Source organism: Euprymna scolopes, chromosome 5 (genome assembly GCF_053919585.1).
Source record: "Euprymna scolopes isolate OS-2025 chromosome 5, ASM5391958v1, whole genome shotgun sequence".
NCBI classification, from domain to species: Eukaryota; Metazoa; Mollusca; class Cephalopoda; order Sepiida; family Sepiolidae; genus Euprymna; species Euprymna scolopes.
The window spans coordinates 94,933,642-95,005,730 of NC_136486.1; positions in this window are offsets into that span (position 1 = coordinate 94,933,642).

Sequence of the window (72,089 nt, forward strand, 5' to 3'; positions counted from 1 at the left end):
CCCGTTAACTGGCGCTACCAGGTGGAAGCGTGACCCCCCCCTTCGTGAGAAATTAAACTACGGCCGTGGTAGAAATATAAGAAACGCAATTTAGGGAATACGTACATATGGAGGTGAGCTAATGTAAACATTTACCGCCCCCCCCATACACACACAAAGTAAAAACACATAAGAAAAATAAAATACAATGTAAACCTGTGTACAGTCTAGCAATATTTTTAGGTAAAATTAGCACCCACTTTATGGCAATCTTGTTTTTTTTTTGGGGGGGGGTCACTTACAATGCATTACATTTAACGTAAACTGAGCACTCACACGTTGACCGCCCCATCAGATTAGATATTTATATCTGCGTGAGGGAAAGGGCCAGACAATTTACTTTGCAAAAAAAAAAAAATAATAATGAATAATAAATCCTTTTTTTTTTAAATTAAATATAGACTGTCGAAAAGACTGTTTTTTTATAAAGCAAAATTATATATATAGATGTTGTTTTGTTTTGGTGTTAGCGATATGTTTGGAATGAATTCATTATTTACGAAAGTGCATTTTTACCTAAATGCAAGTTGGGAACAACTTTCCCTTTTTAACCAATTAGGTACATGTGGAGCGGAATATATATTATTTTTAAAATGTAATTATCCACTGACACGTGTTTCGTCGTCTACGACTCATCAGATTGACTGTATCTAGCGAGATTCGAAATCGGGATCCAACGGTAATGAGCCTAAACCCTTACCCCTGGTCCATCTCGCCAGCTGTCTGGATATTTCGCGATTTACTTAGATGTTATTTTGTTTTGGTTTTAGCGATATGTTTTAATTAATTCAATTTTTTACAAAAGTGCATTTTTACCTAAATGCGAGTTGGGAATAATTTCCCCTTTTTAACCAATTAGGTACCCCCACATGGGGAGCGGTATATATATATTATTTTTAAAATGTAATTATCCACTGACACGTGTTTCGTCGTCTAAGACTCATATACATGCCCGTGCGCGCACATACACCGACACACAGACACATAGAAAAACACGCACAAGTTTTTAAATGTAGTCGACCGATACTGGCAACGCGTAGTTTCTAATATATGCGGAGATGTTACTTTTTAAAGAGTGAGTGATCACTTTCCTGTAATAACTGTACGTAAATTGAACACTTACTTTATGGACACTTTTTGCTAGGGTTGTGTGACAATGTATAATAACTCAATTGAACGTACGAAAGAAGAAATTAATAACATAACGATTTCTTTGTCTAAAAGAGAATTTCGAAAACACAGTTGTTAAATCGAATCCAGTAATGTATTTTTAAAAGAAAGTCAATCTTGCAATAAAAAATGTGTGCGTGTATTTGTGTTGATTTGTTTGTGTCTGTATACGTCTGCATGTTTTTGTCTCTGTGTGTTTGAGTGTCAATGCGCGCCACATGCGTATGTGTGTGTTAGTGCGCGCTCGAGCACGCGATGTGCGTATATATATATATGTATATATATATATATATATATATATATATATATATATATACACACACACTCACACGAACTCGCGATTTTGTACATATACACAAAAAAGCGCACGCTCGATTGTGTACACATATACACAAAAACACACACGCACGCGAGTTTTCGACATTATCTTCAGCAAGACACAGGAATACCAATATAGCATCGCATGACTGAAAATAAAAAAGAAAATGAAACGTATAATACAATATATATGTATATAGTAGATATATTTAATAAATATTTATTTTCAATAAAATATTTGTCAACCGGGAACTGATGTTTGGTAATGTAGGCAAGAATGGGATTCTAAGAATAATTGAATCTTCCGAGCCCAGCCAATAGGAATGGACGGACGATGGCTCGAGAGGCATTAGTAATTATCTGTAGGGAAAAGGAAGGTTATGTTTAGTCTATGTATGTAATAAGCAGTTAAACGCGGTGAAATACGAACATTGTAGTAAACTGAAGAATAGTATACGGTGTATAGTGCTAGTGGGGGGTTGAGGACTCGATAATCAGAGAGAAAAATAGGAACTTCCTCTGTAGATGTGGCGATCGTGATGATACTTCTGGGATGAAATATAGGATTTAAGTATAACGAATAAATGTGTATAAAACGACGTAGTAAAGTTACATAAGGAGGGAGGTTGAAGGTTTTAATAAATTTGTATGTGGCATCTGTTATTGGAATCCTACGGTTATTTGGTGCAGAGGCTTATTTAAAAATATTATATACAGGATAAATTAAGATTTAAAGCGAATAATGAATATCTAATGGTAAAATAATGTCAACAATAGAGCAGTCCTAAGAAGAGCCAAACTATAATTTCGGATAGACAACGAAAGTCTAGAACAAGAGAGATTACTTGAAATCTGTTTAACTTTAGCTTTGTCTTACGAGTATTAAAAAATAAAAATGAACTCCTAAGCAACTCTCGACTGCCAAACCCTAAATGGTTAAAAATATCGGCGCGTATCCAGGGTTTTACGGTAAAAAAAAAACATGATAACAAAATTTACTTATAGTCAAGAAAATGCTTCCGCACATAGATAATATGAAGAGTTATGAATATAAGCAGCTTTCTATTTTCTTGCCTGCACGTTGATATAAACGGTTTCACTTTTTTTAACCCAAGAGAGAAGAAATGAAAAAAAAAATTAGATCACAGAAATCAATTACAGAGAATAATCCGCCATGATTATAGGAGCCGAATAATGCTCATCGAAACTACTCTCAAACCAGAAGGACGATATCATAATAAAAGTACATTTTAAAACATTTCTTATATACGTTTTCATTCTGTCATTTTAATAACTTACCAGAGTCAATTAGAGTATTCTCGTGCGAAAAGAATGTTGCCTCCAGCGGTTACTTAGTCCACGATATATTGTTGTCTACAAACGAACAGTACAGAATCTATTTGTAAAAAATGGATTGACTCAAAGTTAAAAATGCAACAATCAAGTACCATGCTTTATACGAAAAAAATATTTCGAACCCGTCCCTGCCTTACATAACCAACTGTACATTTTATGACATTATTTTTACACAATAAATTCAATTAAAATTATACGCACAAAGGGCAAGATCATAGTTCAATTGTGCTCTAAAAAGGAACATTTATTTCGACCGCGCTCTTGTCTTATAACACCCTTTTACAGCTGTTTTATACGCTTGGCGTTTCTATTTGTGCTGTGATAAAAAATCAAAATTCACTTATGAAGTTAGGTTTATAAAAGTGTTAACTTTAGTTTAAATCAGACAACTTTATTCAATAGAATTGTTTTCGATTAGCGATTATATTTATCAGACGCATCCTATACAAAACCCACGTAAGACCACCCCAAGACATAGTAAATTATTTCGTGTGAAATTTTGACAAATCAGCCTATTTATATCCGAGTCCATAGAGAACGAGCACATACACACACTCAGACAAATTCCTTTAATACAATAGTAGACATTCGTCTTAAAAAAGATATGAGTATGAGCATGTTTGTGTGTCTGTGTGTATGGATGTGTTTGTAAATTTATTTGGACAGACACACGGGTAAAAATACATACACACATATATATGTGCGCGTGTGTGTATGTATACATATACATATATATATATATATATATATATATATATATATGTTTATATATGTATATATATATTCATATATATATGTATATATAGAGACATTTTATATAGAGAGATAAGTATGTATATATACACATGTGCATATAAATTTATAAAGATAGATAGACGTAAAATATATACGTACACACATATATATATATGTATATATGCATATATATATATATATACATAGAGAGAGAGAGAAAGAGAGAGAAGAGGGAACAGAGAAAGATAATAAAATGCATCTACCTACCTAAATGAATATCCACGTACCTGTTCCTGTAAGTATTTTCTTAATTAATTTTGATGTGTGCGTTAGTTTATGCCCTAAGCTTTTGAGATAAACACTGATATAAATGTAAGATTTTGGCTTGCATATAAATAACGGTGTTCATGGAAGGTGTCAGTTGCTGACACTTTTTATTTTCTGCCCAATATTTTTTAACGTCGGGGCGGGAGAGTGCGTGAAAGAAGATGAATAATTGATATATTTCTCATCTTGAGATATTTTTTTTTCCAGACTCCAAATATCGGTCAACATATGAACATAAGTCTTCAGCTGTCTAGTCTTATTTCGATGGATGAAAACTTAAGTCAGGGGAGTAATATCACTAGTAGCGTGGATTGTTTCCAAGTTATTGCGTATTTATAACAAGAACACGCAAATACACTCGCACCCACACATCTATATATTATTACAGTCTTTTTGATTTATTAGTGGTTTTGTTAGTATAGCTTACTTTTCTGGGGAATATTTAGACGTATCATGATTGTGTGATCGGTTATTCATCGTCATTTTTTCATTACTAATTCACAGTACCACTTGGATAAAGAAAGCTGTTATGAAGTGAATTGAGCAACAAGTTCACATTATTATTTTATCCATTTAATTCAATTTTGTCCCCCCCGAGTGTATTGACACTTGGAACGTAAGAGGCAACTTTTTATGATTGCACATTACAGGAGACCGTAGAGAGTTGAGCAGATGTCTGTTCACATTATATTTGAATATTCCATTAACGTACTTGTAAAACATGCGCAGGTATGCGAAATTGCGGCTACGGGAATAAAGTGGGAAAATATATATGATTTAATATTCCGATATGGACTCTGTGAAACACCAGTGGCAGATGCCGCAGACAGATTTGGCTACAATACTCCATTCTTGTAGAATTGTGTTTTTTTGAATGTATAGGATGTTCTCTTGTGTGATTGACTTTCTAGTACAGTATATTGAGTCCACCTTCATTGCAGCGACCTTGGTAATGTCCTGTATGGATTGGTTCCAATTTTCAATGAAAGTTGCACTTCTGTGAATGTTAGGATAAGGACTTTGAAATCTAAATTATCAGGATAAGTGAATACGATTGTAAAAGATGCAGGCATTTATTTTAAACTAGCAAGAAGACCTAACATTGTCAGGGATTGAATGAAGATCAACGAATGTTCCAAACTTTCAAAAATGTTATTAGCCATGAAATTGGCGAAATACCCCATTTTTCATTCAAATAGATTGATTCCATGTTCTAGTCAGAGCCCAATCGTGGTACACCGTATAAAGGCTTTACATATCTCCTCACAGTGACTTATTCCACAACACATTATAGTTTGCATTACAAAATAGAAAATCTACTGTTTATTGTATGTAATTATTTTTATATAATGGCGTTATATATAATGGCGTTCATTAACGTTTAAAATTCAATCATGGCGTTCATTAACGTTTAAAATTCAAACGTTATATATCATGATCCAATTGTGCTCTTTAACAGAAACATTAATTTCGAACGCGTCCCTGTTTTATGAAAGAACCCACTCCTGCTTTGTACGCTCAGCTGTTGTGCTTGTGAGATGAAAACCTTTGTCAAATGCACTTGTAATGTTAATATCTGTCGAAATCAGACCGTTCTTTTTTTAATCGGATTTTTCAAATTATCGATGTTCGATAATCATCACAGGCATTTCGTTACAGAACCTATATTAGAACATTCAAGATGTATATACTATATTTGTATTAAATTAACAAAAAAAAACCCAACACTCTTGGAGTTCATAGGTATCGAACTCTCACGGATACTTTGTATATATAAAAGTGTTCGACTGAGCTTCAATCTATAGTTCCCCCTCGCCAAACTTTCACAAGAAACACTAGACTAGCTGAAAACATTATCAATAATTTTCCCCACTCTTTATCTGTGCCTAAACCTAAACATAGATTTCATGATCAAAGCTTCTTTCTTAGAACTACACGCCTGTGGAATTGTCTTCCATTTTCCTGCTTTCCAGCTGTCTATAATATGGTTGTCTTCAAGTCCAACGTGAACAAGTTTCTGATGAGCCGTTCCACTTAAGTTAACAAATTTACCGAACTTCCATTACTATCGATTACTATATTGCCCTTTTTACTACTCTACACTCTTTAACACTTATCCTTGAGTGGTCTATCGGCCTTGATAAGTTGTGACGCCTATGTAAAAAAATCAAGATAACATTAGCTGCACTTAATAGTTTTTCTTGTATAGTTTACTTATATTTTTTATTTGCAAGAATATGGCTTTTCACTTTTCTTAAACTTTTTCTTCTAGGGGATGGGACATCCAACCAGATGTCTGACATTTACCCCTATTTTAGTGAGTCCAACCAACAGATCTTTTCAGGATTCTAGCCGTCCCTTTCAGTGCAATCGTTTGTATTTCACTTGCACTTGGTTCACCGGGTATGCTTGCTATGTACTTTTTAAAGTTCTTTTTCATAAGCCCAGTTGCTCCTATGATGACTGGTATAATTGAAACGTCTTTTAATTTCCAATTTCGTTTCATATCATACATAAGTCCTTGATACTTTGTTATCTTTTCCCTCTCAACTCTGTTAAGCCCTGTATCATTGGGTACACTGACCTCTATTACGGTCGCTTTTTTGTTTGCTCTGTCCCAAATCACTATTTCTGGTTTAACAGCTGCGTTTTCTAGATATGTAGCAGTAGTAATTATCTAGTCATAGTGAATAGTATAGTTGTCATTCCCAACTGTTCGTTCGGGTATATGTTCCCAGGATTTTTTACTACACTGAATTTTGAGTTTCTTACATATCTTCCAGTGAAGGTATTTGCAAACTCCGTTATGGCGATCTGTATAATAACCATCTCCAAGTAGGACTTTGCAACCAGAAATCAGGTGGCCCACACTCTCAACCTCAGTGCTACAGAACCTGCATTTATTATTGTTGCTTAGACCACACAACTTTTTGAAGGCGTTTGTCACGAGGCCCTGGTCTTGTGCAGCCAATATCAACCTCTCTTGGTCGTAATGGAGGGATCCTCTTTTGAGCCAGTCCAGGGAACCATCCCTATCAATATATTCTTGGGATAGTTCAGTCGGTAGATATTTTGCCCGTTTATGGTTGGCCCATTCTTCTGTTTTAACACTATGGAACTGGCTAGTGTATTTTTTCCGACTTTTCTGGGCTATGTCAGTGGCAGGCTTGTTTGGGTTCTCAATATCATTTGTAAGGCAATCTTTTCCAAAATGAGTGGCAAGTTGTGTTATAGATGTTGTACTACTTGCTCGATTCTGATAATGGTCTTTAATTTTCATAAGTTTGGGGTTACAGGAACTTATTATGTACTGACCTATGCTGACGATTGTGGCTCTGTGTTGATGATTGACTTCCGAGAGTCCCATACCTCTTTCTCGCCTGGGTAGGTACAAACGAGGCATGCACTGGTTTCGATAAATAACTCGGTACAAGGTTAACATTTTCCTTGTCTTTGTGTCAAGCCAATTTATGTCTTTCTGAGGCCAGTCAATAATGTCAAAACTATATGTTAGTACTGGCATGGCAAGTTGGTTAATTGCCGTAACTTTGTTCTTGTTTGTGATTTCAGTTTTGCAGATTTTTCTTACCCGGCGTAGATATTCTTGGCTTAGTTTCTCTCTCATATTTGAATGCTGAATGGACTCATTTTCATCAATGCCGAGGTATTTGTATGTTTCCTGTTCATCCAGTTCTCTGATTACACTATTTTCATCGTGCTGTATATTTTCAGTAGATATCTTCTTGCCAGCTTTCAGAGTACACATAGCACACTTATCCAGCCCGAGCTTCATTTTGATGTCATTAGTAGTTTTGGCTTTGATTAGTAAATAGAAAACACAATATGTTATGTGAAGAATTGGAATTTTTCAAAGATGTACATGACAAAAAGCGGATTGCTGAAAGGAAAAGCCAATATAATTCCTTTGTATCTTTCGGAAATACTAAGAAAAAGGTTGATAAGTTTATACTATTTGGATTATTCCGTCTACTTCTCACGTCATAGAGTGTACCCTTATAAGAAAGTGACTGATATAACCCCCGATCTTCTCTGGATACATATCATAGAATCCGTGAATTTCTATGTAAAACTAAAGCATATGTATTAAATTTCAAAGATAACTCTTTATTTAATCCAGAGAGTTAGCTTGGCTTTTTCCTGTGCACAGTAATCATGTAAACATCTTGACGTTTTCGTAATTGTATACTTACTAAGTCCAACACTGAGGATTGTGTCTTCGATCTGCAGAAGACTGTCAGTTAAAACATGCTATTAATTTTATTCGTAAATTAAATGACAATTGTGTCGTTCCTTTTTTGTTTTTGTTTACATAGGATCACCACTTATCAAGGCTCGAAGGCCACTCGAGGATAAGGGTCATTGAGTTTACAGTGGTCAATGTGATAATTTCATAGTAATTGCAAGTGGTGGAAATTTGGTAAATTGGATTATTTAAGGGGACGGTCATCAAGAATTTGTTTACGTTGGACTTGAAGACAAAAAATTTTTAGTAAGCTGGAAAACAGACAAACGGAAGAGAGTTCTACGGGCGGGCAGTTCTTACAAAGAAGCTTTGTTCACGGAATCTACGTTTTGGTTTAGGCACAGATAAAGATTGGGGAAAATTATTGACAGTGGTTTCACTTAGACGAGTGTTTTTCATGAAAGTTTGGCGAGAGGTACCATAGATTGGCGCTCAGCCGAGCACATTATGGGAATAATATCCAAACTGAGAAAGTAATACGAATCATCCAATTAATACAAATTATATTGTAGTCTCCTATTTTGTTCCTTACATTACTGGATTAGATTTACGTTGCATGTTAGTTTCATGAAACGAATATTGTGACAGAGCTGGTGACGCATATTTAGCAAGTGCAGCCATATGACACATATGCAAATTCGGTTGACACTACACAAGATGATGTCAGAGCAAAGGAAGAGAAGAAAAAGAAAAACAGATAGAAGAAAAAAAACATACGTACGCATCGGTAAAAGCACGTGTGCGGCGACAGTGAGGCACGTTATGGGCGACTAGTAGATTTGAAAGCACGAGATATTGAGGAAATCCCATTTAAAACACAGTCCAATCCTAACTTTGAATGTTGGGCGAGCTGTACACATAGCAACCTAACAAAAAGAAAGGTTAACCACACACACACTTGTCCGGATAACGAGGCGAAGCCAGGCACACGTTAAAGATTTGAAACCCCGCGTGGCGACGAGACAAACAGACTAGTCGACGCATGAGAAAGAGAAAAGAACGTGTTCGACACGGCAACTACATGGCGAATTAGGAGACTTTAAAACAAGATAAAATGTGTTGGTGGAATATATCGTTAGTAAATATCCTTTATTTAGGTTAGACAAAAGATACGTCGAATTCCCGTCTTTTGTTCGTTTGCGACCGTCTTTGAATGCAACGTGTGGGTCCGATTGAAACTGTAATGGTTAACTTCTATACTTATAGAACTTTATTCATCTGCTATAAATAGATATTTTCTCCAATCAGCTCTCACTGGCATCATTGTTTTAACTTACGATACATTGGTGAGATCTTAAAAAGATATTAAAAATTAGAAAAATATAATATTGTATGAATTAAAAAATAATAATAAATAAAGAGAATTTTATGACCGGAAATGGAAATCGAGCACTTGAGAGCTGAGTTTCAATCAATTGCATTATTTTCACTTTCTTAAAAATGTAGTTTAAAATATTACCTTAACAAGATAATGATAACTTTAATGTGTCGTCAGATGTCTATGATTTATGATGACATGTTTAAAAAAAGAAATCCAAACACAAGCAATAAATGTAAGATATTAATTTGGATCAAAGGATATATATATATATATATATATATATATATATATATATATATATATATATATATATATATTATATATATATATATATAATTTAAAAAAATATAATTATCCACTGACCCCTGTTTCGTCGTCTACAACACATTAGAGTGGCGTCCGCTCCCGTGTGTCGATGAGTGGAACTGCAGATTGTCAATGAAATGGTTCGACGTTCAGTCATCGGCTTGGTAGAGGTACTAGTATAGACGCACTGATGAGTTGTGATACAACGAAACAGTACTGGTTGTTTTGTGGATGACTACAAATCGTTCATAATCTCTACCGCTACTCAATTGGCTGAAAAATGCGAGTCACGCTGTTTGTAAGCAAGCTGTTTGAGCACTATAAAATTGGTGGACGAATGTTTGTTTAAAATAGATATTTGCGGAGGTTGTTTACGGGCGCCGTTCTCGTGCATCAACGGGTGGAACTGCCGACTGTCAATGCGATGCTTCTAGGTTAAACCTCGGTTTGGGAGAGGTGCTCGTCTAGCCGCACTGATGAGTTGTGATACAACGAAACACTAATACATGTGGATGATTACAAATATATTTATAATATATGTGTGTGTGTGTGTGTGAGTGTGTGTGTGCTTTTCAGTATACCAATAATAATAATACGTGTTATCATACGTGTAAATATAAAGAAGTTCATGTATATCCATGCACGTGCTTCCATGGGTGAATTTACTCACATTACACCGCTCAGTCTACCAGAAAACTTAAAGAAATCCTGCAAATTATTTACGCATAAAAACGTTCTGTTTTGAAATATTAAAAATACATAATCAGATTAGATTTTCGCTATTTGCCTTTAGGCTCTCTTAGCTTAAAATATCTTATTTAAAGGGAGCTTCCCAGATAGACATGATAATACAAAAGAAATAATTAATACGCTAAGCGGCATTATATAAACACAGATATAGGTATAGATATATATGTATATGCGTGTGGTTGAACTGGTTTCCTTGGGTATGAATTCATATATATATATATATATATATATATATATATATATATATATATATATATATATATATATATATATGTTTGTGTATACATGTATATATAGTTTAATGTGTGTGTGTGTATATATATATATATATATATATATATATACAGAGTGCAATGATAAAATTGTAACCCTAAAAAAGACGACATGAGTCCATTTCCGTTTGATAACAACCGATTTTCCTTTTTTGTTGTTGCTGCCACTCTACTAGTTGGTCTGTTGTGCACAAATCCCAAGAACGATAGGAGCCTTTTATCATAACTAAAAATGGCATAATGTGAAACGAGAAAGACCGGAGACGAGCAAATGTACCTGTTACATAAGGGAGGGAGAAGAAACGGATTTGGACTTTGACACTTTACTTGAGGGATACTGGTACCCTGGTGATGACGTGTCCATTTTACTAATGAAGAGAAGAAGTTTACGACGATGAGAGAGAGAGAGATATTACAAGTGTTAAGAGACGAGAGAACGGGACCCAAGATCTCTTAAACCGTTTGTCTAGTGGTTATGACACCTGTTGTGGATGTATGTGTTTATATATAGAAGTTCATACCTGGTTCCGCTGCTCTGGGAGAGTCTTAATCTGGGTGGAGCTCTCTTGCTGTTTTCGCCGGAATACACAAGATGAAGACAGATGTTGGGTTTTCAACCTTTTATTCTCCCAGGCATGATCTGCAGATGTCGCCATCGATGGTCTCCACTGTGGGTACCTACCACGTCCCACGTCTGGGGCGCGCATCTCCCCCCTTACTTAGGAGAGAACCATTTTAGACTTCTGCACGGCTCGGCTTTTTCTGAGAGACTCAACGTTTCACTAACCTTGCCACGTAGCATCACATGACATCCGGTTAGATGAAACGCCACTTCCTGCAACGTGGATTAACTACAAAAATATCTCTCTGACCTCCTCCCACCCTCTCCCTCTCTCTCTCGATCTACTATCTAATAGAGACACAGAGAGAGAAAATAGAGAGAGTATGAAAGAGCCAGAGAGAGAGAGAGGAGAGATGCTCTTTAACATTCCTCCACCCCTTTTTTATCAAAATGTATGGCAAGCCATACATTTTTAATAACTAACTAACTAAAAAAAATAATTATGTCCGAAGTACATCTTTATTCTTTCACTTTCCGGACTCACCCCTTTTCCAAGAAAGATCAGGCACCAGTACTCTTCTACGACACTATCAACCCTTCTGCTGCTTCTCGAAAGTCCCTCCTCGACATTAACTTGCTTCCAAGTTAGACAAAGATACAGCTTTGCAGATATACATCTTGTCTAGACGGTCGCATTGTTGGATATTTTCCACTGACTCTGCTCTTTATTTGGACCACTTGGCCAAACAAATGGAGACTCCATTTTCGATCACTTTTTCGAAATGGGGCCAGCATATCGCAATTACGACCAGAACATCGGATGCTCCATGTTGGTGGTAGCTTTATCGCATGGGGACTCGAACCCCAGACCCTCAGATTAAAAGTCTGATGCTCTACCGACCCAACCATCCCACTCGCGTTCTCGACTTTCAGCATAGGCCTAAGTCCCAGTTTTTTTTTTCTTTTACTGTAATGCCCTGACGTCTTTCTCTGAGTGGTCCTATTACTGGAGCTTTGTTCTATTCAATCTACTACTTCGTGACTTCACAAAGCTCTTCTACTAACTCCCTTGGTTGGTCTAAGCCAAGATACGCCTTCACACTGATTCACTCGGAGCCTGTTTGAGTTCCTGCAACCCGACAAGATACGGAATCATCACTCCCTAACTAATGCGCCAAAGCTTACTTGCGCATCGATTTCTAACTAAGTAGCTTTCCCTTTGTGATTTTTCCGTATTCCCAGCAAGTCTCAAGATTCCAACCCAGATATCCCTCACACATTCCTCTAAAAAAATAAAAAAAATAATAAGGCTCTATCTTGTCCCTTACGTAATCTGCATTTTTCCCTTTCTTCTATCTCCCCGTGATTAGGCTTGGTACCGACTGTCCAGTCGCTCCGTACCCTGAGGAATTATCGCGACCTCGCACGCCAGACTTTTGTTGGACAAGACTTATTGCCGTTGCTTGGGCCTACGTGGCATCTTTCAACTCACTGGAACCACTAGTATTGTTTTAACAGGGTACTCATTACTCTAAAATAGTATTTCCCCTGCCAAATTTTCTAATTTGTGACAATACCGTGGCTTATAAAAAAAAATAAAACAACAGAAAAAACTAATCGCCTTGTAATTCTCATGAAAAGTAGTGTGAGAGAATTCATGAATTTAACAAGGCTATTAAAAGTGCTCAGTAAAGACGCTCACTTGAAACCACATCCAAGACCGTGGCCAGAAACTTTGTTTTCGTCATCTTGGGAACGTTTATGTCTTTTAACGTTGTATATATATATATATATATATATATATATATATATATATATATATATATATATATATATATATACATATATATATATAATACACACACAATAATATATATATATATATATATATATATATATATATATATATATATATATATATATAATTATTTTCACAGCCGACCCAAGGTCGCAACCCACAAGCGCCAAGAAATTCCAAACACCGGAAGTCCAAGACTCGATTAAGCTACACTGAATATTCAGCCTTTCATCCACTCTAGGATTCCTCAGGCTCTAGGCCTGAGGAATCCTAGAGTGGATGAAACGCCGAATATTCAGTGTAGCTTAATCGCCATATATATTTTATAAATTACTAACAAGCTCTACCTACGTAGTGAGCACTTTTGTAGTAATTAATTAAAGTTTACGCATAAATCTATACTTTCGTATATTAATTTTATGTGAGTAAATGATATAGTTATATATATACATATATACATATATATACGTATATATACATATATATACATATATATATATATACGTATATATATGTATATATATGTATAAATATATATGTATAATATATATGTATAAATATGTATATATATGTGTATGTATATATGTATATATATGTATATATATGTATATATATGTATATATATATATATATATATATATATATATATATAACCATTTTTCTAAATTCATAATTTAGTTATTTTCACATGCTTTTATATTTTTATGAGCATGTTTTTCTTCCAAAACCTTTCCGTTTTCTTTGGGTTTTTATCAACCCAAACAAGGCACAGCAGAATTTATATAGAAGGAGCTACTATTTCGGTTTAAGATTCAAAAGGGAATGTAGAGATTTTTCCAGGGAGAGATCTGTTTATACTCACACGAACTTCTCCACGTATAATACATGTTTTTATTCAATGGCGTCAATCTATCGGGTTTTTGATTCGTTTTACATTATGGGAGATTCCGTCAATAGGGGCTACTATTATTCAATATGTTTGTCCTTTGTTGCCTTAAGTTAAATATTGTTCTTGAATTTCCGCTCTCTCTTCCTTGAATAAAAATATTGTATATGGTTTTTATTTTGTTAATTTTTGCACAAACCCAATCACATTAAGACTATTATTTTAGTTGCTTACCCCCTGTTAGCTGAATCTAGTATATTCTTTAATATCTACTTTTCCATATTCTTTCAATTCATCCATTGAGAAGTGGTTAGCTCATTGTTAATGGCTTGCGGCCCATGCCAAAATCTAAATGCGGACACTAGTTTTTACGTATGTTGTCATACACTACCTTAATAAAAACAAATTATTATATATTTGAATAATCAAACACTTTCTGAATCTATTTGATATGGTCTTCGTGGCAACCACTTTTATCTTAAAAAAAAGGCTCAATTGTTCTTTGATAAATTAATGCAACCGATTGACACGAGCCTACTTATCGGTGTTCATGGGCGAACCTCTTTTCGGCGCTTCTCTTTTTAACATCTCATCAGTCACAGGCGCAGAAACGTTAACTAACGAAAACACAGACAAACCCAACTCTTTTGTTTATTATCGTCTGACCATCAATATAAATGATATTCCTTGAAATATTTCGATTTTTTCTGACTGAGTTGCTTACTAATACGAAATTTAATTGACAGTGGCTCTTATACAAAACTTTCTATGAATTATAATTTATACAGATGAGTATAGAAGTTTTGAATACGGCTATCCTGGCGACTGAAACTGGCCACTCTTAATTTATCGATTCATCTAATGAATCACCTTATGTTTTTGCCAGAACTCTAAAATATTCACGAACATTCTATATTTCTCCTATTGCACTAAACTTCCATTTGAAACGTATATAAAATATATCTTTTGTGAATATATGCCTTCTGAACTCGTAATTTTGTTTTTGTTTACCATATGACAATGTTTCTCATTTTGCTCACATTTTATTATAAAACACGAATAACATTTACAATGCAAATAATTCTTTAAACACTTCGCTCATTACAAAACCCTTTAAAGTATATCCCAAAAACTGGCGTGAAACACACCCATAAAAATGTTCATGTGCGGTCTAAGTATGTTTCAGCACAGAATGTATTTTTCTACGGCATTGGCTTTTCAAAAAATAACTGTCTTCGACCTTGTGTCACATTTTTCCGTCGTAGTAATGAGATAAATATCTACGACTATTTCTATATGTAGCTCTCCGCAAATCACTCTGGAAATATTTTTTAATGCAAAATTTCGATATATTTTTTGTTTAATAGATATGTCGCATACCATATAAAAAATGTTGAAATTAAACGAGAAAAAAAAAAAACTGAAAAAGGATTTTTAGATGTTCAAATTGAAATTACATAGCGAGAAATAACGTCAAAGACAGGAAGTTGCCACTTAGATGTGATGAATAAAGGAAAAAATGTTTAGCAAATGTTTGCCCACTGAGCTTTTTTTTCGAACTTTATCTTTGTTGGCTCTCTTAGAGGATTGGGCTAAAGGAATCTCACGTAATGTAAAAAGAATAAAACATCTGACGTATTAACGCTATTAAATATAAAAATATTTCAGTATATTTATTTTATTTTGTTACATTTTCCAGATGGGGATAACCCCCAGGTCTCCGTACAATAAATTCTTCTTACTTACTTAGCTTATTCCCATATGCCTGAAGTCCTGTATTATTCTTTGATATCCACTCACCCTTAATATCCCTTTTCATCCATTAGGACCGTGGTAAGCTTATTGTTAATGGCATGACGCCCTCTACCGGGAATGTTCATGTGCCGTGCAAGCATAGTTTTCAGTCCAGCATGCAATATTTTACGGCATTAGTTTTTCAAATACAATTTTATCGAGCTTGTATCGCATCTTTACGTCGTGGAAGCGAGATAATCATCAAAAGAGTGTGTTATATCAACACCACGACCATTTCCAAATAAAGATGTGCGCAACCCATCTGGAAATATGGATATTTTCTTATATCAACTTTCGAACTATTTATTTACTGTTTTTTTTAATTGTTCGCATATAATATCAGTAAATATGTAATTTACTGCTAATATATTATTGATAATCAAAATCGGGATTGTAAATTTTTTTAGATAATTTTGGGAGTGCCTATCATGTACAAAAACAAATACAAAAGTAAACTCGTCTATCGGATAGGAAACCATCCTATAATAGTTTGTTTATTTATTGGAAAATAATGACTCGTTCTTTTCTTTAAAATATTGTTATCCTTCAGTTTTAATTACCGGACTTCATATGTATATATATATATATATATATATATATATATATATATATATATATATATATATATATATATATATATATATATATATATATACTTGCAATTTGCCACTTAATAATGTCAGAAATCACTCGACGGTAGGTGTTTGTGAGATTCTCAGTTGGCAGGTAGTATAGTAAATGCGATCATAATCAGTTACCGGTTAATTAGAGCTTGGATACAGGCAGAAATCGATAATCCATATTTAATCATGACTCACCAAAAAATTTCGAAATAACACATGCAGGTCTTTAATACTTTAAATAGAGTTACGAGTTCTCTCACTCACGCCATATTTCAGCCATGTGATGTCACTTCCGTTCCCATAACTTCTCATAGCTTCAATAATTAAACACGGATATAGCATAAGGACCGCCAGCGAACTTCTATTTCCTGTTATTTTTTTAATTGTCTGTTTCATTATTTTACGCTTGTTCACCTACACGAGGTGTGTTGTTATTTAGATGTAAGTATAGTACCATGTTTACTGGGAATTATTTGAAGAAATGAGATAGATGTATGCTGACATGATATTTAAAATTGTGTATATTAGTACAGTCTTGTAAGCAGGAAATGTGTAGGGAATTCAAAAGATGGACGCTATTAAAGTAGAAGGGACCTCTATACTGAAGGAGTGGGGTGTTGCTGCTATACGGATTTTTCGAGTGTATGTACATCCTGGAGGTTTAACATATTTGTAAAATAGATACAAATATGTAATATCACAGTGATGCGACAGGAATTGGGGGTTTGTTGATAGCGCGAGACCTATTAGATTCATGAATTTAGTTTCGCCCTGCCTAAGAGGGAGATACTAGTGCTTTATTAACAAGTCCAGATGTGGCAACAATGCTTCACACGTGAGTGAATGATTGGAAAGGATGCTCTCGGATGCGAGCAATTTTCCAGCACAGAACGGATAAATCATCTCCAGTCGCCTTGGAAATGTCGCCAATGTATTTCTACCAGTTAATGTTGCATTTTGATTAAACATTTTTATAAAACCTAGTGGATTTACTTCATCAATGCTAATCACATTGAGCTTCCGTCCATGCTTTATTAATATAGTCCTTGTTTCTCTTGAACATGCAGCAAGAGCAATTAGCAAGTTATTGTTTTTAGGAATAGTAAAATTGCCTAGGAAAAAAAGGCGAAAAATTAAAATCATGTTCGCAAAACGGAAATCTGATATAAGCATTACACTTCGTAGACTTTGGAAGCTAATTCTGCTAGTACAGAAAACTGTAGATTATACAAATAATTAGAAGCAAAAACAGAATTACTAGAGCATGTCAGATAAACATAGCTTACCGTTTGTTTGAAAATCTATTTTAAAATCACCACGTTACGTATCAAATTATTGTTTTATTTATTTAAATATTGTAGTAATTCGATTGTTGTTAGGATCCATCTGTGTAAACAGTCCAGATTCCTGTGTGTTTACTTAAGCTTTTGTCAATTTTATTGTATGAGAATTAATAGACCGCGTCCAGTGTCACGATTGACCTGTATTCTATGACGTTTCTCATAACAGATACAGCGTACAATAATAAGCACATTGCCGAATTCCTTTGAACACAATTGAAAGACTTGTCTAAGGTTCGACCAGTTGAAGAATAACATGGCCACCTGTTAGTGACCTTAGCATACCAACAACAGATTAACTAATTGCTAAGGTTTCTTCTTTAATCTAACATGTTTTATGCTCAGACATATACTTAAGAATAGTAAACGATAAGCTAAAGTTATTTGTTACGGTGATAGGAAGAAAGTCAGGATATTTGCCTTTTAAACATTGCTGAAGACATGTTTTTTATCTAGTGAGTAATTACGTGTACTGACTCGTCAAAGTACACTTCGCGAGTAAATATATTACTAAAGGAGGTTTGCTACATGTTTGATGCATCTACGGCCACATGTAAAACCGTAACTGTGCTATTACTGTTACTACGAAGAAAGATTTTGTAATTTCTGTTTAAAGCTCAAACTATACTATTAGTGCAGAATATGAAACCGTAAAAATCCTCAATAGGAATTGCTTATATGGGATTTTTTTTACTTGGGAGTCATTACGATTACAGGGTTCGAAGGCAATTTAAGGATAACGGTTAATGAATATAAAGTGGTAGTGTAGTAATCACTAAATGTGTAAATTAAGTAGAATTTGATTATTTATGGAGATGTTGTATTAAACCAAGAAGACCGGCAAATCAATATTCCACAGACGGGCAGTTCTAGTAAAGAAGATTTTTTCATGGAATATGCGTTTAGATTTAGGCACAGGTAGAGAGGGGGGGGGGAAATAAAATATAGTGGTTGTAACTAATCGAGTGTTTCGTGAAAGTTTAGAAAGGGAGGGCCATAGATTAAAGTTAGGTCGAGCACTTACAATTAAAATAGCGACAGAGCAACTTCTCTTATGTAAGAATGGGGTTGCAAAGGACAGGAATACGCATCATTTACTAGGTTTAAAGAAGGTTTTAACAAAATCAAGGCAGGATAGGACGCATAAAGAAAGCTTTTGCCCAGATGTGGTAACATTACTTCATTTTGGGACGCATTCCCCTCTTTTACAGATAAAGGATTCCATCGACAGTGAGATTCCTACTGAAGCGGTACAGTGATCCAACCATTTTTCAAAGATTTTGGCAGAAGATTTGATGTATGTGTTCCATTGCAGATCAGGAATGAAGATCGGACCCATAAGCTTGTCCAAACATGGATCTCTCTAAATGCGTTATAATTAATTTCGATTGGGGTGTGGTGAGGATCAGGGCGATTATGATGAAATGGTAAAAGTTTGGTTTTCGATGCATTAAAATTAACCAACCACCTTTTTGTCCATTGCACCATGATCAGAAGACGGAGCATCAGAAATATCTTAGCCATTGCTTGCAATCGAAGTGTTGCCACAGATTGTTGTGTCGTCTTCATAAATGTCAACAAATGATATAAGAATGTGATTTAGGAGCTTCTTCACGAAGACCAGGAAAAGGGCTGGGTTTTAAATGGAACCCTGACGGGCGTCCAACGTTAATACAATGAGTTTCTGATCTCTGCTCATCAGCGACTACTCTTGTAAGCTAAGAGAAAGGATTTAATAATTGAGGTGGAATTTCCAGCTATTCCATAGCCTCTGATCTTGTAAAGTAGACTTTTATGCCACCTTGTATCAAAAGCCTTTGATTTTTCTTTAGGGACGATGTCCCCATTGAGAGATTCACTAATCCTGTGTGATATAACAGTTCGTACATTAACTGCAAATCTCGCAGCACGGAAACCACGAGCAGTTATTTTAGAGAGGTGATTGACTACTTCACTCTTTATCACAGATCCAGAAACTTACTCATGACCCATAGGAAACTAAAGTGTCTGTACTGGCCGGGATATGACCGAGTTCCGGAATTCTTAAATGCTGTGCAGACTGATAAAGTTTTCTAAAGTAATGGAGATCATTTTTCATAAAGCAACGTTAAAATAGCTTTGTAAGTATGAGAGCTAGTTCCGGTTGACCCTTTTTGAGCACTATTACAGTAATGCCGATGGGGCCAGTTGCTTTAATTGAATCCAGGTTTTTGATAACTTGGCAACAGCGCGTACAGATATTACTATGTCGCATAATGTTTTCAGTCACAGGAAATACGGATGGGAAGTCACAGCGAATACGGGTGGGGTGAGTTCCTGATCGCAGAAAGTAGAATGTGCTGCAAAATTCTTAGCAAAGTGTTGTGTTTTATCAGATGCTGAAGAGATCACCTCAGGCCCGCTGATGATGATAAGAATAGAGGACACGTTTCTGTTCAGGACACTTTTTGTTATTCACCAAAACTGGTAGGAAACAAGTCACTGCGCAGCTACTTTATATTCGACGTATACATCATACCAATTCCCTTAAATTCTTTATTATTCTTTTACAATGGTTGCTGGCAGTCATGAAGGGAGCTTAAATTTCACAATATCTATTACGCTGAAAGAGATGTAAAATAGTGATATCTGTGCGCAATGGTAGCAGCACATTCTGGGGTGAACCACGGGTGGCTGTTGGTCATTTTCTGGATTTTTTTTGGCGGATATAAAGCGATCTATAACGACAATTAACCTATATATATATATATATATATATATATATATATATATATATATATATATCGACCGAAACACCGTGAAAATCATAGCCAAGATGAAAATTATTCAAATATTAAATATTATGTGAAGCCGGAATTGTTAAAATAGAATTTTTTAAATCGTGAATTCAGTTTAATATATTAAAGAAGGATATAGAAATACCACAGGGGACTCATTCATATGTAATATATTGATGCTGTCATTCTGTAGATGTTACGTATAAATAGAGACGCTCTGACATCATTGTAGTTTTTTTGTTACAATACCAAAAGTATTTATCGAAGTTACAGGAGCCCGACAATATTTTTCGGACACTTTGAAAAAGTACTTCAAGGCTGTTACTAGTGTCAAAATCTTTGGAGATTGTAAGGACGTAGTTGTGGAGTGAAAATCCACTACTAGTGTAATCATTTTTTTTTTTTTAGTTTGGCTTTGATAATTTTAGTTTTTTGTGATTTTCGCGGAAACTGTCGCGAGACTATTTTTCGGACATGACAAAAAATCCTATTTTATTAAGAGCTGTTCATGTATATATTGCTGTATGCATCTACACTTAGCTGACATCATAAGAATCAATTTTCTGTTCTATTCTACTGGTAAAACAATTAAGTTTTTTGGGGTAAACTGCATTCAAAAGAAGTCGTTTGTTTGGCACAGAACTTGAATATTCTATCGGTGTTTGTATATGATAAAGTTGTGATTTCAAAAATAAAAAAAGTATATATCCATATGACTTTAGCTGGAATCGAACCGAAATAAAAAGTTATGAAAAAAATGTATATACCTTGAGTTCGTTCAGCCATAATCGAAACCGAAACTGACACCTTATGAAGAATTCTTGGTAAACATCTTTTATGACAAGAAATGGAAATACATAATAATTAAACGACCCGTATGTAAGCGCGACAAAGAAAATAACACCCACGCTATCGTATTAATATATAGATTACAGACTATTATACAGTATTACAAAGCTCAACTCAGAAAAGTAGTTGTTAAGTATCTATCGTGATCTCATAATACTATTCTCCGAGGTATTGTCTCCTTCATTTTGAGGCAGGGTTAAGTTTTATCTATTTAGCGATAAGGATACGGCCCTGCTAGGTATTACATCCTCTTTTGTGTGTACGTTCTCATCATTAAGTTCACATTTGGGTGCAATGAATAATATGTGTGTATCTTAATTATTGAGATAAAGATTATTTAGATTATTAGGACTACTATTTTTATCTGGACTATTAATCGCACAAGGTTTCGATGGATGTAATCTCCGACTTTCATATGTTGTATCTTGTCGAATTCGGTAATCTTTTTGTCGAACTCGGAAATCTGCACAGAATTCTGAACGGGTCGTTTTATATAACCCATGAGAATAGAATGTCGTCGTTCCGTCAGCCATTATAAGTCATTTGCAGTTGTTTTTTTACCGTGCAACTGGCAACAAAAACTTCAGCCTATAAAACGGTATAACTTACAAGTGAATGTCGTCAAGTAGCCGATCAACTAAGCCACAGGAAATTGCTAATTTCTTGAGGTTTCTACCCTGTTCTGGCTCATGGAGGAAGAGCATGTTCCACTGCCGATTAAGTAAAGGGTTTCGTTCGAAATTCCATAGAGATTCCCGAGGTCAACAGAAGTATTCCAAGGTTCGACAAAATAAACCTCATTATGTAGGATGTTACACTGCCCAAATATTTGTACGAATAACAATCAAGATTAGAGATGAATTGGTTGGAACGATAAAAGTATCGGAATAGAAAAGAAGACATGATTCCATATCTGTCTGATGTACAAATGCCAAGTGCGATAGGAACATTTTATCATATACATACGGGAGCTAGTTCAGGAAATTCAGAAATTTAGACCGAAGGCGGCTACATTGAATAGATGTCAGTTCTACTATATAATGAAGTTACTTTAAATGCTTTTTTAGATAAAGGTTTTAAAATAAAGCTGTAGTGTTGTTTTCTTTAGAGTGACAATTTATTCGTTCCACGTTGTCGTCCGAATAATCCAAATAATACGTGATATATGTCCGTTCGTCATATATTCGCAAATATTACACTGAGGGACCTATATTATTATTACTAATACTAATGGTATACTGACAAGATACATGGTAATATAACGGTACTTTCAACATCAAGCTATACTTTACTGTTAAAAATCACATCCCATTAAAAATAATACATGTATATCAAAGTGAATATAAGAATAAATATGTGTATTATAGCTAGAATATCAAGCTCGAAATAACATTTGAAATTTTATAAAGTGCGTGTTTATATTTCAGTGTTAGCCATTAAGCAAACCAAAGTATAAAACGGGGTTAGAAATATATAGCATACATACACTAATGTAATTGTCGTCGCGTATTATTATATAGATTTGTGTATTTAGTTTATCTGTGTGTTTCTGTAATTCGGATATTTGTGTCTATATGTTACGAGAACCCATATGGATTAAAGTAACTAGATGAGCCCAACGCTTTTGACAAAGCAATGGAGGGTCGGATTAACTAAAGAACTAAATGGTGTTTACATATTTAGCATGTACACTTGACCTTACCTTCACCTTATGCTTTTAACAACACCCTCTGACTAAGAGAAATGGAATCTGTTTTTAACACCAAACGGCAAATAAAACTATTCAGCTCAGTTGACCCTTGTGATTGACCGGAGTTTTTGACAAACAAATGGTCCTTATAAAAATGTTTTAATATTTTATTCACTTATGTTGTTTTTTGTTTTTTTTTATAATTAACAGAAGAGCGTAATAAAACTAAGTGATAAGTAAATAATTTCCATACTCTCTATCTGTATTAAAACTTAAAAATAATAATGAAGAAATATTCTTTCTTTGCGCATTCTTATTTTTTACGGACTGTTATTCTTATCTATATAGTTTCGGTTCTTTCCTAGAACTACTAGTTCAAAAACAAGAGTGCGAGTTTCCAGCTTTATATAACACCGGACGTTTTCAAGTCTAATGTAAACAAGTTCTTATTGAGCTACCATTTTAAATGATGAAATCTTAAAAAATCTTCACTATTACATATAAATCATAGAAATGTTGTCTAACAAGCCATCTGACACTCATTAAGATTCATTCTTAACTGGCATTTTGACCTTAAAAATGATAACACCTATTGTAAAAATCTACTTCTACAATTCTTTAATTGTAGTTTACCTTTGTTACATTGAGAGTCATTTACAATTGCATATTATACAGATATATTTAGATATTGTCTCATGAACTAACTTGACATAAATGCAGCTCTTCACACTGAATTTCCATTAACCAATGAGAATCGGTTTATTTCTTTCAACAATGCAGAGAGCTGTTTCTGTTGAATTATTTCCCTTTTAAGATGTTTATATTTCCGTTAAATATACAGAAATCATTTGAATAAAATATAATTTTAAACCGCATTTACTTTAGTAGTGATTCATCAATATCGTTCAAATTTACATTTTTATAAAAAAACAGAGACGTGTATGTCTTAAACAGTTATAAAACATGTTTATCTCAGATATATCAATGCTATTCAAACGTATGAGTAAACATAGGCATTATCTGTTTATATTTTAATCTTGAATTGCCCCATTCTCTGCATTGAAAATACCTTTAGTATTTGAATAAATATTTTAGAAAATAACCTGAAGCGAATTTAAACTTGTAAATGCATGTGTACATTGTCTTTAGATTTAAAGTTTTTAGATCATTTTTTTAGATTGTTTTTTTATATTATGTTGTACATATGTTAACAAACATGTATTTAGTTAATAGACATAGCCAACATGCATTTAGTTAATAGACATATTTAACATATATTTAGTTAATTGGCATATTAAGCATACGTTTTGTTAATGAGCATATTTTATTGTTTACGATATTTGCATCATATTTCTATAACAGGTGTTGAATTATAAATATTCTTAATGAGGAGAATTATCTATTATGATATTATTGTAATCACATCATTTCAATATTAAACTCTATTTATAACTTTCCATTCTGATGTATGTATCCATAACTCAATGATAAATACAAGTAGAATTGCAAACAACATGTTTACAGTAATTAAACTTGTGTTAAAGATCAATTGTATAAAGTCGGTTATCACTGGAAGAATGGTTAGAGCACTTGACTAATTAAAATAATGTTAAACTACTTATGGAATCCTATACCTATATAAAAGTCAGATTCTGTCTAAGCTGGAGTACTGCTTGCATATCTTGCTAGTGTTTCCTTTTTTATTGATCCTTTTATAGTAAGTGTTCGACTGATCGTTAACATTTGCTATCCCCCTCCGAAAAGCTTTCTTAAATCGGTGTAATCTTCCTACCCGTGATTCGAGAGTCCCTAAACCTTCAAAAGAGTGTGTTGCATTATTTCATACAACGTTTAAGAGGTAAAAATAGATTGTAGCGCATATACCTCTCCGAAGTCCAACACACATACAGCAAAAGTCTTACCAAATACTCATCAACTTAGAGTGGATTAGGATCAGCATTGCTTGACTTCGGTGATCTAACCGGAATCAGTGCGTCGTCATAGTTATGCAGTCTTGCTAATAACTCTGCTCGAAAAACTTATTTCTTCGTCTCTACCTACAATCGAGCAAAACATTCACAAACAATGTATATTTACAAGAACCGCTTATGTGGTCTTACAAAATGCAGTATGGTCTATTTAAAAGCCAATATCCACAAAAATCTCTTTAGTCATCTTGTGCGTTAATCGTGGTTCTATATCTTTTCGCAGAACTGTTCAATTATCCAATTAAAAAAAAAACTCATTAAATCTTAATATCGAGTAACTACTTGATAAGTTATGAAGTGTTAGTATACACGAATTATCAGTCGTTTTGGAATACAGGAAAACATACTTTCGAAAAACAATTAAACAAGAATTAGCAAACGCTTATAAATAGATTTGTACAAAACAGTAACACGTACTGTCAACAGGCGCCAGCACAAAGCATTGCTAACGACCCAGTAACACACTGTTTTATTCTAATCTCTTAATCCAGTTAAAAAGGATTATTTGAACGTCGTGCATAGCTCTTCTAACACGTGCGCACGTACACACAAATGGATAACAAAGTATGGTTCTATTTATAATGAACGAAAAAAACATGGATTTTTACAAAAAATATTAAGTATTGCATTCTTGATCAAATCCCTCCTTACACTTAATATTGTCACCAAGAATACGTTTTATTACAACGGCTACAAAGTTTTTAATTAATTTGTGTAATTACAACCGAAAACAATTGTTGCTGTTGCCTTTTTTCTTTGGTAAGTGGCGACTACTTATTATGATAAAAGTAGATTTAATAAGTACTTAATTGAAGAATGTATTTTGCCAATAGCATATGAATATAAAAAACTGACGAGATCTGAGACTTGCAAGGAACATTCATATAGATTTAACAATTTAATAAAAAAATCGATATTAAAATTGTCATAATCACGTGTATTTACCCATCTGATCTTTGATATTTTTACTGTCTAAAGGAGTTAAATAATTCGGAATGCACTTGCAAATCTTATGAGAATATGCATCGCAGATAAATTCAATTCCAGGGTTAAAAAGCAAAATTGAACAAGAAATAAAAGAAAATATTAAAAAATGCATTTGAAGAAACTGAAAGATTACTTAGTAAGCAAGCACGGATAAAACACACACACACGCACACATATATATATATTATATATATATATATATATATATATATATATATATATATATATATATATATATATATATATTCATGGTTGATTTAAAATCTTCCGAGCGGACCTAATCGTGACTCCCTGCACTGATTATTCCCGAAAGAATGAAACACTAGGTATTAACAAAATAAAATAAATGATTTTAATAATTATTCATATATATATATATATATATATATATATATATATATATATATATATATATATATATATATATTATATATATTATAAAAGAATAATTTTAATAAATATTCATATATATATATATATATATATATATATATATATATATATATATATATATATATATATATATATTGGCAGCAGGTCATTATTCAAACACGTCTGATTGAACATGACAGTCATTCTTTCCTGAATATCTTTTCTGTTCGCCGAGCGGTCTTTTATTTCAGCCGGCATAATGTATAAAATGGCAGCCCTATTTTTTTTCTCAGCCATATTCTAATCAAGCGCTTTTTATTGGTGCATCCGATTATCATCAGATGCGGTTGTTGTTATCTTTTTCTTTTTCTTTCCCTTTGACGGCTGATGTATTTATATTTTTTATTGGTTATAAAGGTATATGCAAGATGGTTTCGGGACGATTTTTTTTAATTTTTAATTTCGATTTTTATACTTTTTTTATTTAGTTTCTTATTAGTTATTAAATATTTTAGTATATTTGGCTGGTGTTAAATGAAATCCTGTTAAAATGGATTGTATTATTTTTTTTTATAAGTATGCCTTCTACTAATCTTAGTCGTCGAGTGCAATCGTTACGGTATCGACTCACACAAATAAATCAAATTATTTAGCCATCTTTCAAAAGCATGCTAAATCTATATTTGTTCGCCTATTGCCTGATTATAAGCATGCCTAAAAGGGAGTCAGCATAGACAACAATTTAATTGATCCGAAAACACGCGAAACATTTGCTTATTGTGTGTAGTGTAATCGAAAACGTGTAATTATTTTCTTACGGTGACTTTTATATTTTGTCTTTGGATTTCCGATTACACGTTTGGCGACAGAAAGTTAACTACCGCTGTCGTCACACCTACTTTTTATGTACTGATTGAAATCTGAGGACCAGGGCGTGTTCCGTAACCTGACAGAAAAATAATCTAGCACTAAATCGAGAACACACACATCGGTTACAAGGTGAAGCGAATAAATCGATCCGTTTGTCACCAGCCCGTTTTCTATTTTCTCAACTTATTATTAGAAATGCAATATATTCAATTGTCATAAAAAGTAAAATACTAGAAACGACATAATTTCGTGTGATAAAATATATTGCATGAAATAGAAATAAATGGGCATTATTACTTCTAATCATGCAGAAGAATTTCTAAACAGATAAAACACGTGTTTAACTTTTTATTGAAATTTTTAATTAAAACAAAAGGATCATGGGTTTTATCCAACAAGTGGTGAATAGTATATATATATATATATATATATATATATATATATATATATATATATATATATATATATATATATATTATACACATGCACAAACACAAACACTGACACAAAAAACAGACACATACACACCTATACATAAAGAGAGAAAGAGATACTCCTACTACTCCTACTCTTACTACTACTACTTCTACTACTACTACTAATAATAATAATAATAATGATGGTGATGATGATGATGATGATGATGATGATCCCGAAAAACTTTTAAAAAAGAATTAAAGAAATTGGAATCAGAGAAATGACCAGAAAAATACAACGGACAACCAAAATGAAAACAGCCGAAATATTAAGAAAAGTCCTTGAATGTGGAGACTAACACAGACGAACCACAAGCGAAGACCAGACAAACTGCTATAGAGACAAAAGATGAAGCGCTACACGGAACTAAGAACATTGAAGCTGCATGCCTATAAGTTCTCTATCTCCTTCATCACCACATCACTGTTCCCATCCATCGTCAAAAAAAAAAAAAGAATGAAACCAAATAGCCAAGTAGTTAAGGAAGAAGGAAAGTCCGAGGAGTAAGCACTGACCAGACCTCCACTGTATATGTGCGAAGAGAACTGGGACTTTGGGTAGACTTATTGCCACTCAAAATCCAGTAAAGACCAATGCCTACTGCCAACGGGAAATCAATGGCAAGCAGTTGTTGCGATAATGCAAATCTTTTTGCAAATGGTATCGAAAAAGGTGGAGAGTATTGGAAAATCTGGGGAGAGTTGTTGTTATTTAGCTTCCAGAGAACACCACAGGCTGTATTCAATGAAATATTTGCTAAGCTGAGTGAAAGTTCCCCGTGAGGCAATAATAATAATAACAACCAGAACCACCCGTGGAAATTCCACTGTAGTTGAAAACATCAACCCCCAAATCAGCAACAAAAAAACTTCTTATCACATGACCAAACAATGAGAATTAGACTGTCCTTCACTAGAGTAATCAGTGGAATGTTTATACGGACCAAACCATAAATTAAGAACTTGAATTTTATGTAACACATCTGGAGAATTGCTTCAGATATTATTACTATATATTTACATTAGTGTTAAGTTTTCTCATACTTGTTTTATTATTTGATATTTTCATTCTTGAAATTATTAAAAAAAAAATATATATATATTTTCAAATAGTTTCAACACGTTTCGGACGATCCTCTTTAGAATGTTTGTGAAATATTTACAATGTAAGTTATTTAAAATGTAAAATATTTAAAATGTAAAATGCGTTAAAACTATTACAATGTTTGTGAAATATTTAAAATGTAAAATATTTAAAATGTAAAAAATTAAAATGTAAAATATTTAAAATGTAAAATGCGTTAAAACTATTTCAATGTTTGTGAAATATTTAAAATGTAAAATATTTAAAATGTAAAATATTCAAAATGTAAAATGCTTTAAAACTGTTTCAATAAAGATATATTTCAATAATGTAAAAACTGAATATATGAAATAATAAAACAGTTATATAAAAAAACATAACAGTTATTGGTGACCCCACTCATGTAAATATACATTATTCTCTCGTTGAAGTTTCTTAACATATTTTACACACACACACACATACATACACACATATAAACACATACACAACCCCCCCCCCACATATATATATATATATATATATATATATATATATATATATATATATCCTGACTTGAGTTAGTTGCATGTCTAGCCGGACTGATGAGCTGTGAAACAGCGAAATAGTACTGGATGTGGAGGAGTATAAAGTTCCCTATCTTGGGTCGAGCATATTGGGAAGTGATATAGAAACTGCCATTAACATTATTAGCGATGCTCTTTGTGTAAACAAATTGAGTTTAGGCATTTGGACAATGTCAAAACATTGTTAATTCAGAGACCTCCAACAGAAGCCGAATAGCTTAACAGGCTCCGGCTGTTGTTTGGTTGGTCGTGTTTTTAATCTGGTTTGAGGTAGATGCTTGTCAAGTCTAGCTGATGAACTGTGACATAGCGTTACAGTATTGTATGTGGATATATATATATATATATATATATATTTATATATATATACTTACATAGATTTATATTTATATGTGTATATTTATGTACACGTAATTGTATATTTATATAATCGCCCTAAATATATATATATATATATATATATATATATATATAAACAGTGTTTCATGGTAAACAACTGATGATCCCCTGAAAAATAAATTATTGGTATTATAGTAAATTCCAGAGCGAGTTAATGCAGTGATTGCAGGTGATTAAATGACTTACTGACTAGATGGTTTTCTACCGAATGATAAAAATTATGTTTTGCATAGTTTTAAAGGTTAAAAAATTCAAAGACTATATATATATATATATATATATATATATATATATATATATATGTGTGTGTGTGTGTGTGTTTGCGTACATCTAGGTGTTAGTGTCTGTATATATGTGTGTATCTATGTGTCATGAACTCTTTTTCTGAGTCAACGACCAACTAGCACCGTGTATATTTGTTTGTGTGTGTGTGTGTGTGTATGTGTAGTGGGGTGGAGAGAGCTCCCGTAAGCCGTGGTGAAGGCAACCTTTCTAGGAGAAGCAAATCTCTGATTTAAAAAAAACATACAGCGGGAGACCAGTACCCGCATTAAGCTGGTCTGCAGTTTAATTTGTTGCTGGCTATCTAGCTCTTGCTTGTTGCTGGATCTCAACATTTTGAACCGAGAGAGAGACTTAGCTGTCGTACAAAGCTAAGACTCTGTAACATCATCTTTGTATAGATACTCCCTCAGGCATTTGGGCTCATGGATTTTAAATGTGTGAGGGAGTGGCACTCGTCTGACAAGACGTTGCAATCATCATCTATGTGTCTGCTTGGCTGAACGTATGTATACAGGTATAGCTATATCTGAGTTTATATGCATGTATGTGTATGTATGTATATATCTGTATCCACAATACATTTAACACTGAAAATAAAGTTAAGCATAACCACTGCCTAAACAACAGGCTAGGCCCCCCATATATATATATATATATATATATATATATATATATATATATATATATATATATATGAACCTAACGAAACTACAAGAACCCCTGGCTAAACTATAACCACACTCTCATAATTTTTAACCTTTAAACTTTATACCCCCTGTTTTTAATCTCTCAATCTATTAATTAATTCTATCTCTACTCTTATCTTCATCCTTACTTTTATGTAGATCCCTATAATTTTTTAGACACTATAATTTAATCCCTATCCAGTAAGCAAAGAACATCAATACATACCCCTAAATATTAAACAACATGTTTTTCGAACATATCTCGCAATGCGTCTACCTAACCTCGCATCATTAAGTACAACTGTGTATTTATTTATTTTATTATTAACTTTACTTTATTTACTTGGTATAAACAGACACACACACACATACACACACGCACACACACATATATATATGTCTGTATATTTTTATGAATATGTATATTTAAGTAATTGTATATACGTGTATATGGGTGCATGTCTGTATGTATGTATATATACATCTACTTCTTACTGGATATCTATATGTCCACGTATGTGTATATATATATATATATATATATATATATATATATATATATATGTGTGTATATATATGAGTATTTATATGTGTATAGGAGTTGTATGTACGTGTGTATGTCTGCATATAGGCGCATGTATGTCTGCATATACATCGTTTATATATGTGTATGTGCGTATGTGTCTGCATGTTGATGTGTAGAAATGTACATAGGTATGCGTATTTGCGCGTACTTTGGCATGTATTAATCCTTAACTACATAAAAACCACTCATTGTCAATTGAAATGAACAAGTTGCCTTATAGCAACTACGAAAATTCTAAATGAAACCTTTAACTTGCCAAACACATATGACACCTAAACAAACCCTTTCTCTCTATCCCCCCTCTCTCTCTCTCTCTCTCTCTCTTTCTCTCTCATCTACTTCATATGCCTGGCTAACCAAGAAAAAGCAGTCCAAATTTTTAAACCTAAAAATTGAAACTTCTCCTCTACTTTCCCCTCCCCCTTTCATTTTTCTTTACTATCCTCTCTCCACCTCCCCCTCCCAATATTCATATATCTCTTCCCACGCCTACCTGATTCTGCTACACACCCCACACACACTACAATCTAATGTATTTTAACCTTCAAAACTTAAATATTGCCAATATCTGTCTCCCTCCCTCTTATTATATCTTACCCTCTGTAAGGTCTGCCGAGGCTATTGGATCGTAAACATGGTCCAATATACGAAACATATGTAACCAAACAGATAAAAGGTAATATAACATAAAACACATATTTGCTCTTCAATATTATTGAGCACTATCTTCAGGTTTTTACTAATTACCAGTTTTACTATATATATATACATATATATATATATATATATATATATATAATGGGTAGCAAACCTATTTGATACGTTGTTTTTTTTTCATATTCTCAAAATTTGAAATGAAGAGATATTATCTATCAAAAAAAAGGGAAATTTATATATATATATCTAGTTGACATATATTTATTAACGAAAAATTAAATTATCCGTATGCAAACATATTTTACACATTCATTAATATTTAAGTGTATATCCTCTGTTTTTCCTTATAGCGTCTAGACGCTTTCCATAACTGCCTACTAGTTACTTACAATCACTTGCAAATTATTTCAACCATTCTTTTTCGCCAACTTTCTTCGATTCCTTGATATTCTTGGGATTACTTGCATGCACCCTTAACTAAAAGTTTTCCATAGATTTTCGATGGGATTTAGGTCGGATGACTAGCTAGACCACTGTAGTACACTAATCTTATTATCCTTAAACCATTTCATAGTTATTTTAGCCTTGTGCTTGGGATCCTTGTTCGCTAGAAGACAAAAATCACAGCCCAGTCCCAAATCTGCGGCGCTCTTTAACAGATGTGTTTACAACTTTTTTGTGTATTTTGCTGCATTCATTTTCCCTTCTATGCTTAAAATTCCTGAAACTGTATTTGCAGAAAAGCAGCCCTAAATCATCACATTTCCACCTCGAAATTTTACAGTGGGAATGATATTAGATGATTTAAATTTTGTGGCCTTTTTTCTCCATACATAGGGGCGCATGTTTCTTCCGAAAAGCTCAATTTTAGTTTCGTCTGACAAAATAACTTTGTTCTAGAATCATGCGATTCACATTGATATTTATAAACAAACTAGCCAATTTACCCAAGCTTTGCTACGGATATATTTGTCTTACACAATACTAATTGGCATTTGTTTAATATTTATGTAATTACAGGTTCGAAACCAAAACTTCTGGGTAAACGACATTTCTTGTACCACTGGTAAAAATGTAAACGAAAGTTCTACATTACGTAGAAAAAAAAACTGTACACGTCCGTTTTAAGTTTGTGTTGCTCCCAAAAATGTAAATTAGGATTTTTGCGGATAAACTATGCTTGGTTGTGTATATAAAAAGTACCCCATTTTTAATAAAGGAAGGACTTTCACATAAAAATTTAATAAACAAAAGATACGGCAAAAATTGAATTGCACTTGTAAATCGTATCTAAAAAATAGCACGGTTCGTAAACTGCAGAAGTACTAAACAGATAAAAAGACCCGCATTTTTGTACTTCTGCAATTATTTTTCTTGGAGTGACGCTGAGACATAAAGCGACACTCCCTCCCCCCGAAAAAAACCCATAATTATGTCGAAACTCCCCCACACAAATATATATTATCAACTAAATCAATTACCCAGACAGGAAAGCATAAGATATTTCTCAAAAGAAAATCGAAGAAAAAAAAGTAAAAAAAAAAAACGCGTAGGAATATATCTGATATAAAAAGCGTTACTTTACCTTGTTTCTTTTTCAAAGTATTATGGAAACGATAATAAAATTAAGACAGTCAAATGAATAGTTGAAAAATTATTTTAAAATCGTCCGTAGGAAATAAATTTTAACCTTTTGGTAAACGTGCTCACACCTTACACTGATTCGACATTTATAGACGAGATGTTAATAGAGGGCTAACGATTTAAAATATTTCGTCTTACAATAAAATCACCCTTAGCCTAATTATTTATTTTTTTTATCAATATTTATAACTTTTACATTTTATATAAAATAAATAATTAAAGCAAATCATTTTATCACCATATCTCTCGATTTGGTTAAAAACTATATCCATTACTAACCGGAAGTGAAATATCAGTGAAAATTACTTAAAATGTGCCAGTTTAGCAAATAGTACAAAATAACTTGAATTAAATAATTTAAATAAATTAACTTTAAATAATACTCTTAAATAGAACAATTACATCAATTACATTACTATAATCAGTAATTTTAATTGAGCGAATTATTTAAAAAGATTATCTTTAATATAATATGCAAATTAGATTAGTTCTATTATGTGCATTGCCTTCAATATAGTGTGTATATATTGATCGTGATGCTATTTATTTATATAGAAAATCTTATAGTAAATAAAATTTATATAGATAACCGTTTTCAGCAGGAAGTTTTGTATATATTAATCAAATTGTGAACAAACAAACAAACAAACAGACAGGATTACGGATTTTATATATATATATATATATATATATATATATATATATATATATATTTCAAGCGATCTTTCACGTATCTAGAATTAACAATGGTGTCTTTCTCGGTGATTTAGATTGCAGTCCTGTACGATTCAATTACTTCTTGATTGTGTCCTTGCTTTCTCCATTACCCGCTTTCTGGAAATCCTTCTGAATATCTGAACGAGTCAGAAATGGTTCTTTCTTCACGTTACGAGCAATGCGACGAGCAGTAATACCATTTAATTTACTTGTCCGACTATTGCTTGAGTAATTTTTAGTATTACCACCCGTTGTTTTTCAATTTCTCACAACAGCCCTAATTGTACTCACCATCAAATTTTGTTCTGAAGCTTTTTTCCTGTACCCCTTCCCATCTTTATACCTTGCTATGATTTCCTGACGTACATCATTAGTCAATCCTTTGTTTTAACCATTTTAAAAGAGTAATCAAAGAGACAACCTGCGCAATGTCTGAGGGCTGTTATCAACTAAATTATAAGGAGCCCAAACCGTGGGATGTCTTTTGATTGGGTGAAATGTTGTAGCAAGATTTTATGACTGCTCAAAATTGAAATTTCTGATTGGTTGTACGTATTATAGAAAGTATTGTTGCAAGAAGAAATGAATACTAAAGAATGAAAATTTACAGTAGGCTAAATACTTTTGAATATGAATAATTAAATATTTTTCTTAAGCAATATTTGTCAACTAAGTTCAATGCTGGCAAAAAGAAAGTCTGCACTTATATTTTTCAAATACTGCAAATTGAAGCTAAATGTAATGTAACTGTTTAAACAACCAATACCTCATTTGGTTCGCTCAATAATTTCACCTGTTCATATTTGACTTTTAAAAAAATAACTTAAAATTCAGGGGGTAAAAAAAAAGTCCGCGGCAACAAATTCGCTTAAAAACAGCTTTAATTATCGCCACTAAATCAGTTTAAAATATCCACCGACAGATAAAAAACATCCTTAATCGTAATTGTTGTTCAATGTTATGCAACGTAACATTTAGTCCATATGCCACGACTTTCTCTTAGGAATTTTCAAGAGTTCATTAATTTCCAGCTTTCTGGTTTATCCAATCGAGAAATCGGCTGCAGATTGAAATGTGATGAGACAAGCGGTACGAAAGACTGTGCGAAAGCACGAACACACTGGCAGTGTTCGTGATGCCCCTAGATCTGGTCGTACTACACTTATTTCTAACAAGGAAGACAATGCTATCAAGATCCGCAGCCTAAGAAACCGATTTAAAACGGCTCCTCAAATCCAACAACAGTGCAATCTTGTTAAAAGTGCTCTGTTTCTACTGTCAAGAATAGATAAAGGAATTTAATTTGCGAGGATATGTTGCAAGACGCAAGCCAATGATTTCTGTAAAGAACAGATAGCGCCGTCTGAAATTCGTCGGATGCAATGAAGATCATGACTCTTCATATTGGTCAAAAGTGCTTTTTAGCGGCGAAAGCAAGTTCTATGGGCAGGGCAGTGATGTTAGGCAGTACGTCCATCGGAGTAAAGACGAAGAATTTAACTAGGCGCTCAGTTTCAACCTTGCAAGGTGGTAGAGGTTCAGTTTTGGTATTAGGCATTATTAGTACCAATGGTCCAGAACCTACAGTTCGCTTGCAAGGTCGAATTAATTCGACCAAGTACATTAATATGTTTACTGAGCATTTCCTAACCTACTTAGGTCGGAATTTGGATGATAATTCCATATCAATGCAGGGTAATGCTCCCATTTCCACAGCTAGCAATGTCATGAGGTTCCTGGGAGGGCATGGTATTCCGTGTTGGATTGGTTTGCACAATCTCAGGACCTCACTTTTATCGAAAACGTATGGAATTATATCAGTCAACAGCTGCGCAATGCTAAAATTTCAAATGTTGAAAAACTTTGAACAAAAATTAAAGAAAAGTGGGATGGAGTTCCAAAAAACAAAATTGCAGGCTTCCAGATTGTAAAATGGCTATGCTACTAAATTACTTCATTGTGTTCCTGTCGTGTTTCTGTTTCCTTAATATTCTAAAGTTATATGTAAATAACAATTTCCTATTGTACGGACTTTCTTTTTGCCTTCTCAATTTTAATTTTTTTTTTTTAAATTGACGTTAACACTGGAATATTTCAATTAAAAGTCAAACATGAACCGGTAAAATTATAGTAGAATAAAAGGTCAATCAAATAAGATATATTTTGTTTAAATAGTTACATTATATTTAGCCTGAATTTGCAGTTTTGGAAAAAAAATACAAGGGCGGACTTTCTTTTCGCCGCCTGTGTATATATTTTTTCCCGTTTTATCTTTAATAAATAATATTTGTTCAAAATTGAGGGTAAGTTTTCATTCAAATTAACTTGATATTTCTTGAGAAATACGAAAACATACAATGTACCAACTACTTTTGCTACCCACTATATATATATATATATATATATATATATATATATATATATATATATATTCTTTCTATTTCTCTCTATATAAATTAAATTAACTTATTTTTCCCGTGTGAGTTTTACCTTAATAGGATTAAAAATCAAGACATGCAAATGTAATATGCACAAACTGCAACGCAAGATCTGAGATATGCTATAGGCCTATGACCCTTACACTTCTTCGATAACCGTACATTCCTATATTTTTCCGGTGAGAGTTCACTGACAGAATCAGTAAGATTCAATGAAAGTTGCAACATATTTTCTCTCTATTAGATTCCTCCTTTTCCCGCTCCCCATTTACACCGCATCGAATGCGTTCACAAGGAACAGTAAAATGAAACACCGGTTTGGAATCGTACAAGGTTATTCATAGGGCTTTTCTTAAATAAAAAAAAGTGTAATCTTCTTTCCCTGATTTCTGCTTTCTGTTTTTTATCCTAAATAAAATAAAAATAAAAAATATAAAGAGATTATTATTATTGCTTCCTTTTTGATTTTTTTTTCGTTAGTGTAAGACGCAACCTTCGGGACTAACCAGTTTTTACTTCCGGTTTTAACGACTCTAACCTTGAAATATAACTATTCCTTTATTTATTATTGCTTTCAACTAAACATTTATTTTAACACAAAGAATTAATTCTTTACTGTTTATTATTACTACGCAACGATATCGTGAATTCACTTGCATTACACTTAAATTAAAATTAAAACAAATAAATTAATTTAGAATTCGAGAAAAAAAGAAAAAAATCATTAAGAATTCATTCACTGCGCAATTGATATTTGACCTCATTCCCTTTTTAGTTAATTCATCACGTGTTTTCATTTTTTTCCTCAATGATCCGAGTTCGAACCCTCCCCTCCCCATCAATCTTTTTTGGAATTTTTCAAACGCCCAGGCACCGCTGGACCGTTCGTATTGCATCACGTTCCTTTTTGTAATTGTTTTTTTTTCAGGTTTTTTTCCTTGATAGTTTTAACATTGTTTGTTTTTATAATATTTAAATAGGGTTATTACTTCGCTTTGTTTTCATTTTATCTCCCCCAACCATACACGCATCTAAAAATCCGGGCAACGCCGGGTAACCAGCGCTAGTATGCATATATACATACATATATATATATATATATATATATATATTATCAGGATACCATAGTATTTTGACATATCATGCGATGTAAAAGTATCAGGGGCAAAGGTCACATGAAATACATAAATGAAGACAGCCTTTCAAAACAGAAAGATTGTTGATGAAAAGAAAATTATTTTCAACATTTAGCAGAGAACATGTACGTCACAAAAGTAACTGTTTTGGGCGTTACCAATTTTAGGGCAACTTTAAGAGCAATACACAATAATAGAAAATTAAGGTGAGTTGGAGAGAGTGTAAGCTTGGAGCATAATATTGCATACACCTGAACTTCACTCTGTATGAGTGAAGAAAGAAAAGAAAGAAAATATGTATTTATTATTTCTTCTTCTTCTTTTCCTTTTTCTTCTTCCATATCCTCTCTCTCTTTATTCTACTTATGAATGAGGCGCGTGGGAATTTCAGTGTTGTATCCCTCACTAGCAGATTGATCGGACGTTGCCCGGGATTGCATGTAAATTAACACATTTTTATCCTTCCCATATTATATTGCCAATGAAACACGTGAAAGCGCCTATTTTGCAATTTTATCGAGTAATTGCCTGGTCTAGTTAGGGACCCATCGTAGTGCACAGGAAAGAAGCTTCACGTGCCTCTCTTAATCGTCTATATTGACTTGTAGGAACCCCCTGTCGATTTTATGATATTATTTTTATATAATAGCTTAAATTAAAGTTTAAAATGCAAAAGTCAAGTATCATGACCCAATCCTGCTCTAATTTCAGACGCACCCTTCTCATATCAAAGAAACTAATGTTGATTTTATATGGCGGGATATTCTGCTCGTGCGGTTAATACCATAGTTCAATTTTGCTCTTAACAGAAACATTCATTTCGAACGGACCTCGGTTATACCAAAGAAAATACTGTTGATTTAATATTAGAGGACCTTCTACTTCTGCGTTAATAAAACCTCAACTGCGCTTGTAAAGTTAGGCTGTATCAGGCATCAACTGAAGTAAAATCGTCTGTTCCTTCTTTTATCGGATTTTTACCGACTATCGTGTTTTGATACTTATTGAATACAGTACTATAAAACTAATCTGAACACTTTTATAAAGTATATTCGTGTGAGATTACAAACAAAATTGGCTCAGTCTTTTGGAGTCCATAGAGAACGAACTCACACACACACAGATAGAGTTCGTTTTATATAATGGTAGATATTCTTGCTGCATGTTGCTCCTGTTATTTTATTTCTGCTTATGGTCGAGTGGCACGAAAGCAGAGACCACACTTATTTGTTCACGTGTGATCGAACTGAAACCGACCCACCTATTGGATATGTAGCTTTGTTTTTTTTTAATTAAATTTTCACCCTAAACAAGGCACATTGCCACTGATGCAGGGGCTTACTATCAGGGACCTAAGTTGCAGGGGTACTACGTAGGGACTTCAGCAGCAAGATGATTGTTCACATTACACTTGAACTTTTGCATGTCAGTACAGTTGGGGAAGCAGGAAACTGGAAGACGTTCCCAAATTCAGGTGAAGATGCTTTTAGAGTAGAATGCTTTCTTACATCTAGGGATCTCAACTGTGTAGGGGTTGGACTTCGCTGCTTGTCGGGTTTGTCGAGGTTATTTTCGTCGAGGGGGTACAAGGGCTTGTAGTTCGTCAGAGCATCCACCATTGAAATACTTGTAAAACAGGCAGATGGGTGCAACATTTCGTCGATTGGACAGGGGCTGGAGCTTAGATGACAGTTGGGAACCTATTAGGTTGGCGAATCTCTTTTGAACATTGTCCAGGAGCGAGAGACTAGTAGCAGATGCACCAGCCCAGATGTGACAGTAGTACTCCATACATGGGCGACTGGTTACGGTAATATATCTCCAAAACACTTGTAAACGTTTGTGACGCGTCTATTTTATTAATATTCTGCATAAACGATGTCGCAGCTGTATTATTGTATAATCTCTTGGAAACGATAGAATTTGGTAACAACATATACTTTATTTACAAGAAGTAAACAATTATTTCATTTATTTTCTACTCTGAATTATAATGAAGTGTATTTTAGTTACATTCGAATGTTTGGCATTATAGCGATATATAATACTACTTGCATTTTAGGTAACGGTGACGATCTCCTTTTAAAAAAAATCAGTGTGGGGGCGATACCGTACGTTCTAAATTGAAATAATTGTAGCTTATAATGAATTTATTGGTTATTAATATAGTTTCTCGGAGTTGTAATACGAGTACTGGAATATGCGTGATAAAAACACGTCATATATGTGCAATAGACTTATTTCATTCATTATTTGCGCACAGGCCGACATGCCTATATTGTCTTAGGTTCCTACTATAAAATTTAGCTTGTAGGAGTTTTTTGTTGATTTTAGGTCTTCTTTTTTAATCTCATTTTATTTTTGTTGGTTTTATGCTGTCTATTTTGTAACGTGCCCATTACGCTCGGACTGTATTCGCTACAGTTCAAACCCCTCAGGGGCGCTTACGCCGTTCGATTTTTTTTTTAAGCACACGTCCTTTATTAACGTTTTTTAAAATTTCCTTTGACTCGACATCAGCTTAAATATCTCTCGGGGCCACATGTCCAGCTCATCTGACAGCATCTTTTACGGCACCCTTCACGCCGGCCGTAGACTCCCATTTCTCAGCTTCAACCTTACACGTCTATCTATTTCCACCGCACTTTTTCTTCCTCAACCATGTGGTGCCCTTCCTTTCTTTTCTCTTGTCACCATGCCCATGCACACTTCCTAATTTTTGTATGTTCTTTTTTCGGCTACTGCTGGTAATATCTCCACACGCTAGCAGCTTAGATGTCTAACTGTTATTTTACCACGGACTCATACGCAATCTTCTAGAAGTCCCGAATATTTGTAGGTGTCATATTTGCCCATTTCCCTAATCTCCCCTTGGTTGGCACACCGGTTCTCATCAGATTACCGAAGTAAAACAACTTTGGGAATTCTAGACGCTGTATGTGCTCTCCGTTTATCTCTGCATTTGTTTCCGGTCGCCATATACATACACTTCATTTGCCACTAGAATTTAACAATGTCGACTAAGGAGAAATGTGGGTGGAGATTGCGCACCTCCTGCCACAAAAAATTCACGCGCAGGAACCCCTTACGTAGGTATTCATAGTCTGTCAAAAACTAAAGGATCCTTCCTTCCTTCCTTCCTCATTGGTTGGGTAGTTCCATTTCTTCTGCTGCCTCTTGTCTTCCATTTTTCCTTACAATTAACAGTGTGCCTTTCCGTTTGGATATCCTGGCTGAAGATTATGTGTGTGTTCATTCGCATCTCTAATCCCTATTTATTACTTGCGAAAAGTTTTAGGATTTTCATATAAATTATATGGTTAATTTTTTCGTCTGTATTAGTAAACTTGTGTCTGGCCTTTTTATTTTCTTAAGTATATTGGCATAATTCATCGTTCTATGATAAATAGTAGTGGTGATACGGAATCTCATAAAAAATAATTATTTGTATGTTTATCTATTTTGTATTGTTATGTATCGTCCTTCAACAGTCAGTTCAATCATCCCTATACTTTTTTCAATCAATTGATAATCTTATATTGTATATAATCAAGAATTCTATAAGCGTTGTTCCAATTTGTAACTAAAAATTCAAAACGTTGAAGATCTACGAAAACACGAATGGTACCATTAAATCGCGCGACCATTTGTGTCCAGAATTTATTTTTCTACAAAGTCACCAGCATTTTCAATGCACATCTATAAGGCTCATTTGATGCTTAGGTCCAAAAAGGTCCGAAACAGGTATAGTCTGTGTTGACACTCTGAAATCGACGAATCCATTTCGTTACTGTGCTAATATCAACTTCATCGGCTTCAGAAACGTTCAACAGGCACCGATGAAGTTTGATCGATTCAATATTTTTTGTCTGCATAAAGGCATTCACTAATTTATCTTTGTTTCTAATTCAAGTCTAAGAAATTTCACACACTTTGCTTCTGATTCAAGTCTTAGAATATCATCCCGTCAATATATGTAACAGTAAGATCATAAATGCATAAGATCGGTCATCATAGCAATGCAATAATCAGCTCTGATCCATTGGAGCGGAAGAAAACTAATATGCATTACTTTTGGAATGTGCCTCGGATTAAACATGCTTGAGTTATTATTATTATTATTATTATTATTATTATTATTATTATTATTGTTGTTGTTGTTATTGTTATTGTTTTTGCTGTTGTCGTTGTTGTTTTTGTTATTGTTGTTGTTGACTAGAGGTAATTGTTGACTAGCCATCATTAAATACTTCTTTTTCAGATCAAGCTATGGTGTTTCATGTAGTCTGACTACCAAAAGTATTCACAAATTCCAAGTACTCTGCAAGACTTTGGACCGCAACAACAGTCTTCCATTGATTTCTTGGTGCTAGACACCACTGGTCTTCACTGAAATGTGGGTGGCAATAATCCTCTCAAAGCCTAGTCACACTCATACAGTGAAGGCCTGATAAATGCTTTCAGTCCTTAGTCTTTCCAGTCTGCTTGACTCTCATCAACTACTCGGTGCTGTGCCAGTTGATGTCGGTACTTTTTGGAGGAGGAATTACATTTGTACTGTGTCAGTTTTTAAACGTTTTATTATTATTATTATTATTATTATTATTATTATTATTATTATTATTATTATTATTATTATTAAAAATAATGGTTTTATTATTATTACAATAGTTTTAAAATTATTTTTCTTGTTTTATTATAATTAATTATAGATGTAGTAGTAGTAGCTATGGTAATATTTTCTCGTACATTTAAGAATACACTGTATGTAGGTTCCACAAACACATACTACCAAACGAACAGAGATTAAACAAAAAACCTGCTAACTAAGTTGAATTAGCTGTAGTGATACGGATAAACCATAACTGAAAACATCGCTTATTGTTAAGGTTTACTATGTCCACAATATCAAGTAAGCTATAACGAGTACATTCATTTGCATTTGGAAAATCGACAATTTATTATAAAAAAAACATATCGTAAATGTAAAGTGAAACTACCAGAAAAATATATTATAACAAAATACCAGAAAAATATATTATAAAAAAATAAATATATTATAACAAAAACTAATACGGCAAATTGATATGGTACAGTATTGTTAGTCTTTTTGGTATTACTAGCATTGTCAATAGTAATATTATTACGTATTTCGCTTAAGTAATAGAACTTCTTGACTTATTCTAATTTCCAGAATAATGCCGAGACAAGCTTACGCTAGTACTATATAACATAGTTTAATTTCCCCTACTCCATGACAATATCTAAATGAATTCGACAGATATGACGTTATAATAAGCAATTGTCACTTATTACTGTTTCTGGATTCGAGCCGCGAGGTCGACATGTTCCCAGTGCACTGCCACACTGATGTGTCTTACAAAAAATGAAACACCTGTCAGTTGATAATATATACATATACATAATTGCTCAGTCATCATTCCAAACTTAAAAAAATATGTTATTCGCACACATAATAGTTTATTCATATATTCATGAAGTACGTATCACACGTGACTCGTTGAATAGTGGAGGACCACTAAACCACTTATCCAAGACAAATGTATGCTTCATAGAAGGAAAAAAAATGTATTCCTTAGAATGAAAAAGAATTAATGAAGAAACGTGTTGATAATCAGAAAATTGAAATATTTGAAGTCCGCCAAAACATAAAAATAAAGAAACACGTAGTTATAGACATGTTTTTAAGCACACTCTTAGCCAAAAATATTTAATTCCAAGGCAATGTTTAGATCTCAAGGTATGCTACAATATGTGCTTTAGTATATATATATATATATATATATATATATATATATATATATATATATATATATATATATATATATATATATATATGGTGGAGCGATAAAATTCTCGCCCTAGAAAAGACCAATTGATTCAATTTTCGTTTTATAAAAAACGTCTGTTTTTATGTATACCCCTTTCTAGTTGATTAGTTGTGTATAAATCCAAAGAGGATTAAGAGCGTTCTATCATGTCTGAATGTGGCAATGTTCAACGAGCGAGATTGCTGTAAAAATCATGCTAATGAAAACAGGACCAGTTCCAGCACACTCAAAATGCAAACCCAGATAACAGGGGCATGCCCAAACTTTCCGGCCACGGTTATGGTCCCTTGTGTAGTTTCAAGTTTGAGTGGAACATAATGCTACCTTACACCTGCGAAGTCGGCTTGAAAGTCAACATCAAAATGTACCTGGGTGCGCTGAATAGTGTGGTGATCTCCTGGTGCAATCAGATGACCGCTGCAGACTCTGAGTGTGGCAGCAGGACTCATCGCCGGCCCACAACTTCAAAAAAAAACCAGGCTTCGCTTACTGGACCCTCTTCTCCCCGACCTTACATCGCTGGACAACTTCGTCTGGACATACGTCAAGAACATAAACAACATGAGCCTCCCAAAACATAAACGCCAACCTGCTCGCCGCCATCTGCCGAGTTTTGGTGAGTTCCACACACACACACACACACACACACACACACACACACACACACACACACACACACACACATATATATATATATATGTGTGTGTGTGTGTGTGTGTGTGTGTGTGTGTTTTCATACATATTACATATATATTATAAGTTATGTTGATTTTTTTTCCTAATAATCCAAAGTCGATAGCTAAGCTATACCGTCTGCCAATTACTGTAAGTGTGCAGGTGTTTTGGTCCGGAAATTATGTTTCATTACGTCTTTAGATATGCTTATTTCTCTGATTTTTAAATCTTACTTAAAATGTACTCCTCTTGCATAAGTATAAACAGAGCCTCATTGCTGATGACAGAATAGGTCGCCAATAAGCGATTGAAATATCGGACGACCTCACAATGCGCGCCATTCGCTACTTTCCAAAGTCACACGCAAAAATGGAGTGATGAGAGAAAGGCGATAACTCATTTTTATTATAAACCAAAGGTTCCGATTACTTCTCTCATACATGTACAAATAAATAGGAAGTATCACTCTGTCCAATTTCCCTCTCACAAATACTATAATAATACACCAATATATATATATATATATATATATATATATATATATATATATATATATATATATATATATATATATATATATGAGGTATGAGGTAGGTACATTTCACTGTCGGATTAATGCTGCGCGTTACTTTCTGTGTGTAATTAAAAAAACGCATTCTTGTGTGTGTGGCGGGTTTGCTCAGTTACTAGAGTGCTCGGCAAGCATACAATTGGTATCGGTAGCTCAAATTTTCGACCCAAACCGATTAAAAAGCTTTCCCTATCTCTGAATACCTTTATGTAAAATTTCAAATGCTTAGACCAGAAATTTCAAGTGTTTATACCAGAAATTGGAGGAGGAGTTTGGTAGAGTTCTCAAAGGTCAATCGTTAAACCATGACCTCTTTAACCGCCAAATTTCTGGCTGAAAACGGATTACAAAGATTTTCTCATATCTCAGTACGCGGTATATCAAATTTCGAGTCTGTAGACTGAACATTGACAGAGTGATTTCGTAGGGAAATGTACACAGACACACGAACACACACACAGACAGACAGACAGCCACATGCACTTTTATAGATAAACTCGCATTTCAACCCGGCGTTGCCCAGGTTTTTCGAGGTGTATGTTGAACAACAAAAAAAAGTCACTGGTTTTATCTTTGACCTCTATTATGACCTCTTAACTTTTATTATTTTGGGATCAAATCATGTTATTATGTTAGATCCATGTCCAAGGAACCTATATCTAAAATTTCAAGTGTTTCGACACAGAATTTTCGGAGGAGTTTGGTAAAGTTCTCAAAGGTCAAATCGTGTAACTTTGACCCCTTAATAGCCAAATTTCTGACCGAAAACAAATCACAGAGATTTTCCCAAATCTCAGTACCCGGTATATCAAATTTCGAGTCTGTGGACTTAAAATTTATTGCGTAGGGAAATGTACACACACACACACACACACAGACACATTGACACGTGCACTTTCATAGATATATAGATAGATTAGCATTTCAACCAGGACGTATATGTTGAGCTAAAAGAAAAGTTGTAGTACGAAAGCAGGCTCGAACCAGTACCGTGAAGGAGGAAAAGAACGGGGAAAACATGACATCTTTGCTGTTACAACCACCGTCAACCCGGGAGGGAAGTAGGTTTACATTTAGGATAGACAATCGAAAAAAAGGGATGACTTTCGAAAATATCGGCGAAAAAAGCGACGATTCCCTGTAGATGGTGCATAGTTGAGGGTGAAGAAATTAATGATTTTAGCCGAGTTTTCGGTATCTGTCGTCTGAAGGGTCAAGCTTCAAACGATACTAATCGTGTGAAAATCCGCCGCCTCTGTCAAAATTTTTAGGTAGACATGCAAACATACATACATATATTTATATATTGATGGCTCAAATTTTCGACCCTAACAAATTAAAAGCTTGCCTATCTCTGAATGAACCTATATCTAAAATTTCAAGTGTCAATACCAAAAATTCGTGGAGGAGTTTGGTAGGGTTCTCATAGGTTAAATCCTTGAAATTCGACTCCTTAACAGCCAAATTTCTGGCCAAAAAAGGATTACAAAAATTATCCCAAATCTCAGTTCTCTGTATATCAAATTTCGAGTATGTAGACTTTAAATTGACAGAGTTATTGCGTAGGAAAATCTACACAGACACACAGATACAGACAGAAAGACAGGTTTCCTTATATGTATATATATATATATATATATATATATATATATATATATATATATATATATATATATATATATGTTATACTTTAAACCTTATCCTCCAGTGGGTTTCGGGCTTTGATAAGTATTGACTACTTTGTAAAAAAAAAACTACGAATGGCACAAAACTACTACAGCAATGCACTTATGAGCACATTTCTCTTAGCCGCCGATCATCGATGGTGGTCTCCATTAAGATGAGAGCAAGTGGAGGGATGAAATATTTTATTCTCATTATTATAGAATTAAAGATAATTACACTTGGGGCTATGCCACATCATTGCTATCTATTTGAACAAAGAAACAACTATTAAAACAACAATAAGTATACAAAACTAACAAATAACCGATCATGAAATGCAACAATTGCTAGATCATCACACAAATATATGAGTCAGAACATGGTGAGTCAACATAAAAACAAAACACAATGATGTAGCAGTGAGATATGCGACAATCTTATATATATATATATATATATATATATATATATATATATATATATATATATATATATATATTTATGTTGCAATGTACTTTATTTCCTTATGATAGATACCATTCCTTATTTAAGAAGATCAATATAATTATAGAGCAATATAGTGAATAAATGACCAAAGATTATATTCCAAACTTCATAATATTGACCATTTTATATATTTTATAATTTATTTCTTTTAATTCGGTTGACATTTACAATTCTTGAGAGTATCTATTACGTAGCGAAAAAAATCAATCACTCTTCTAAAGTGTGTTAAATACAGTTAAGAGTTAAGGGCAAAATAGATTCACTAATTCATAAACTAATTAAATGATTAATTTTGCGCTACGAAACAGATGTTGTCAAGAATTGTAAATGTAAACTTAATTAACGGAATAAATTACAAGATGGTCAACATCATTAACTTTGGAATATAGTCTTTTGTCACATATTCACTATATATATATATATACACACACACACACACACACACACATATATATATATATATATATATATATATATATATATATATATATATATATATAGCGTGTAGCGAAATAACTGATGTTTACGTTAATTTAATTCATGGACATTTTTAGATATTTTAGCCTGTAATAATTAAAAAAAATAGTTTTATGTCATAGCGAAGTTGATGAAGAATTATATAGTAAAAATAGTTGAATTCGTTTCAGACGTGAATACATTGAAAATGCTATAACACGTGTACATATCGACTTCCGTAAAATATTCAAAGCAAGAATTTGCGTAGCTGCAACCACGACAAATAAGTTATCTTGTGGTCTCTGTCTGTCTGTCTCTCTCTCTCTTTCTCTCTCCCTCTTCCCTCTCTCTATCTCTCCCTTTTTCTCTTTCTCTACGGTTCCAGATGAGCTTTTCTGAAGATAACGGTTTAAATCCCACACCAAGCCGGTCAGAGGCTTAGTTGACCACCAAAACGTGGTGAGATGACAACTGCTGTGGAAGGCAGTAATTGCTGAGGATGCAGTTATGAGATTCGTATTTGCGTTTCCGTCGCGGTTACAATCTGATCAGGACCTTAGGAATAGTTGGTCGAACGGTCGTGAAACAGCATATTAAAGATGAAGATAATAGTCTGTAACAAATCAATGAATAAATATTTCACTTTAGCTTAAAATACTATTAAATTTCCGATACCACTTCTTCCTTGGAGCAAAATCTCTTTTCTTGTGGCATTGTTTTAACGTCTGCAAACGGTCCTTTGTTGCTTGTCCAGATGTATGGAATTCCTGTAGTTCCGCATACTCACTTTGACGCACCGGTTTCCGCCAGATCACCAAAGTTAAGCAACGATGAGCCAGACTAATACCAGATGGATAACCATTTGGGAATAGCAGATACTGTTTAAATTTGCAGGCAGCACAACCGTCAATTGGAAAAGTAAGGCGCCTTCTTCCCTCCGCTAGTCTGTGGAGGACCCCTGAGCAAGATCGAGTATTCATTTAACCGCCCCCACGATCAGGGTTGCGTGAGATAGTAAGGAGCAGATGACTGATGTAATATAATAATTCTATTCATATTTTCTAATCTCGTTGTGCTGGAGAGGAGACCCCTTTGGGTATATTGGTCAGGGCAATCGCTCAGTATAGGCACTTCTCGGACAAAAGGAAACTGCAACCTACTGTCAGTACAACTGCAAGGAAAGCTGTGGCAATACATCAAACACTTCCGAGAAAACATCGTGAATGGAGTTGTGAATGATGAACAACAATGAATTCATGAATGCATCAGAGGAGAGAAATAGATGGAGAGTCATAGCCGTCAATGTTGGAACCAGGCAGGGCACTAGCCGAAGTTGCGTAAACAATCCGAAGTGTCATTAGTGTAGTTTAGCCATTGCTGTGACTAACTTGGGACACGGTTCCTTGTCTTAATAATATAACGCTTTGTCTTCAGAAATATGGATTTAAAGCGATTTATTTCTTGTAACACACCTATGATTTTAAAAAATATTCTTTATGAGTGGTTCTGTCTTTCTCGAAGTAACCGATGAAAAAATATTTCCCGTATCTTAAATCACACATCTGACTATGGATGTTTCCTCTTTGGGGGATTTCATCAACTTCTGCCCATTTAGTTGACGTCGATTGGAATACACAGAGAAGTGCATGACACATTTTTTGTTATGTTTTATCTATATCTCATTGAAATATATTTATTAAAAATTTTCTTTGGATTCCTTAAAATGTGATAAACAACGCTCCGCATTATCAACGCATTGTTGTTTCTGATCGACCGTGAGAAAACACGACAAACATCTACACCCAAAATAAATGGAACAGTTTTCACAATAACAACTTCTATAAAACCATGACCAAACTAGTAAAAGAGCAGAAAAACGAGTCAAAAATCAATAGAATAGAAAATGTAGTATTGTGAAGACTTCGAATAGGACACACACAATTCAAACATTCCTTACCACCTTAAGAAGAATGGCGTCCTATTATGTATAGTTGTAAGGAATCAGTCACGGTAAACCAATTTCTTACAAAGTCTTTAGAGCTGAAAGCATCGCGTCTAAAATATTATGAAACCTCTGGACTGATTGAAATATTCTGATAAACTCAAACCAAATATCCGAATACCAAAAAATATGAACATGTAATAAATTTGACATACTCCAGTATAAACAATTTAATAAAAAAAGAAAGAAATCATTGTATAGTATTTACAATATGCAATGTATCTGTCTATATGGATGTACATGCATGTGTATGTAACTACAATATATATCATCCAAACATGGTAGTGTTTGAAAATATGTTAAAGTGACAGGGTTAGTAATTAGAAATGCTTTAAAGCTTTACCACTCATTCATTTTTCGACCAAATTCTAAACAATTATTACAGTTTACCGATCACCTTCTCAGCTATATTGTGAAAAAATCTTTTCAATTTTCGTTCAGTAAAACAAAAGTTATGATAAAGTGTCTGGTGGTCAAAATCGTAAAATTATGTACGGAGGTGAGCGACACATTTATGACTGGTTTCCATAACAATCACGTCGCTTAAGCGACTATTGTTGTTACTAATTGTCTACCGTTGTAGAAAGAGAAGTAACAAGTGAGACAGAGGGAATGAAAACATGAAACTGTTGATGGGATTTTTTTGAAAGCAGACGAATGCCGTAGATTGTTATTACATATATGTTTATGGGAAAAAAGACTAAAAATGAACTAAAAACAAGTGAATTTATTAGAAAGCGTGGAAAAGTCATGAATTAGAGCAGAAAAATGCCAGTATGAACAGTAATATGGTTAAGCTAAAACATGGAAAATAAAGGACTAGTTATTAAAACTGGTAATGAAAAGGATAAGTTATTCTAGTAAAACATATCATGAATTTATAACTTAAAATATTGCAGCATTCAGATTTTTTAATTTAATTTATAACATTATATAATCAATTCTTAATGCTGCAATATTTTAAGTTATAAATTTATTACATTTTTTTACTAGAATATCTTTAACAACTAGTCTTTTCCTTTTCCATGTTTAAGCTTAACCACATAAATTTTCATGCTCGCATTTTTCTATGGTAATATATATATATTTATATATATATATATATATATATGCGTGTGTGTGTATGTGTGTCTGTGTGTATATGTATATATTAAATATATGTGAATGTGTTTATATATATATACATATATATATTTTTTTGTTTTATTTTATACTTGTCAAAGTTATCAGAAATCAAGGGGCCCACTTTAAATTTATATGCGATATATAGATATTCTAATGTTCCATTAAACTCCTTATCTCTCAAATACTGAGTTGGTAAAGAAATTCAGAACATAATAGCCCCTTCCCAAATTAACCAATTTCATATGTTGTAGTCTATCTTTCGTTATAGTCTCTTGGTCTGACTGGATTCCATGAGGAGAATTTATCTAGTCTAGTCAAGTATCAATTTTCGTGTTATTACGTGAGGTAACCCCACCTGGGAAAAGTGCACCACTCCTCGTAAAGACTCATCTGAGTAAGCCATAGTGAGATCTTATTTATGCAGAGAATTCTATATGATTTTGATTTGATACGACGTTTACTTCTACAAAGAAGTATCCTCATGCCAGATTGTTCTGACAAACCCCTATACAGAAATGCCTTAGACACTCGACGATAGTGTCTAGTAGGCAGTCAGGTTCTCTCCACAACATATATATATATATATATATACATATATACATATATATATATATTTATATATATAACTACTTTATTTATTCACATAAATTTAATATACGAAAGTATAGATTTATGCGTAAACTTAAAGTATTTACTTCAAAAGTGCTCAATACGTAGGTAGAGCTAGTTAGTAATTTATAAAATATATATGGCGATTAAGCTACACTGAATATTCTGCGTTTCATCCAACTATAGGATTCGTCAGGCTTATGCGCGAATTGTGTGGTTGCCTCTTGCTTTTATATATGTTGAGGATTTTCTAGTTGGCCAATCAGCTTTCTTGTATCCACCGCACCCCTTCCTATCAGCTAATGGGCATGTATTTTATCAAACAAAGGATCTGTTTTAGAACTAGGTTAGTGGTTTTAGGTAGACGTTCTCCTTTTTTTATACATATAAATATACCTATATGTACACATATACATGCACACACATATACATATATATATGTATATATACATATATGTGTGTGATCGTTTATGTATATTCATGTTTATTTAATTTATTGATTTGTTTGTTTTCTATTGTTATTGTTAGTTTTAAAGCTATTTTGTATCGCTATCCTACAGTAAGTTTTGTTTTGTGAACACAGTTGTTTGCTATTTCCCGCCTACAGTTTAATAGATTTTAAGGTTCTATAAGTACAGGATAGAAAATTTTTCATGGAGGCATAATTTACATGGGTCGTCTAAATGTCTGCATGTGGTAGCTTGTCTCATTATTTTCCATTCGACTACCGGCGAATGTCCGCTTTCTTTGTGTTCCCAGTATTTATTCGCTAGTGTTGTTTTTATACGGTGTTTTTTTTTATTTTTGAATGTGCTTTTGTGGTCATAGTATCGGGTTTTGAAATCTAAGGAAGTCATGCCTATGTAATATTTCTTGTTATTCGGGTTTTCTTTCGCAAATATTGTTGCTTGATAAACTATGCTTTTTGTTAGACATTTATTTTGTACTGGGCAAAGTGTGCGGTGTCTACAATTGCATTTATCTTGTTCGTTATTAGTATTTTTATTTATGGTATGGTTGTTCTTGTCCAGGGTTGGTTTGTTATTATTATTATTATTATTATTATTATTATTATTATTATTATTATTATTATTGTTATTATTATTGTTATTATTATTTCTGCTAGTGTTGGTTTTATTTCTGTCATGGTGTCTACTTTTTTATTGTTTATTTTGCTGTTATTTACATTGTTTTCATTTAGTATTTCGTTATTATGTGCCGTAATTATCATCTCTAAATTTTCGCAACAACTGTAAGATAACTTCAAGGTATTTTTATTGAAGATTTTGTGTAAGGGGTTGGTTGCGGGAAAGTGTTTTTTCAATAAGATCTAGAAATTTCTTGCCAAGTTTTGTTTTTAACATTTGATTGTATGGGGCCGTATACCAAATTATAGTTCTTTTTCTTCTATTTTTAATTTTATTATAGTTGTTGGTGTTTTGTTGCTTATATTTGATATCGATATTTTTGTATCCACTATTTTTTAGGGCTGTTTCGTAAATATTGGATGATCTATTAAATGCATGTTCATCGCTTGAGTTATTACTGAGTCTACTTACGATCGAGTTAGGAATATGTTTTATAATTGATGGTGGGTGGTTGGACTTAGGGTTTACGTAAATTGGAGTAGCGTTATCTTTTAAGTATGGTTCATATGTGTTTTTATCCAAGTTTAACGTGACGTCCAGGAAGTTTGTTATTTTTATGTAAGCCGATACGCCCGCTTTTAGGCCTAAAATATATAAAAGCAAGAGGCAACCACAGAATTCGCGCATAAGCCTGACGAATCCTATAGTTGGATGAAACGCAGAATATTCAGTGTGGCTTAATCGCCATATATATTTTATAAATTACTATATATATATATATATATATATATATATTGCTATATAATATATATGTATGTGTCTATGTGTATATAATGTAACAATAAAACAAGAAAAGGTATGTATATATATACATGTATATATGCATATATTATTATATGCATAAGGATGTATGTATATATATTGAAAGAGATTACTGCATATATGTATATATATATGTTTATGAATGTATGTATAAATATGTAGATATATACATATATATATATATATATATATATATATATATATATATATATATATATATACAGAGAGATAGAGATAGAGAGCACTAATAACATGAATAACCTCTTTAAATAAATATGAAATACTTTACTATAATAAGGGAAAGTTTTACAAATTAAAATTCATGGTAACAGATATATAAACCAGCTAATTGATTAAAGTATTCAATATGATTGGCATAGTACACCATGCATAGCTGACAACGCTCACTTATTAAATAGAACATTTTTTAACTCTTGTCCTCTGAGCTGCTTGCCGAACAAATTTCGTAGGTGATTTGTTAAATCTATCAATGGCTCCTCTTGCTTTTGTGAGGCTGGTTAATGAGCGATTCTTATTTACACCACTAACCGTTCGTTCTTACTCGAATTATTTCGCAAACGAGTAATTGTGAGCTTTGTTAGTGCACCGCTAGTTCACGTCCGAATTATTTTTTCCTTGAAGTTTAATCTTGCTTTAGTCATTTTTCACTTAGCAAAAATGTTTATAATACATTTTAGTGTTTTGCGTACTTAAAGGGAGTGTGAATTTTATTGGCGCATTCGTTTACCATCAGGAGCATTTGTTGTTTTCTTTTTCTTTGCCTTTGAAGCTTGATGTACTTAGATTATTTTTAATTATCTATAAAGGTGGGTGCAGCAGGCTTGGCAACACATTATTTTTATTTTAATTTTTTTAATTACGATATTCTTATTTTATAGTTTATTAATTTAGTTTCATGTTAGTTATAAAATATTGTTAGTACATTTGTCCCGGTGTTAAATGAGATCCGGTTTAAAAAGGGCTGGAGTTTTTTGATAAGTATGGTTTCTAGTAATTTTAGTCGTCCTCTGCAGTTGTTTAGACATCGAATTTTAGTATTTTTTGTTAAGATATTTCTAATATCGGATGGCTAGGTTTTTGTCATGGAATATTAGGTGTTGTTTCATGGCACTATTGTCAACTAAATGATAGGTTAGTTGTCGGGAGAGTGTTGTTGTTATTTGGCCTATGTATTCGTTGTATGAGTTTTTATAGTGGGTTCGGAGACATTCTACGAATGTGGCAAATAAATCCATATTCTGCATTAGTTTAAGTATTGTGTTAGTATTGTTATTGTTTTTAATTGTTAAATTGGAATTTTTAAATTTATTATAATATATTATCATTTAGATCGTTTTGTTTTGATCGGTGGGTCTGGTGTATCTTTTACTTAGTGTTGTTTTTATTTTACATTTTTTTTTGTATTTACTGCCTCATTTTTTTTATAGTACGCTTTGATTGTGTCGTTTTTGACAGAAAGAAGCTTTTGTGCGCCATTTTATATAACATGCCTACTAAAATAAAAAAAGACCGCTCGGCAAATAGGAAAGATTTCCAGAGAGATCAGAAAAAAAAACTCCGTGTTACATCAGACATGTTTGAATATATATATATATATATATATATATATATATATATATATATATATATATATATATTGTAAAGCTATAAATGATTTCACATATGCTTACTTGTAATGCTATGAGGGGTTATGATTTTTTTTTTGTATTTTTATTTAATCTTTTGATGTTTCAAGGGATCACAACTTATAGCAAAATAAAAAGGAAAGACGTTGGACAATTGAAAATTTGTTTTTAGGCTGCACCCATTCTTTACAAAAACTGTCGAAAGGGTTGACGTTAATTGCTGTAACCGGTTGCGATTGAAGAATATTATATTTCTTTTTCATTTATTAGAATTGTAACGTATTAGCGTTCGTTTACATAGGCAGCATATATAAAAACGCAAATTGATTTGAATACATATAATAAATGATTAGAAACTAAAGGAATGCATTGATGGGAAAAATAGTATAATAGAAAATTATAATATTATTGATAATAATAATTATCATAATAATAATAACAGTAGAAATACAAAAATGTAATAATTATTATTATCGTTATCATTATTATTACTATTATTTTCTTTATTATCATAGCTATTATCACTTTTAATATTTTACTATACTAATTTATTATTATTAGTATTATTAGTATTATTATTATTATTATTATTATTATTATAATAATAATAATAATAATAATAATAATAATAATAATAATAATAATAACAACAACAACAACAACAACAACACATTATGCATTTCCGGCATTAAATGATCACAAAGCTTAGTGGTCCTGAATATGACCTTAAACTATATCCAAAAATATCGTGAGCCCCCAGTTTTCGGGCTTTGGTGAGCCACCCTTTAATTGCCATTGCTCCCAGATCCACTCTGACCCGGAGTGGTAGTACCTGTTAGGGCTCCAACTATGGGTTAAATAGAAACCGACATGAAAACAACAAATATATTCTAGTAAAAAACTAATTTCTTAAATCTTTGGGTTCGGCATTAAACAACCTGAAAAGGGGTGATATGCTGTAAAACAAAAACAACCAAACGAATCCAAACCAAAGCTTAGCTATTTATATTTAAAAAAAATAAATGAATAATCTTGAAAACAGCATTATATTAATAAATAATCAGAGAAAATAGTGAATTGTGATGTTTTCATCTCCTTTCCTATCTCACACAACGTCAATTACCAATTGGCTAAAACAAGTTTGTGAAATTCTTTCATGTTTTTAACAACTGACTTTGTTCAATCTGAGCCATCTGTTCCATCGGTGTCTGTACGACCAGATTAAACATCAGCATACGATTGGCGTTTCAACATTACCATTCTCTTTTTAATTCAAACCTGAACAATAAATATGTCTCGAGTTGTATTGTTATAAGCAGCAAAAATTTGTACTCCATAAATTATTTTCTTACATAGTCGCCGCCATTCTCAATGGACTTTTACCAGCGATGACGATGCAAGCTTTTTCATCTTAGGTTCATTTCAAAGCAAATCCTTATTTTTTCTAATCCTAAAAGTTGAAGATCTACGACTACATGGGTGAAACCATTAAGATGAACCACATACTGTGCTCTAGAATTTCTGTAAATAGTCACCACCGTTCAATGTAAATTTCTCAGGAACTCACTGGTGCATCTCTACATTTGACGAAGGTCTTTTGCGGGGGATGTTTTCAGTTAATATCTGCAACAAAAAGATAAAACTTTCACTTCATGAATGCACAAGTTCAGTCACAATAACAATGCAATTTGCAATCACCTCTGACCCATTCAGGCGGAATAGAAATTGGGGACCTTACTTTCAGAACGCTTGTCATACAATAACTTAACCGTTTTATGTGGACGATGTTATAGTCAGAATAACACTTATCACGCCATTGTTTTATTTGAATATTATGTTCCCAGCAAATAACAATGCTTATCAACACACGTGATTCTATTGTGTTCAAATTTTGCTACAATAGTTCCACTTATATAACTGTAATTGGTAAATAAACACTTAAATTGGTCTAACATTTTTATCCGTCGGACTCGGAAACTTTAATGTGATGTAGTATATTTTATTTCCCGAAGTAAAACTGAAATATTCTAATAGTTGAATTAGACCTCTCCTCATTTTACTAGGGCATTGTTTTATATGTAGAAAGCAAAAATCATAACGCTTTTTTATATAGTCGGTGCTGTCCAGGAATTGAATTGTCATGTTTTTAGTTTCGCGAAGTGTATTTTCTTATTAATTTATGTGCATTAGATCACCGTAATTGTACACTGAGTTTAATTGATGCTTTCTAATTTACATGATATTAACAAATTTGTAGATATACAAGCTAGAAATTGCTTCTGCAATAGTCTCTGTTACTCAGAATAGCATACCAAACTTGATACACGACTGTTCCGGTTGTTTACTTATATATATATATATATATATATATATATATATATATATATATATATATATATATATATATATATCAATGATGACCTTCCGCCAGTAATTACGGACCCTATATATATGGAAGATCCTGATAGGGAGTTGTTCAACAAGATGTTTATTTGCATTCTATGTTACTACAGTCGAGGAAAAATAGAGAATTTACAAAGACAAATGCTTTGAGGAAAGAAGCCATAGAATATAAAGTTTTTTCCGACTTATAGAAATCTGTATAACCTGGTAGGAATTCGTAGCTAGGTTATTTGGGCGAAATTATTTACGTTGTGATGAAAAGGTACAACAATTTTATCAGAAGATATCACATGAAACCACGTGTAAAGCAAACCTATGGTATAAATAACATCACAATGTACTCCGTAACAGATCATATAGTGGGTACCAGACTTCTAGCATGATTATATAGACATATGTGTACGTTTGCAGTTACCGACCCGCGATTTCTACAAGGTTGTTTCAGGCTCAAACGTCAGGTGACGGAAATAATCGGAAAATGTCGGTCGAGCGTTTCTATAACTTTTAACGAATGTGCTGTGTGTTTTTAGCTAATACACATGCATGAAGTGCACTTTTTTATAAACTGGATGAAATAAAAATTAATTTTACTCGAGAAGGTTGGTTAGCGTTCTATTCTGGAGGCGGTTTAACGTTTCGCGATCGGCGGTTTCCGGTTATTTTCGTGAGCGGCTGATCACACTCGAGAAACTTCTTGAGAACCCCGAACCGGTAAATGCAGAAATACTGACAGATGTAAGCAAAGCAAGAGACATAGATAAACTATAGCAAATATGTAATAATAGGATAATGTGGAGTGACGAAATAGTTATCATTGCATTTAGTATGTCTTGTATTACATGTTATGATTACAGCTATGAATTCGTTGAAACCTATTGTTTATAGATTGCAGATTATATGTTTGATATTTTGGGAACTTGAAAAAAAGAAGTATTAACGCAGAATTCAGAAACAGATAAATTTATCTCCAAAACAAATTAAAAGCAGAAATTACACAAATATTGTGAATCATATCTATTACGTTTATTTAAAAAAAAAACACGCTTTCACAACAAAGTAAGATAAATGTAACATTTTAAATTTTAAATAACCTAACAATAGTACATGAACAGTAAAACAAAAGCAAATCGAGCAAATGAATTGATAAAATATTGGATCTGCATATATTTTGATATACTTGCAAATACCATAAATTATGATAGAGCAAATTGTTTGTCACAGCAATTATTCAATCGGTTCAATACTCGCTTTGTTGACAGATCTGCCTATCCTGAGCTACTTATTGCGTATTATGACCGAGATGTCTATCAGTCATTTGCGATTCAATTGATCTTATTAGACCCTGTCACGTGCTCTACCGAAGTTGATCTTTATATTCTGTAAATATAACAAGGAATATTCCTATTATGAAAATATGCGGTACTGATACAGCTTTTGAACAAGAAAACACGATATTTTGTTCGGATTCTTTCGACCGTTTACACAAATAGCAGCAAGAAGCCGAAGAAAACATATATAAAATTAACATGTGAAATGATTACATCATAAATTGGTTATTGTCAATAATTTTAACAGAAAAGAGGCTTAAAACAAATATAAACCAATGGGCGAGATAAGTAGTTTATGTTTATTTGACTTTTTACAAAATTTTCAAAGAAAAGCACTAATTATCAAGGCTTATAAGCCGCTAAGGATAAAGGTTAATGAATGTATCATGGTCCACTGGGCAACAGGGTACTAATTGTTGGTGACGCGAATTTGGTATAATTTGATTATTTAAGGCGGCGGCTCAACAAAGACTTGTTTACATTGGACTTGAAGACGACTATATTGTAAACAAACCAGCGGCACATCAGTCTGCAGTTTGGCTGTTCTGGATAAGACGTTTTGTGCATAAAATTTGCTTTTAGATGTTTGCACAAATAGAGAGTCGGTGAAAATTGGACACAATGAGTGCAGTTAGACGAGAGTTTCTTGTGAATGATTTGAAAAAAAGGGCCAATGGTTGAAGTTAAAACGAGCACTTGTCATTAAATTGCCATTGTTTATAACAGGTTTTGCGTTCATTTATGGTTTCGATATATACAAAAAAAAAAAAACAGTTTCCAAAAGCGGAGTTACGACTGAAAAAAGACGTGTTTAAATTTTACTCGTGATAAAATATAAACGTTGCTTTCCTATGAACAACAATGTTTCCTTATTAAATAAATATATAGTGAGTGTTTTTATTTGGTTTTTACTTTTGTCGTTTAAATGCTGTTTCTATTTTTTCTTCTTGAAACTCTCGGCATTGTCTTTTATTTTTAACGCTGTTTTCCTTTCTATTCGTATTATTTGTATTTTTGATGTTTACGCAAGTCTCTCTCGGCAATAGATAGTTTTCTTAGTTCTAAAAGCAAAACCAATATAAAAAACGTAAATAACCACGTGAGTTTTACTGCCTTTTCACAAACATTTCTAATTCCATGAACAATGTACACTTTTGGTGGTGTACACGATTTTCTACAGTAACGTCTACGCATATAAAAATATTAATAATTGAAAACACATGAAAAAAGTAATCATATACTAATGCCGACATCATCCAGACGGAACACCAGCAACGAGCAAATCGCATCCGTTTTTTGATTATTTACTCGGAAAGCCATGTAATGTCCAGGGCTTAGTCACGACTTATAAAAAATAGTTTTTAGTAGAGGAAGTTCAAATTGAGGTAATTATGAAAAATATTATATTGTAAATAAAAATATCATGTGCTAGGAAGACGTAATTAAGAAAGTGCAAAGGAAACGCCATATAAGCCAGTGTAACTAAGTGAATCCGCGGGAGGAAAAACTAGGTTAAACAGAGTACGTAGGATTTTACAAGTCAACTATAAACGCGTAGAATAATTTTGTCTTATGTTGAATGTTTTAAAAAATTGAATTCAAGTCTTTGTTCCAATTACGGTAAAAATAAAATACATCATTTCGATTCTAGTATATGTCCACATTTAAAGTTTGAAGAATAAGAGTTAATAAGAATATACTGACTTCCAATGAATCTTTTTAATGTGTGTGTAATGCCGGTGAACACCTGGAACTATCAAATGGGAGTCTGTGGTTATATTACAAGTATTTAACAAAACTTAAAATGTAGGATCTAAGCATAACCAATTAGAATGAGGTTGTATTTCTTTTGCTTTGTTCTTTGTGTACAAAACATACTCTGTTTCATGCCGAAAACTCATGTGCATACACATTCATTACAGCATGATCTATCTATCTATCTATCTATATCTATATATATATATATATATATTATATACGTACTATTTATTCAAAGTAAATCTATATTCAAGAAGTAACATCATTTGCATCTTACATTAATGAAAATATATCTTAATAATTTGTTTCGTTTAATTATTGTTGGTTGCAATGAAATTGTTCTAATTTTTCTCTTTAGAAATCTTATTTATATTTGATTTATTCGATTTATTTTTAATTGAATTTATATTTCATTAAATTTATATTGAATTATTACTACTGGAACCAGTTCCATTTTAAAAACGGAAATAAGGTTATTTATTTAAACCGTGAGAGTCATTCAACTTTCACTTATGAGAGATATTTACCGGTTAATTATCATAGATGAATTCCATAAACCCAAAATGTGTCCGACTTAAAAAAACGTAGTAAGAAGTTAAATTAATCTATGTATTTAAAAATAAACTCTCCTTTCGCTAATATGTTTCAACCTGGAAAGCACGAGTATACAGCTAGTTTTTGGCACAAATTCAACTGTTCTCAAGTTTCTTTATCCATCAAAGGCTCCTCTAAGTTTACATTCAACCTGACCATTAAATCACGCGAACAGTGGAACATGTGCTACATTAGGGAAAGCTTCGTTGCAGCAGTGATATCAAATAAATTCCCAATTATTCATACACGTGCTTTAGAATAGCACTTCCCAATAGTACATCATTTCTATGTGCTTTCTATCGCCCCTACAATAATGGATTTGCTATAATTAAGAGTATCTCTAAGCTACTTGCTCATACCTTGTCAACTCATCTCTCAGTAAACATTCGTCCGTGGAGCTTTCAATGTTAATCATGTTGAATGGCTAGTCACCGCCCCCTAAAACGAATGGAAGATTATCTTATAATTTCTCTCTTCTTGTGATCCAAAACAGATTGTTAATGACCCACTCAATACCCAATGTTGACTGCCACACTTCAAAATCCAGTAAATAGCAAGATTTCGCCAGGTCTATCTCCTGCGACCTTAATCATATGAATACTGAAGCAAAACGTGGTTATACATTTTAATCCATCAAAAAACAACCAACACTGATGCACACTTGAACGAGGTGGATGTTGCAACAAACTTCTGGGCGTTATCTTTACTTCTGACCCGAAACAGAAGACTTACATCAATTCTGTTTCCAAGGTATCTGGGAAAATGGTTGCGTTCTTTGATCACTCTAGAAGGTCTCTCTCTCCTGACACAATTCTCTACCTGTAAAAGATCGAAATACCTTTTTGAATAGAATACTTTTGATTCATATTAGCTTAAGTGAGTGAAAAACGGCTTCGAAACCTAGTGGGGAAAGCTCTTTTCTCTACCGGCCCCCCTTTCCTACAGGATATGCTGTGAGTATAGGGAAGGGGCCTCTTTTTTCAAACATTTTTAAGAAAGGTATCCATCCTCAGATTTATATCTTTATATTTGTATTCCGCACTATTTTTTGTGTTTGGATTCTTAATCCGGAAGAGGAATGTGATGAGTCTTGTGTGTTAGGCATAAGTTAGTTTTAAGTTCATGCTTGCATGCCTTCTCGCTTCCAACTAACGCCACTGGCTAACCTCACGGTGAAAAGGAAGCAGCTATGTATAAGTAATCCCTGCCAGTACATAGCCTCTCCATCATCAAGACTCCTACACTGCCTCTACGTTGTCCACACACGGAAACTGGGTACCTTGCGGCCCCAGATTAAACCTGTAGGAGATCTCGGAGTAGTAGGGGACCCCAGAGGTAGTGGGTTATGGCCCACCCACCACGGCCTGACACAATACCAATCTCTACCCCATTGTCTTGTGGGTGCCCTCTGTTGAGCGAAGACTAGGAAACCAAAACCAAAATCAAACACCACTACTTTGTAGGCCTTTTCATAGCAAAAGGCTGAGATGGTAACTCTGATTTCAAATCCTACTGCTGCTGCTTTGCAGTTTTCCTTAAAACGCTATGGAACCTCATTTAGAAAGAAAAGGCGTAGTAGCGGACACCATAGGGTGACTGTCTACCTCACTGCGATTACTTTCGGCCAGAAGCCGCGGCCTCCACTGCTACAAGTCGTCGCGGGTTCGCGTCACTGGAAATTAGCATAAGAGGTTCAGAGAGTGATTATCTGATGCGCAACAGATACTATACATAAGCTTCGCAAGCAAGTTAGGAGCCAATGTGGGAAGTCTTCTACCGAAGGATAAAGCACTGAGGCCCCGAGTAGTCATCGTAAAAACTGCATGATGGCAATTACACACAAAAAATAGTACCTGCTTTGTACACACACACACACACACACACACACACACACACACACACACACACACACACACACAAACACACACATATATATATATATATATATATATATATATATATATATATATATATGTAGACTAGCAAAAGTACACGTCGTTGACTGGGTTCAAAAACAGCGTACAGAAAATGGACTCTGATTAATGAAAGTATGATAGATTATGAAAAGGAAGGGTTGTAAATTTCGGTTGAATTTGGGTGTATCAAAACTAAAGCAAAATATGATGGAAGTAAAAAAAAAATAGATAAACTCCATAATTTATTATACCATATCTGTTCACACTGAAACACTTATCAAAATATTCTGTGGATCTTTATTAAAAAAAAAAACCTTGTTAAACTTTCTGACATATTTCTATTCTATGGAGGTCAGGTGCGAACGAACACCCCATGATTTTATTATACCATATTTCTTCAAACTGGAACATAATTATCAAAGTATACTTACGCAGATAGATATGAAAGTCTTTATTAAAGTGTGTGCCTATTTTCAATTCTAAGGAGGTCAGGCGCGAACGCAGACTCCACAATTATATTATACCATCCCTATTTAAGTTAAAACACACTTATCAAAGTATTCTTATGTACATCTATATAGTCAGTGAGTCAGTTAACAATCAGAAATCGTTGCATCCACTTCCTTTCGTAAATTCACAAGTCTTATTCAGGGATAATCAGTCGTCTACCATGAAATTGTTAAAAACATTATATTAAAAAAATTCTATATTAAATTATGTTTCCCTAGCAGTGTTGATAAAACACCACCTCTCTTAATCTCAAGAACTTAAAAATGTTCCAAATATTTGATCTTGTTTCCTGCTTCAGATTAATTTTGTAACCTATTCATGCTATCAAGAAATGTCTTCCCTACTTGTGAGACTCGTTCTTTGTCTCCAAAATATAAATGGTTATATATATATATATATATATATATATATATATATATATATATATATATATATATATATATATATATATCATCTTTATAACATCGTTATAACACATTTTCTAAAACGTTCCTTTCAACGTAATTAGAATTTTTCCTTATTTCAAACTATGGGGACTTGGGGGATGATATTAGCATTGGTCAATAAATTCAATATGGCTCTGTATATATATATATATATATATATATATATATATATATATATATATATATATATTATGTATATACGTTTTATTTTTATTACCGTATCTTTCTGTTAAGTTACATTATTGTTTCAGCTACCCAGCCGTTTTTTGTGCCGTCTGTAACTTCCATAGACTTTTACAGAAATATTCCTTATGATGGGATGAAAGAGTGAATGATGTCAGGGGAGAGGTGCGAGAAGAGCGGAAAGAAGAGGAAGGGAACAAGGGGAAAGGTGGGCGGGGGTGCTTGGTATGTCGGTTATATTTTAGTTTTGGAGTTTCCGGACTTTAGGTGGTTGTGGGGAGGATCTGGGAAGTTCATTTCTGGTGTGGCTTAGGGCATATGAATATTGGAGGGAGAGGGGGGTATGTGGGGTTAGGAGGAGGGGGTTGCTTTAAAATTCGAGTCTTAATGTTTAAGTTTTTTGGCGTCTCGTTGTTGAGATGATTTCTTGATAAGTATGCCTTGAACTGTTGGGTGTTCGCTTAGGTTCGGAGGTGGGGGCTATGATTCGGTTTACTTTTTTGGATTTCATTTGTGTGTAATTGCTTGGAAATTTAAGGAACATTTGACGTCAGCGGGAGTGGCGCAGGTGTCTATGCATACATGCGCGCATATGTGCATATATCTGCACGCCAGGGCAGAGACATATGTGTACATGTGAACGTTTCTTTAAGTATATATGTGTGTACGTGCGCATGTGTGTGCTCGCGGGGCTAACTAACCCTCGCGAAGCAATTAACAACAACTAAAAACCAAATAAATAAACCAGAACTTTAGCCCCCCCACCTCCGAACCTAAGCGAACACCCAACAAGTATCCCTATGCCCTCAGCCACACCAGAAGTGAACTTCCCAGACCCACCCCCACAAACACCTAAGGTACTTAAACCCCAAACCTAAAACATTACCGACATACCAAACACCCTCCTCCCACCCTTGTTCCCTTCCAAATTCTTTCCGGTCTTCTCGCACCCCTCTCCTGACATCATTCACGCTTTCATCCCATCACAACGAACATTTCTGTAAACGTCTGAGGAAGCTACAGACGGCCCAAAAAACGGCCGGGTAGCTGAAACAATAATGTAACTTAACAGAAATATACGGTAATAAAAAACAACGCATATATATATATATATATATATATATATTATATAAATATATATATATATATATAATTATATATATATATAGTGGGGCAGAGCAACATTCTTATTTGGAATATTAATTATTACAAAAAACAAGTTATATTTATATATATCCTAATCTATGTACAAGAAAATGCAGGATCTAAATATATTTGAATGCCTATAGCCTGAACAAATATTTTATTACTAATATTAAAATAGCTCTCTTAAATAAAATGCTTTCTAAGTATTTTTATACTACTTTTTGAACCACTAGACCTATCATTTTGTCATATATATATATACATATATATATATATATATATATATATATATATATATATATTTCAGATTAAAGGTAGTCAAAAGTAAGAACTAATTAATTTGACGAGGTGTTAAAGTGTGCTGACTAATAGAAGAGTGCGATGTATTTAATTAATATAAAGCATATATCATATACATAGTTGCGAGACTTGGAATTATAATGTTTCGGACAAATGCTCAGTTAAAACCAGAAGTCCTTGTCAGGCGACTAAATAAATAGTTGTTTTCCACAGTCATCAAAACATTCCTCAACAGAACTGGTTTCTTCTATGGAAAGCTACTATTTACGAAATGACATAACAAAGTCTTTTTGGTTTTAACTGACAATTTATCTGAAAAATGTGTTTATATTAACATACGTGTATATATATATATATATATATATATATATATATACATACTTATATACTATATTATATACATATATATATAATAAACTATACAATATATATACATATATACATATATATATATATATATATATATATATATATATATATATATATATATTACATAGTATACTTTAATGTTACAAACATTTTGGGCTTCATATATACCCCTATTAATACATGTTTCAAGTGTGATTAGTTTCGGAATCCACTGTTAGATTCAAATGCGAATTACCAAGTTCTTTCCATCTAATTTCACTGTTCTTTTTTTTCATTTATATAAAAGCATATCTTATCTTGTTACTGAATACTACTTTATAAACACCGGAGGTTTCTTTGGATTAGATACTAGGAAACTACCCACTCACCACAGACCCACACACAGAGCCCCCTCATATATATATATATATATATATATATATATATATATATATATATATATATATATATATATATATATATACATATAAATACACACACACACACACACACATATATATACATATATATATATATAAATATATATATATATATATATATATATATATATATATATATATATATATGCGCGCTCTAATCACAGGAATTCACGAAAATATTTTAATTTCTGATCCTTAGCTTTGATGTTCAACACTTTAATGCGTTTACTGTTTTCGCTAAACTCGGACATTTGGCAAACACGTGATATTGTTTACTGGAACATCACACTATTTTTCTTTACTTTGTTTATTTTTTCGGTGCACTTTTAGTCTCCCTTTTATGACCTCGTTTAACCGACTGTCCGGCTCCCTGGAGCAATACACATGTGGTACGGTCTGACCAATGAGACTAATCCTCGACATTCCGCATATGGAAAGCAAACCCTTAGAGACTGAAATAAATAAAAATGAAATAATTAAGTCACACATGTATTTTTGCACACATAAGACTCATATAAATGTAAACCTATACGAGTTACTTTCCTGTAGTGCCTAATCAATTATATATTGACGCCAACCATTTCGAAATATTTGGAAGCGTAATGTGTAAATATTTTTTCATTAAAAATACTTACATACTTGATCGAATGTATTTAGCATATATATACTTTTGTACTATCTTGATCTTTGCGAGGAAATACATACACACACACACATATATATAATGTAATATATATATATATATATATATATATATATATATATATATATATATATATATATATATATATGTTCAGAATGTAAGAGAATATACAATTATTTTGACAGCCAGACAACGCCGGAGTTGTAGAAATAATTATGTGGAGCGTCATGGCTCTTGTGATCTGCGTAGTATTCTTGCTGTGGAAATAATTACACACACACACCCACACACACACACACACACACACACACACACACACACACACACATATATATATATATAAATGTATATATATATGTATATATATGTGTGTATATATGCGTATATATATATGTATATATATGTATATATAAGTATATATAAGTATGTATATATGTATATATATGTATATATATACATATATATACTTCAATATACATATATATATGTATATATATGTATATATATACGTATATATACATACATATATATGCATATATATACACATATATATACACATATATATACATATATATATATATATATATATATATATATATATTGACAACAAAACAACGTCGCATGTCACAACAGTCATGACATCCCACAAATCGAAAGTCCAGGAAAGGGCTGTTTTGAGCTGCGACGTTGTTTGCCTGTGTAAATAATTATATAGTCTCTCACATTCTGAAAATTATATATATATATATATATATATATATATATATATATATATATATATATATATATATATATTAGCAGGAAGAATCCACGTTGTCGGGGATTGAATGATTATATATCATTATTTCACTCTTCATCAAAATCTGTTAAATCGCTCATTTCTAATCAAACCGATGTATAGCTTGCTCTAGGTGGGAACCAGTCAGGTTGTATCGGATAAAAGCTTCATATGCCTCTCTGCAGTGACGCAGTCACAGTACACTATAATGAACCTACTGTTGATTTAATATGATATATTTGTTTTATATATACGAGCGTTTAAGAAAGAGAATGTGATCAATTCCTTAAGATGAAATTCATGGGAATAGTGCAAATCTCAACAAATTGATTTGGATGTAATATAGATATCAATAAAGAAATTCAAATACATTAACAAAAAAATACAATACAAATGATAGTAAAAAAAGTACATCCTAACACACAAAGCATAATGACCCATAAAATGACAAACTGCAAATATAGACAAAAAATACAATAATACAAAATCCTAATAACCATACCCAACATTTATGTACAAAGAATTACTTATAAAAAGAAAGAAACCGATAAAAATAGAATTATAAGAAAGAACATTCTACAATATTAGAGTAAAAAACAATATCCCTAAAGACTTCTTCAAGATAATAGACAACTCATTCCAACACCCTCACAAATACAGCAGGATCCTTAATAAAACTCTATCAAAATCACCTTCACCACTATGGCTAACCTAGCGCAAACAATTATAAACTCTAAAACTAAAAATAAAGTCTGCACAGTAGAATATAAACAACACCTCAAATCCAATATACCCTTACAATTACCAGAAAATTGCCAACTGAAGAATGGTTGTGTGCATTCAGACGTCATATACTCATGTACAGTGACAGAATTGCCCTTCACTACAGCAGACAACCCTATGACCAGCCAAACCCAAATAACTAGAACTTCTTATACTGATACTCATAGCTCAACAAATAATGAAACATTTACCGAACAAATAATCCCGCAGTCAGCAGAAATAGGCTCTATCATGCAAGGAACACTCTACTGAGCACCGGAACTCACGTAGTCACCGTATAGATACTAGACCCCCCCCGCGAATGTATTACACTCCAACCCAAAAGTACATACGCACGACTACTCTCTTTCTCGATAAAAAATATCGAAACACTTGCCATCGTTCACTAGCAAGGCACCTAAGGCGGAAAATACCCCCTCTTACTTAGTAAGAAACTAAATAGGAAATAAACACACACAAAGGAAATGGATGACCTTGAGAACAACTATTCTTTGTTCTGCAAGGGCCCGTGAATTGACTGATTAAGATAAGCGCGGTGGCAACAAGAAAGCTGATTGGTTAACTAGAAAATCCAATTGGATGTGCATATATAAAAGGCGCGCTAACAACGACTTTTTGCATAAGCCTGACGAATTCTCACGAGAATGAAACTCGGAATATTCTGTGTAGCTTAATTGTCATATATATTTACATAACTTACTACCTTGCTCTACTTGTGTATGTAGGATTATTTCAGTAGATACTGAGAATTTACGCATAAAATTGTATCTTTGTATATTAATTCATGTGATTAAATGAAATAGTAACACACACATATATATGATGTGAGCAAGGATACACTCAATAGAGTCCTAAATCGTGCAGGTTTTGTATCAAGACCCCCAAGAAAAGTTCTATTATTGAAGCTTAAACATGTCAGATGACGTTTGAATTATGTTAACACATATGGGGAACAACGCCAAGAATTTTTGAGCAAGGTAATCTGGTCAGACGAAACGAAAATCGAAAAATTTGGAAGAAACACAGCAACACATGTATGGCATAAAAATGGCACCGCCTATAACAAAAAGAATACCATTCCTACGATGAAGATCGGCGGTGGTTCGATTATAGTATGGGGGTGTATTTCATCCAAAGTTACTGGTGAACTAGAAATCATCAATGGTAGAATGAATGGACGTATGTACAGGGAGATTTTGGAGAAAAACTTCAAAAAATCTGCTGATTTGTTTGGACATAATAGCAATTTCGTGTTTCAGCAAGACTATGATCCCAAATACTGCTAAACTAACCAAAGAATGGCTTAGAAATAACGGAATTGACATTCTTATTTGGCTCAGTCAGTCTCCAGACCTCAACCCACTTTAAAATTTGTGAAGAATATTGAAGAGCAATTTTCACAAGAGAAATCCTCAAAACATTCAACAACTAGAACAGTCCCGCAAATAAGAATTACACAAAATACCTGCACATCTTTGCAAAAAAAAAACAAACAAAAAAAACATGTGTGCAACTGTTGAACGAAATAAAGGCCATGCAACCAAATATTAAATCAATGTACCCAACACTTTTGCGATAGTTGATTTATATTTTTCTTTAATATAAACTTTTTTAATTTTAATTTTGTAATCACTACTACTAATCTAGAACCTTAATTAAAGTTATGAAGAAAAATGTAATGTACACAATACTTTTGCGTGACACTATAATAGCTTCATACACGCATAAAATACTTTCAGAAAGTATTGTGTTTTACTATATATAAGTGTGTGTGTGCATCTCTATGAAAGTGAGAATGTGTGTGTGAGGACACTTCGCAACCTATATACTCTACGATATTTTTTCTACAGACTTAAATTTTGCACATAGGATATTTAGCTATGTAGAAAACTCTTTAATCCGTTTTCATCTTGAAAACATTGGTGCTAAAGCGTCAAAATTGAACATATTGTTACGTGGGTGTTATCGGATTTTTACCTGTTTGCTAACTGTTTCACGAATGCGCATGCGTGAATATTTCACGTCACAAATTACTTACGTTAAGAATAAGTAGTTTAAAAACATCTGTAAAATTCGTGCCACGCTGGTCAAATGTTTATCCTCCTGGAATCACTGCCTTTAGGTTTTGGTTTCGATTTCTGTTCGAGAATTTTTCTTTTTGTTTTACTTACAAGAAGGGGACACGTTAGAAATCTGAAGTGTTCATTATATAGAAAGTTAAGCTCTCAGAGGGAAGTTTGGTAGTTACATTTCGCGCACCCTTCAACAACATTACTTACTTATATATATATATATATATATATATATATATATATATATATATATATATATATATATATATATTTATTTATTTCTGTGGAAATGTACGTTTTTTACTCATAATATATTCCTATCCTTATCTAAAAAGCTCAATATAATTGCAGAGCAATATGGCGAATGAATAACATAACTCCATATTCCAAAATTCATGATCTTGATTGTCTTAGAATTTATTCCTTTAATTCAGTTGACGTTTACAATTTTTGATAGTATCTGTTTCGTAGCACAAAATCAATCATTTTATTTTTATAGTGAATCTATTTTTCTCTTAACTCATCATAAGAAATAGCAACAATCAAACCATCAAAAGAAAATAAAGTGCATTTTGTCATGATTAACATCCGAAAATTTCGAGAGAAGCTGAAAATACCTTTTAATATGTTTCCATTACGCAATTTTGCATTCAGAAACAAAGTTACTCAACCCATCTATTCATACTAACAAACACACGCAATGAAATAAACACAATTTTAAACGTTCGTAGAGTCACTCACATATCCATTAATAAGCCTGTAGGGATTGCGGTGTAGCATCTTATCTGATGCTTCACTAAACTTAATTTGTTCTTGATCAATAGATGAACACCCTATATACTAAGGTATTTTTTAATTTTTTGCTTACTTTCAGAGTGCTCGTTTCGGAGAACTGGTTTACCTCACATAAAAATGATAATATGTCACATTATGCCGTCTGGAGAATCAAAAATATACCACTAGGGAAGCATATGGTTTTTGGCTAAGAACACAGTGGATTATCTATTCTGATGCCACACTCAAGTTAATTTGTCCTTGACCAAGGCAGGGAAAACTCGCTATAATGATGAAATTTTTTATTTTTGCTTGCTTCCGGGGTACCCGGTTTTACAGGGATTATATTCTTCCACACAAATAAAAAAAAAACGACATTGTGTTACAGTTTGCTTTCATGTATATAGAAATAGTGAGCTTTTATTATCAAGACCAACGCAAGAAAAAAAGAAGCTCAACTTCGTAGGTATATGGATTTCAATATTTTGTGGGCCTTTAAAACTCTTTCCAGGTTCGCAGTGCAACTAAACCTCATATAAATGTGCTATATTTTAATTATTTTCTGCAGGATATTATATGAG